Here is a 71828-nt window from a genome sequence, read left to right as displayed (position 1 = left end):
GGCTCCTATGCACGAGTTCTCGTAGAAACAAAAGCGTTTTGCTGAGCTAGGTTCACGCGCCTGTACCTTTGTCTTCACTGCCGACATTTGTGAGATGGAGCAGAGAGGCCGAGATTGAACGCCTCTATTTCACGCTTTGAATGTCGTTTGCAATATAGTGACGTCGCGGTCTCCTGATTGGTCGATGCTGTGTCACAAATTTAGTTTACGCTCTAAGCGCGGGAGGAATAATCGGCGCTGGCGGCGGCCTTTGCTCCGCCTATTGGCCAAACTCTCCCAATACACGGCTCTGGTGCGCCTAGACCTGTGCGCCGGTCAGAAATCGCCGGCGGCGGCGCGCCGGTGTTTGTACCTCCGGCGGCGGCGTGTTGACGGCGCGGGGATCAACGGATCGGCGGCGGCGCGGCGCGGAAGAGGGAAGGGAGGGGGGGTGTAAATTAGAGTGTGAGGGGGAAAGAGGAAGGAGTCGTTTGAGTTTAGAAAACAAGATACAAATACCATAAAAAGGAACACGCTTTTTTTTTTTTTTTTCTTGAGAGTTACGTTGTTTTCGCTGTGAAGAGTGCGTCCGTTAGAAGAATCAGGTACTCCGGCGTCTTGTTTATTCTCTTTTGTAAGAAAATATGCCGCCGGCCGCAGCCGAGGCGCAAGATCCTCCGCAAGACTACACTGTAGCAAGACGAGGAGTGACGACAACAGGTACTTTATCACCGCGTTCGACCTCACCACTCGCTTGTCGCGCGCCCCGTGCCTGACAAGTCGACCGAGCACGTCTTCCGATTTTTAGAACTCGTACTCTCATTCGGTACGCCGTAAGCCGTCATCACCGAAAATGACAGGGTCCTAACCTCACGTTTGGCTTCGCGGTACTTCACTGACAGGCACATTCAGAACATCCTAACAGTACCTTACGCTCGCGAAGTTAACGGCTTTGTCAAACGCGCCAACGGAGAAATCCTTTCATGTCTGCGAAAGAACGTCTACGGCGACATCGACCATTGGAGCGCCTATAACCAGCTTTCAAGTGAACGAGCAGCCGCACGCCGGACTCCAGACGTACCGTTCGACTTTGTCCCACGTCGACCAATGGAATTTTCCCGGCTTCCCGACCAAGTCGGCGACGTCCACGCGAACCACGACGCTGCAAACGCGAACCTCGCTTACTACCTTCACGGCATGAAGCGTCCTACGATGCTAAACATCGACCAGCTCCATACAACGTCAAGGATAGGGTATGGTACACGAACGGCCTTCGTACCTTGAAACTTGGCCCGCCTTTCCACGGACAGTACGTTATCACCACCAACGTGGACGAGCAAACCTACACCAATTTCCAGGTTTAACCCGCATGGCACACCGGACTGCCGCCAAACTGCCGCGCGACAACTTTTTTTTTTTTTTTTTTTTTTTTTTTTTCCTTATGAACAACCAGCGATTGACGTCGATTTCAGCGCAACTCGCTTTGCGCCGCGCAGATCCTCCGGTTACACGCGCTTCACGCCGACGGCGCCCTCCACGATGGCTAGACGCATAACAGAGGATCACAACAACATTAACAAACATATGCGAGGACGCAAAGATTATGAGCTCGGGAGTGTAAGCTAATACGCTGGCGGCAAAGACCCGTAAGTAGAGCCTCCCCGCCTCGACCGGATGGGAGCCCGACTGCAGCTCGACTTCGACCCCCGATGCTGCATCCCGGCGTGGGAAAGAGCAAGGAGAACCCTTAGGCGCACAAGATACGGAACGATAAAAATAACGGACAAGACAAGATGTCTCAAACACAGCTTCTATACCCGTTTTCACGTCAAGAACCCTAGTAAAAAAAAATTAAAAAAAAGTCCGACTTCTCGCGAACCATTACTATTTTTCGCCTTTATGTGAAGAATTAAGATATATGTAGGTGAATTCTACTATATATATTATCCAGACGTACACGTTTCAGCGCCAAAATCATCGCTTTTTTCCTCCGACAACCAAATCTCGTAAGACTAAGCGTCGTGTATACGAACAATGCTCAAAACTTTCTTTTTTTCTTGAAAAAACGGGTATAGTTTATTTGAACAACGAACGCTCTCATATATACGTCAAGATTCTCGCCACAAAAAAAAAAAAGAAAAAAAAAAACAACAGCAAAAAACTCCACTACAACCTAAAAAGAAGTGTATCACCTTACACCCTTTTGTCCCATATAATGCACACCACAACTTTAGTTCGACGTACAGCGCACTATAGTCGAACAGACGGCCTCAAATTTTACGAGGGGCTTGATAACGGTGTCATATAACTTATTGAATAACTAAAGTACGTATCAAAGACCACACAATAAAAACACTGAGGTTTTGCAGTAAAACCAAAAAAAAACCCGAGGTTTTTTTGTTTGTTTTTTTTTTGTAGTCAGTGACACGTACATTAGCTATTTTAATAAGTTGTACGCCACGGCTATCGAGCCTCTCGTGAAAGTTAGTACCCAAATCGACGTCAGTGCGCTGTACGTCGAACTGAAGTTTTGGGGTGCATTCTATGGGACACCTTTTTTTTTCGAGTGTAGGTCACTGAAAGCCGGACACTCAGACACATACAAATGATTCATGGTCACATCAACCAGCCACCCTGACGACCTCGCTTGATGAGTGACCAGACACATGCGATAACAGGCAACTCCATCACAACCCTTACTATAATATGAATATGATACACGCGTGACGAGATGTCCCTACAGCGTGCAATTCGCTTAACGAGTGTCGATGAAACGATCGTGTCGACAAAACGTGTTTCCGGGAAACGTCTGCCCATGAAAAGTTGTCCACGATACGTAATTCCACGAAACAAGTTTCGACGAAATGAGAGGGTCCCGTACACCACTCCTGCCTGAAAAGTTACATCTGGGTTCTTATGTTTATTTCTGGCAGCCCTGAGGACCACCAGAAAGGGGGTTAACCTTTCTAATTTGTGATAAGCTTTGAAAAATAAATTTACACCGAACCTCTTTGCCGCTGATATAAAGTTATGAGAGATTCCATGGTTGTAAGGCACACACACAGCATTCTTCACAACCGTTTTTTCCACAGGAGCTGGATTAAACTTTCAGCACCTTGAGCACGACTCTAACAATTACATCGTGGTGGTGGCCCGCTTCCAAACGACGCATCTTTTGCAACTCAACTGGCTCTCCAACCTAAAGCATACGAGATTTTTTACAGGCGTTATCTTTCGCAGACGCAATTACACCACTCTTAACTATTTTTAAGTGACAGCTGTCAACTTCTAACATAGACGCTGCCAACTAAGGCTTTGCTGATTCCTTGCCCCACCTCCAGCACAGGTCCTTTCCCGTGTGAAACAGGAGGACTATAAGCACTCAATTCGACTGTTGCAACCGCAGGGTTGTGCGGTCCAGTCTACAAGGACCGCACAACCGTGTCAACGTGAACATCAATCTCGTTTTAAAAAATCTCGGACAACATTGGAGCAATTCACGACCCGATGCACACTCCCTCCTTGTGAATAAAAAGAGAACCATCAAAGTCTACGGCAGTGGACTCTAAATAAAACTCTATAATGCTCATAAAACTATCTATATCAATCCCAGAGGCAGACTGCAACTTCGCTAGATTATCATCACACCACCTCCTGACCCTTATTAACAGCTCCGACTTATCCATAGAGTAATGGCATTGATGTCTACAGGTGTCCCATCACACCTTCTCCCATGATGCGGATTCAATATTTCAATCAATTGCTCAGAGTTTTTGAGTGACAATGGACTGTTGCTCCGCTCCTATCAGGCATTTCTGGATAAAAATTGACGACACCTTCTGCCAAGCTCCATTTTGGTTCACAACTATTCTAACAATTACACGAGGATATGTGATTGTTAGAGTTGTGCTCAAGGTGTTAGGAACGTTTAATCCGGCTCCTGTGGAAAACCCGGTTGTAAAGAATGGTGTGTGTGTGCCTTACTATACCTTGGAATCTAGCTCTCTTAACTTTATATCAGTGGCAGAGAGGTTCGGTGTAAATTTAGTTTCCAAAGCTAAGCACAAATTAGAAAGGTTAACCTCCTTTTCGGGTGGTCCTCAGGGGTGCCACAAAAAACACGTTACAACACGTGCCGGAACTATTGATGGCGTCCGCCTAAGTGCCTAGCGAGAACAGTGGAAGAAGCAAATAATGGTTTGCACACGCAGTCATGCGTGGCTTCAATTGACTAGGCTTAAAAAGAGACAGTGTATTTGCGGCCTACGGCGGGGCCACGGATTGGTTGAGATGTGGTGCGGTGACGCAGTGTGTATCTACACTGAGGCTCTTGGGTTAAATCAGTTGAAAGTAAGCGCTCTGTGGTGTTCTTCCTCTGTCTATGTCTTAAAGCGCAATAATGTTTTCTCACGTACAATACCAACTCGCCCAACAATCAGCAATGGTAGGAGAGTTCTAAGGGAGACCATGCGTATTTCGACCTCTGGTAATTGTATAAGCACATTGTCCTTGGCATTGGACGGTGATATGAAGCGTATTTTGTGTCTCTAAGGTCTTGTTTTGTGGGTTTTCCGAAAGTTTTAAGAGCTCTGCTGGAGCTGGAGTTGCCTGTTATCGCATGTGGCTGGTCAGCCCGCAAGCGAGGTCATCAGGGTAGCTGGTTGGTGTGAATCATTTGGATCAGTCTGAATCATGAACCATATGGGTTCTGTGAGTGTCCGGTTCTCGGTGACCTAGTTAAGAGGAGTGGAAAAATATTTGACTCCAACCAAAAATTAAACTCGGACCCAACGTTTCAAAACCAGTTCGGTTTCTTCTTCAGGGGCGATTGATCTCGTGCGTGGGAGCAGCCTCGTCTTCTTTGGTGATACGAATATTTTCTAATCGCGCTTCCGCCTTGCCATCCAGTCTTTTTCTAATCACGTGTCGTAGTCCGCTCACATAAACAGATGGTAAGGTACCCATAGATCTGTTGATGTTTCCTGGTGTATTTTGGATGTGCCATGATTCAAGGTGATGTCTTTTTCGGAGATTGGTTTCAACATCAAGAACGGACGCGTTCGCGAAGTCTATCGGATGGTCAAAGGTGTCACAGTGCTCCGCAAGAGCACTGCGTTCTCGGTCGAATTTGCGTACATCGTTCTTGTGCTGGCGTAACCTTTCTATGAAGTTCTTTGTTTCGCCGATATAAGATGCAGGACATTTTAAGCAGGGGATCCGGTAAACAATTCCCGGTGCTTTTTCCTTCGGGGGGCGATCTTTTGGTCTTGGCATGAACCGTCCAAGAGTGGATACCGGTTTGTGAGCCACGTGAATGCCTTGTTTTGCAAGCACCCGTGATAGTGCTTCGCTAGTACCCTGAACGTAGGGAACGCTGATGCGCGTGATGGGGCGATGCGGCGCAGCTCCCTTTGGTTGTGGGTTTTGGCGAGCGTGAACCGTACGTTTGGTGACTTGTCGGATGAATCTTGTCGGGTAGCCGTTCTTTCTCAAATCAGCGATCACACTCTGCCCCTCGCTTTTTCTGTCAGTTTCTGAAGAACAGATAACAGCCGCCCTGGACATGAGTGTTGCAACGACTGATGCCTTATGACTCGCTGGATGGTGCGACTTAAAATTAAGGTAGCGTCCGGTGTGAGTGGGCTTCCTGTACACCGAAAACTTCATCTCCTCCCCTTGCCTCTTCACCAGTACATCAAGGAATGGTAAACTGTTGTCCTTTTCCCGTTCCACGGTGAATTGGATGTCGGGCTCGATGGAGTTAAGGTGAGCCAGGAACTTGTCAACTTCTGATGTTTTCAATATACAAAAACAGTCGTCCACATAACGCATGAACACCTCAGGTTTGTTGGCAAAGGACTGTAGCGCTCGTTGTTCGATGCTTTCCATTGTCAAATTTGCAGTGGTGACAGATATGGACGCACCCATCGCAGTTCCGCTGGTTTGTTTGTAGAAGTCCCCTTTGAAGCAAAAGTAGGTGCCGCGGAGGCAAAAATCAAGAAGGCGGCACAGCTCGTCCACGCTGAGGCTGGTTCTGGTGCTGAGTTCGGAATCTGATTCGAGAACCGCTCTGGCTGTGGAGACTGCCAGGGGTACTGGAACGCTGGTAAAGAGGGACACGACATCGAACGACACCATGCTGTGTTCCCTGTTGACCTTCACTTCCGACATGCGTTCAACGAAGTCACCGGCATTGCGGACAAAGGTGGAGGTTCTTCCAGTGAGAGGCGAAATTATCCGGTGTAAGTAGTTTGACAAGGCCCGGAGCGGAGAGGTGGTGAAATCTACTATGGGTCGCAGAGGAACGTTGATCTTATGAATCTTGGGCAGCCCATAGAAGCCCGGTGCAGAGCCATTCCTGCATATGAGCTGAAAGTAGAGGCCTTTTGAATCGGGGTGGTTCCTGAAAACATCTGCCAGAGTCTTGTTCAGGCCGTCTTGGACTTGGCGGGTTGGATCTTTCTTCAGCTTTTCATAAGCAGGACTGTCAAGGAGGTCTCCGACCTTACGCTCGTAAGCTTCCCGGTCTAGGACCACAGTCGCATTGCCCTTGTCCGCAGGCAGAATTACGATAGTGGTATCCGCCTGGAGCTCCCGCAGCGCTTTGCTTTCTTCTTTAGGCAGGTTATGGTGTGGTTGAGAACGGAGTCTTGACAGAATACCTATTGCTTTAAGTCGAACTCCTTCACGAACGTCGGGATCCAGGTGGGAGATTCCGTCTTCTACGGCTGCGACCATTTTCGCCAGGGGTGGTCTTCCTGAGGTCATGTTGAAGTTGTGACCTTTCGCCAAAACATCCGTCTCGCAGTCAGAAAGTCGTTTAGATGAAAGATTCATTACAAAAGCGGTGGTGTCGCAGCTTTTGTTTGTCGTGCTTGCCTTTGATAGAATCGAAAGCTTCCTCTGCTGGGACGAACGTTGCTTCTTTTCGGCAGTGGCCGCGACGTTCCCAGCAAACAACTGCAGAGATGGTAGTACGTCTGGAATCTGATGTTCGAGCTTCCGACGTAGAAAAAACAGATCCAGTTCCTTTTTCTTTATGGTGGTATGGCATTCATGGATTCGGGCGTTGAGCAAACGATGTTCTGCTTGAGCCACGATCCGGTGTCCCTCTTGAGTGTGGACGAGACGCTTAAGACGTAGGCTATGCGGAATCACGCTCATGTCTCGGCAGGTTTTTGTAAAGTCAAGGTGCGTTTTGAAGACGGAGATGCTGCGAGTAACGTTGACATACCGTTTCGCAAGCTGAGCTGTCGAACGCCCGTAATCGAGGTGTAAAGACTTGAAGGTAAACATCTTCGACAGACGTCTGTCTGGTTGGGAAGTGATAATGGAAAAATATTTATGCCATACCACCATAAAGAAAAAGGAACTGGATCTGTTTTTTCTACGTCGGAAGCTCGAACATCAGATTCCAGACGTACTACCATCTCTGCAGTTGTTTGCTGGGAACGTCGCGGCCACTGCCGAAAAGAAGCAACGTTCGTCCCAGCAGAGGAAGCTTTCGATTCTATCAAAGGCAAGCACGACAAACAAAAGCTGCGACACCACCGCTTTTGTAATGAATCTTTCATCTAAACGACTTTCTGACTGCGAGACGGATGTTTTGGCGAAAGGTCACAACTTCAACATGACCTCAGGAAGACCACCCCTGGCGAAAATGGTCGCAGCCGTAGAAGACGGAATCTCCCACCTGGATCCCGACGTTCGTGAAGGAGTTCGACTTAAAGCAATAGGTATTCTGTCAAGACTCCGTTCTCAACCACACCATAACCTGCCTAAAGAAGAAAGCAAAGCGCTGCGGGAGCTCCAGGCGGATACCACTATCGTAATTCTGCCTGCGGACAAGGGCAATGCGACTGTGGTCCTAGACCGGGAAGCTTACGAGCGTAAGGTCGGAGACCTCCTTGACAGTCCTGCTTATGAAAAGCTGAAGAAAGATCCAACCCGCCAAGTCCAAGACGGCCTGAACAAGACTCTGGCAGATGTTTTCAGGAACCACCCCGATTCAAAAGGCCTCTACTTTCAGCTCATATGCAGGAATGGCTCTGCACCGGGCTTCTATGGGCTGCCCAAGATTCATAAGATCAACGTTCCTCTGCGACCCATAGTAGATTTCACCACCTCTCCGCTCCGGGCCTTGTCAAACTACTTACACCGGATAATTTCGCCTCTCACTGGAAGAACCTCCACCTTTGTCCGCAATGCCGGTGACTTCGTTGAACGCATGTCGGAAGTGAAGGTCAACAGGGAACACAGCATGGTGTCGTTCGATGTCGTGTCCCTCTTTACCAGCGTTCCAGTACCCCTGGCAGTCTCCACAGCCAGAGCGGTTCTCGAATCAGATTCCGAACTCAGCACCAGAACCAGCCTCAGCGTGGACGAGCTGTGCCGCCTTCTTGATTTTTGCCTCCGCGGCACCTACTTTTGCTTCAAAGGGGACTTCTACAAACAAACCAGCGGAACTGCGATGGGTGCGTCCATATCTGTCACCACTGCAAATTTGACAATGGAAAGCATCGAACAACGAGCGCTACAGTCCTTTGCCAACAAACCTGAGGTGTTCATGCGTTATGTGGACGACTGTTTTTGTATATTGAAAACATCAGAAGTTGACAAGTTCCTGGCTCACCTTAACTCCATCGAGCCCGACATCCAATTCACCGTGGAACGGGAAAAGGACAACAGTTTACCATTCCTTGATGTACTGGTGAAGAGGCAAGGGGAGGAGATGAAGTTTTCGGTGTACAGGAAGCCCACTCACACCGGACGCTACCTTAATTTTAAGTCGCACCATCCAGCGAGTCATAAGGCATCAGTCGTTGCAACACTCATGTCCAGGGCGGCTGTTATCTGTTCTTCAGAAACTGACAGAAAAAGCGAGGGGCAGAGTGTGATCGCTGATTTGAGAAAGAACGGCTACCCGACAAGATTCATCCGACAAGTCACCAAACGTACGGTTCACGCTCGCCAAAACCCACAACCAAAGGGAGCTGCGCCGCATCGCCCCATCACGCGCATCAGCGTTCCCTACGTTCAGGGTACTAGCGAAGCACTATCACGGGTGCTTGCAAAACAAGGCATTCACGTGGCTCACAAACCGGTATCCACTCTTGGACGGTTCATGCCAAGACCAAAAGATCGCCCCCCGAAGGAAAAAGCACCGGGAATTGTTTACCGGATCCCCTGCTTAAAATGTCCTGCATCTTATATCGGCGAAACAAAGAACTTCATAGAAAGGTTACGCCAGCACAAGAACGATGTACGCAAATTCGACCGAGAACGCAGTGCTCTTGCGGAGCACTGTGACACCTTTGACCATCCGATAGACTTCGCGAACGCGTCCGTTCTTGATGTTGAAACCAATCTCCGAAAAAGACATCACCTTGAATCATGGCACATCCAAAATACACCAGGAAACATCAACAGATCTATGGGTACCTTACCATCTGTTTATGTGAGCGGACTACGACACGTGATTAGAAAAAGACTGGATGGCAAGGCGGAAGCGCGATTAGAAAATATTCGTATCACCAAAGAAGACGAGGCTGCTCCCACGCACGAGATCAATCGCCCCTGAAGAAGAAACCGAACTGGTTTTGAAACGTTGGGTCCGAGTTTAATTTTTGGTTGGAGTCAAATATTTTTCCATTATCACTTCCCAACCAGACAGACGTCTGTCGAAGATGTTTACCTTCTAGTTAAGAGGAGGTGTTTCTTTATTGGTGGTGAGGGTCTTGAGGTATATATAAGAGCGTTCGTTGTTTAAATAAACCAGCAACTGTGTTCGAGACTTGTTGTTTTGTCCATTTCTTTTATCGTTCCGTGTAAAGGAGTAAAAATGAAAGGGAAAAAACATACAGACACCGGTGTATTTATTCATTTTTTTATGCATAATATAGTAGGTGAGACTGATACAGAAGCAGAAAAAAAGAAACACCAATGCTACGCACCCCTCCACACACCCCCCCCCCCCCCCCCTTTTTCTAAAAAAAAAAAAAAAAAAAAAAAAAAAAAAAAAAAAAAAAAAAGTTGGCCGCGCCCGCGGCGCGCCGGATTTTTTGCTTGGCGGCGGCGGCGGCGTGCTGGCTCTGGGGATTCCGGCGGCGGCGCAGGGCGGCGAGAGCAAAACAGGCGGCGGCGGCGGCGGCGCGGCGCGGCGGCGCACAGGTCTAGGTGCGCCGCAGAGCCGTGGTGCGCCGTCGCGCTGCGCCTCCGCCGCCGCCGCACGCTGAGCCTGGTACGCCCGATGCGCTGCCGGTTTTCGGAGGCCATGGTTCCCATGGTTCAACGCGTTTCTTCCCCACGCCGCCGCCGCCGCCGCCGCCGCCGCCGCCAAAAGGAAAAAACTCCGGGGCGCCCCTGCCGTCGATTTCTGACCGGCGCTTAGGTATATCACGTGGTACTTGCGCTCTTTCAGGGGCTTTCTTTGGACTCTAGAAGTTACTTATTAATCATCGTTTTTAGTTGCATTCAAACGAAGATAAATAATTAACTTTTATAGCGAGTTCGTTTCACTGCACTCGTGCCCACGCGTGCCCACTCGCAGCGTGGAACGGGTTCGTTTCGGCCGGCACTCCACGAGTGGTTGCACGGGTTGCACTCTCCGAGTTCGTTTCAGCGCTGACACCCCACGCGTGCATGCACTCGCTGCACCGAGAAAATCGGGAGTGCGCCAAAATGCAATCCCGTCATGCCTCGCTCCGGCGGGGCCGGCGAGGAGCGGGAGCAGACGACGAGGGTTCGTCTGCTACGATGTGTCGCGGAGCCGAACGGAAAAAAAGTAGATTTTCTGATAGAAATCGCGTCCCGCGGGCCACGAAATCAAACGCGAGCTTGAATTGTGAGCCTCTGCTATTTCCCGAAGAAAGAAATTGACAACCCGTGATTTATTTGCAGGTTTTAAATCGCTCTGTTGCCGTACAAACGCTGAAATATACCAGTGTGTAAAGGAATGCTCAGAACAAACGTAACAGCGGCCCCCGAGATATCTATCACCATCTGTGTGCGGGTGAAAAATTTAACATTTGTCGACAAAACTCCCCCAGCAGAAACCTCCGACTGCCCAATAAGCATCAGAGAAAGCTAAAGATGGTAACTTTACCCGAGGATTGGGCAACATCATCATGTTTAACATTTACCTACGTCAGCTAACTTGCCCCGTCGTATTTTGTTCGAGAATGCTCTCGTTCTCGACGCCCTCACCAAGGCTAATATCTGATCCACGGATCATGCTTGTGCTCGGACAGCATCATCAGTTTTCTTCGGTGTAAACGGTTATAAGAATTGAAAGATAGCAACCGGCTGCTTTGTAGACAGCTGGTTGTGGAAATTTACGCCGTCTGTAACTATCTCTACGGCAGCCGAGCTGTTTGAAGTCATCGCAACTATAAACTACAGGTTGCAGCGACCAACGTTTCTAGATAAACGTTGGTAGCCGACTGCATTCTCGCATTCCCACGCATCACTCCGAACAGAAAGGCGCTAGTTTCGGTTTGAAGTCGGTACCTTTTCTACAACATAGATGGCGGCAGCGTCAGTCCTCTGCACTCGGTGCATTTGGCGAGTTCGTTTGAGTCCAGTTTTCCGTGCAACACTCTGGGAGTGCGATGCATTCTGGGAGAGAACTCGAACGGTGCCAGTGCGTGTGAAACGAACTCGCTGAGACCATAGAGATTTTATTTGCACGGATGGATGGAAGTTAATAGCTATAACCTTGTACCCTTTGTAACGGGCGGTAGCTTGCACCACCACCTAGCTTAGCGTGCAACGCTGTCAAAGCTACTGGCGCGAGCGCGTGGCGTCATCTATTTGCGCGAGATTGCGTGCAAATGATCAACGAGATCAAACCTCATGCTCGCGCCAGTAGCTTTAGCATTTCCGTGTGTTGCTATGACAACAATGATGGCTCTGGCTATTACCATGACTCGTGACTCGGCTCGGCGAGCGGCTGGCTGCTTGTGACTTCACTGGTCTAACCAGCCTAGCCGCCTAGCTAGCCAGCCGTTAAGCCAATTGAGCATCCAATCAGTCCAATGGTCCTTGCATTTTCGAACACGCTAGACGCGGCCTAGAAATGCAGGTCTAGCTTTTACTTTTTTTTCTCACTCCTTGGAAGGCGAATTTTCCAATTGTGTTATCGGTGTAGCTACTTGTACACGGTTTGAGCGTGTCGCTAGCGAACAGTCTCCAGAAAATTACACTTCCAGCCGAACGAAAGATGGCGAGTGCAGTTGTGCTGCAAAGCAAGGCATCGTTGGAAGACGCAGATGCAACGCTTGATGACTGCGTCCCCGTCTTTCTCACTGGTAACGAACCCATAACGTGTGCCTCCATCGCGTGCCAAAATCAGCATGGATCGAATCTTCATTTCTACAGATTTCCTAAGCAGCCGGGGCGTTGCAAGGAATGGGCAGAGAATTGCGGCAACGGCTCGCTACTTGGTAAATCGACTGCTGAGCTGAACCAAAACCACTATTTGTGTAGTCTACACTTTGATTCGTCCCAGTTCCAACAAGGCGATGACTCCAGCCATTTAGTTCCAGATGCAGTGCCTACATTGTTCACCATAAGAGCCGGTGCGCAACACTTGGAGATGGACCATGATTACTCGGCTCTGGCGGCGCCAGATGAAACACCACGACCACCCGGGTTGCAGGGAGTCACCAAGCCGATGATAGTGAGAGTCGCAGCACCTCAAGGTATTTCGATCCTCAGAGCGCCAGCGGTGGACAAGCCACTTGCGCAAGCTATGTCGAGCTCGACGCTCGATGAATCGGAGAGTTCGGCCAATAGTGACTCGGCGCTTTCAAAACCGGTAGCCGCAATGAAACTCTCACCTTCGCCGAAACCAACTATCAGCTTGCAGCAACTGAAGGCCCTGACCGCCATACCACAGCAAAAAGCTTCTAGCGTGCCACAGCAAAAAGCTCCTAGCGTGCCGCAGCAAAAAGCTCCTAGTGTGCCACAGCAAAAAGCTCCCACCGTGCTGCAGCAAGAAGTTCCGACCGTGCCCCAGCAAAAAGCACCTGTTGCTGTGCCAGCACCACAGCGAAAGTCGCTGCTAACCAAAAGAAGGCTTGCTCCTACTCCGAAAGAAAGTCCGCTTCAAAAGTACATGCTCCTTTGCGCCGAGCTAAAGGGTGATCTTAAGTTCGTCCAGAAGCAAAAGGAAGGCCTGGAGACAATGTTTACTGGCCTTCAAGACGTGCTGATACAAGAGGCAAAAACGCTGCGGATGGAAGACATTGTATTAATCACGGGAGCTCTGGTCAAGTTCCAACAGGAGAGGTACCGTCGTGAGCCCATCAGCTCGGCCGAGAAGAGTCTCTCCGCACTTTGGCTGAAGCACACCCAGAAAGGAGACCCCAGCAAGGCCATGAAGCGCCCAGTCATTGAGATTGCCGTGTTTGTTTTTGACCACACGCTACCTGGTCAGATCATACTGGGCAGGCGGAAACAGCTATTAGGAGGAGGCCTTTACCAGGTACCCTGTAGTGAGGTGGAATTCGGAGAGACCTGGGAGGAAGCGGCGTACCGTGAGGTGCTTGAGAGCACCACCATCCATATTCGCGACATTGCCATCTGCTCTATTGTGGATACAGTTGAGCCCCAGGCGGACTACCACAGCGTGACCGTGTTTATGCGGGGTGTGGCAGACACCACGCAAACAGCACTGCCAACGGCAATGCAGCCTGACCGCTGTGATTCATGGCACTGGAGACCCTGGGACTCTCTTCCACCACCTAGTGACCTCTATTGGCCCCTGAGGGACTACCGACTGGAGGGTCTTCAGCCCTTTCCGTAACATCAGGGACGACATTGCTCCTGGCAGTGGTTGAAGTGTTGTAATAGTGCCTACGGTTGTTTTGTCTTCCCGGGTCCCTGATTGAAAAGCCTAGAATGAAGACTGTTATTCTGAGTCATTGTTGCTGGTAACTTTGATAATGCAAGATTGTAATGTGTTGTTTTACTTATGAAGTTATCTGCTTTTGCTTTGCACTTTGTTGTTTAAATAGAAAAAGTACATGGATCTGCCTGTTTTAACTCGCTGTAGTTCAGCACAGTGAAAACCCAAAATCAGGAAGCAAAACGTTGGGATAAAAATATAGAAAGGTCGCACACTCAGCTGCAGAGCTTATTGTCCACTTATGGTGTCTTTATAAACAAACTTCCCCATTAAACTTGAGTATCGCTTCCCCCTGCTTCCTGTCAGTGGGTCGCAGCACATTCCAACACTATTACCACATGTCATCACTAAAGACCTTGGAAATGAGTCCCAAGCCTCGAATCCCATCAGCACCACATAACTCGTTGGCAAACACATAATCCCAAAGACTCATTTCACACCACAGTCTCCCACTTTCCAAGCCAGGCAGTACTTCCCTGAAAGGGATAAAAAGCCTAAAGCCACAAAGGAAATTGAACATTCATTCTATTCACTCCATACAAAACAAAACAAAAAAGTGAACAGCTAAGGAGGGGAGATGTTTTAAACAAGACCCAATTATTCATTTGCACACTTCACGAGGACACGCCCAGAAATTGCAGAGTGAGGCAAAAAATGTGGGACGCTGATCACCTACAAAACGTTAGGAGTAGACATTAAACAATGCAGGCGAGTGCGAGGCCTATCTGCATTTTGTTAGAATTTCTTATTCCCTGGTCTCGTATTTTCAGAATGTTAAACTTCACAAACTTGCACATCTTTATAGTGTTACTTGTTCCCCTGTGGTTATGGTAATGAAGAGTGCCTGACATTTTTCATCTACTGAAGTGTTGTCTGGCCAAAAATCTTTTTTACACCCAAGGGTTTACAGGAGACTTGGCAACTTCTAAAACAAACTATGCTCGTTTTCACCTCAAGAATCGTAGTAAATAAAGTCTGGCTCTTTGCGGAGTTTTACTAATTTCCCCCTTTATGTAGAGAATTAAGATATGCGTAGGTGCATGTTAGGTATATGTTATCTTATCAAGACGTACAGGCTTCAAACGCCAAAAGCATTGCTTCTTCCTCTGACAACCAAATCTTGTAAGAACTATATCGCGCGGTGTATGAGCAATGCTCAAAACTTCCTTTCTTTCTTGAGGTGAAAACGAGTATAAAGGGAACTCAAAATGGCAGCCAATATTGCACCGAGCAGCTAAAGGTCTTTGGAAGTTTCCCATGTTTCTCTCTTAGAAAGGTGTTCTCTTCCTACTGTTATCAATGAAGTGGCTAATATAGTAAAAGCACAGTATATACAGGGTGTTTTTTTTTTAAGCTTAACATAATTTTTTTTCAAAAACCATGAAAGCTAGAATAATGCGGTCTGCGCAGGTGAACTACACGGCCAGGGGGACATAATATAAGAGACTAATCGTAACAATCAGTCCGCTAATTAGTTTAAAATTCAATAATGTATTTTTTAATTAATGAAAATAGACATATAGTTCCAACTAGAAACTTGCTGGGCATCATCGAAAACCCCTAAATCAGTCATTTTCAGAAAGACTTTGAGCGCGTGAGAAGCGTAGTAGTGCACTAAAGTTACCACTCGTGGAGCAGGTACAAAGCTAGCGGTTGCGACAAGACGCCCGCGCAATTTTTCCGTCTCTTATCTAGCCCCAGCCTTGTACCTGCTCCACGAGCGGTAACTTTAGTGCACTACCACGCTTCTCACGTGCTCAAAGTCTTTCTGAAAATTACTGATTTAGTGGTTTTCGATGACGCTGAGCCAGTTTATAATTGGAACTATGTCTATTCTCATTAATTAAAAAGTTAATGAACAAATTTTAACTAATTAGCCGACTGATCTTTACGATTAGCCCCCTATACTATGTCCCCCTGGCCGTATAACTCACCTGCGCAGACCGCATTAACCTAGCTTTCATGGTTTCTTTTTAAAAATTCTGTTAAGCTACAAACGCCCGGTATATATAGCTTGCACTGACATCACTTGGTCAGACATAATGGAGAAAAGGGCGTTAGAGAGGGTAGCTTCCGTTGCATTAACAAAACACTTCTGGCCACCAAAAAGAAGGGGAGACTAATGCCACGTGCAAGCCATGTATACAGTACTGTCAGACCTGTCGAAAAGGACAAAGTTATACTTTTATAGCTTAGTTATGAGATTCATTATCATGTATGCATTCTTTGCAGTACTGGCTTATGCTGTACCTTTGGGGCCAGCTGTCAATGATGATGCAAAACCTTTGTAATTTCATGCTTTTATGAACATGGTATCCATTTATTAATTGTGTTCTGTGTTATTTTGTTCACTCATGTACATGAATAAACTAAAGGTAATAGCAGGGGGGGATTTAGAGGGGGGGGTCCAGATGTCCTGACCCCCTCTTGATTTCTGCTTGTGTATAATTTAGGGCGTGAAACGAGGGAGAGGGGGAGGGGGTTTCTAAACCTATGGCATGCTGACCAACACCTGACCCCCCCCTCAGGAAGTTGCTGCATTCGCCCCTGGGTAATGGCATTACCGTTAGCTTATTACATTTAGTTTTAACTTTATTGAGTCTCTTAATAAATTGAATAAAGTCAACTGTTTTATGGAGATAACGAGGGCTTGAGGATATAACGTCTCCATAAATCTGAGATTGTGGGAACTCGCCGAATGGTTAATCATACCTCGGCCTCTTTTCCTATACTCCATCCCACAAGTTGTGTGCAGTGCTAGCAAGAGTGTCAAAGTGTAGCTGTCCAGAATGCTTTATGTGCATGCACACTTGCACATGGAGGACAGTTCATAGCCGTGTTAGCACTGCGGTGCTGGATCAAGTCTGTGTGTTTACCTTATCTTCATTTCTGTCTCCTCATTTTTTTATAATGATAATATCACAACTCTGTCGTGCTGCCGCTCGCCGTGATTCTGGTGGCAGCACAACAATAGAGGCGAATGCTGCAAACGTCTGTTCTGCTCTAGCTCACTGAGCTGCTTGACAGTTGACGGAAACTTTGCCAGTCACGGGGTGAGACACCTGTGACGACAGCTATGCTTGTGTATGCTCCCCACTTTTGCCAGCGCTTCTACAGCCAACTGCCAGGATTGCAACAATCCGTAGCCTGACATGCCAGTTGCCGTGACATATTTCGTTGCCCCTTCAGGGATGCTCCGATGCATGAGCAGTGTGGGGTGCTAAACAGACAGTTGGAAAGGTATTCCAGGCACTGCATACAGTTCTTTATGGAAACCTTGTTTATGTTACATGTAAGAAAAGCCAAAAGGAAGAAAAAACAAAGGCCAATCGTTCTGAAAGCCTTCGGAAGGAATCTCAAAATGGTCTGTGGTTAATTGTGTACTATCTCAGGTACCACCTTAATACATGGTGCATAATACTATTGGTGCCAGCCAGGGCCGGCCTTACGGGTGGGCGACCCGGGCAGTCGCCCAGGGCGCCATCAAAAGGGGGACACCTCCGTGCCCCCTTTTGAATTTTTTTAGCTGTGATTTATTTGACCACTGCGCCCGACACAATGTTATATGCTTGATCGCCATTCGTTTTTGGAATATGGTTCTCGTAACAATGCGATGTCATACCTAGTAGATAGGAACGTATAAGAAAGGGGGGAGCACCACAGCTGGAGTTTGCCCAGGGTGCTTGATAGTTTAGGGCCAGCCCTCAAGCCAGCTGCCAAAACTTAATGCGCACAGAAGGCAAGACATGCGCTTGTTCTGCCACTCTTTTATCTTCCCGTCGTCTGCTAGACGGAATGCAGTTGTACGACCGAGTGTCATCCAAGACAATGATGGCACCACATGCCTAAAACCCCATAATGCATTCGGAAGTAGTAAAACGTGCACGAATGCATGGTGTGCCGCGCACCATTCTTGGGAGAAACATGGCGACATGGCACTGAACCGAGTTGTAGAAGCATTATTTTTGCATAAGTTCTGCGTGAAACGTATCATGAGTGATTGCACAACCATGAATGGCAGTACTTTTACTTGTAGAGATTTTATGCATATCTACAAGCCCCTGTATGCATGCTGTCGCTCCTTTTGGGCAGCCAGTAATATATCATTATCGGTGATGGTGCAAGGATGAAAACCACAAAGTCAAAAGCAGAGATCTCCGCCTTCACCGATATAAAAGTTATAGTCGACGGTGGATGCCAGTCCTGTATGCTTTGCACCTGAGAACAGAAGCACTTCTGAGTGAATGGATCATGGAACAAAGATACTGTAACTGCGAGGTGATGGGGCACTGATGTCCAAGTGTGTTATGATTGCTGGCCGAGAGCGGCAAAGCGTGTCTTTTGAGCGTCCGACCTCCAGCACATGCTCCATGCCTTCCACCGTGCTTTGGCTTTGCGCACGTGCTCAAGGTGCACAAGATGCTGAAGCACTGTCGAAGGCAGGTGGAAGCGAGACGACTGAAGCTCCTCCCTGTCATTCTCAAATTATCAAAAGCGTTAGTTTACATATATGTAAACTAACACTTCTAAGGCACTTTAGACAGACTGTAAAAGTCAGTCTTTCAATGCATCGTGCTGAGATTTACTATACAGAGGTGCAAGCAGGTGGTGGAAGCTTAGAGTGAAAAAATCAAGGAATGAACGAACTTGCCTCGTTGAAAAAAAAAAACTCAAAAACCTGTTCTGGGCAATCTATGCCGCCACTTTGCAGACGATGCAGGCGTGGAGAGAAGTGGTGCTAACAGATGGCGAGTGCTTGTCGAGGGAGTGCCAGCCGATTCGGGTTGATAGCAACTAATCTCGCAAAGGAACCCGAGTCGGTCCGTGCTCCCTCAAAGCGGTGTACGCCATCTGTCGGCAGCACTTCTCTCTACGCGTGCGTTGTCTGCAAAGTGACAGCATAAATTGCCCGGAACAGTGTTTTCTTTTTAACGAGGTAAGTTTGTGTTTTGGGTGTTTTTTTTCACTGTACACTTCCACCACCTGCTTGCACCTATGAAGTAAATTGCAGCCCGAAACATTAAAAATCGAATTTCGCGGGCTGTCTGAAGTGTTTTAGAAGCGTTCGTTTACATGCTGTATATGAGCACTGCAGAACCCAGGAATCGGAGCACCCCTGTCGGTTCTGATGCAGACAGCTGAACTGTAGTAGCATACCACCATACTGATGTGATTGCTACGGTAGGATGCACTATGGTGCAGAGCTATTAGGCTCGTTTGCTTCACTTGCACCGGTGCAGGAGGTGCAGTTAAATCGAACAAGCCTACTGGTTCAATACATCATATTTGTTTCATACTGTCTAGGACAGTATGATACTGCGATACTGTCTAGGACAGTATCGCAGACTCGAGATCCGGAAAATAATTAAAACAACATAAATTAGAAAATATTAAACAAATAAGCCTAAATAAACATTTGATTATTGAGAGATCCATATCGGTCTGTTGCAGTTTTTTCTCATTCTTTTTAATACGTTTACGTTTTTCGTGCGCGTCCCAGTGGTCCCATGCCATTTCTTTTTCTCCTTTTTTTTTTTTTTTTTTTTTACGGGCACTTTTTTCGGTGTTTGTACAAGCGGGATACAAATTAACTTAATTTTTTATTTTTTTTTTTTTTCAATGGCAGTGTTGATATAAGATGAGCAATTTATGCAATATCAAACTTACGATTCGGATGTTACGAATTGCAGACTCCCCGCTTTTGATAGAATTTTCTTTCGGGTGCGGCGCCGTACGAGAGGAGGAGAGACCATAGGGAGAGACTGAGAGAAAGCCGCGAATGTCGGTGTGTAAGTACGGTGTGTACTAACGCCGCACGAGTCGTGCGAAGCGCGTAGCCGCATTTTTCGTTTTGTTATGGTCCGAGGCGTGGCGACGCCGTGGCGCGTCAGTCGGCAGCAGGTCGGCGGCCATAGCAAGCGCGAGATGGCGCTCAACATCGAGGACTGCAAATGCGCGTAAGTAGGCAGTAGCAAGCTTAAAGCTTTCCCTGTTCAAATTCTAAGTAATACGCGTATTTGAACACAACGCTAGAGCTTGATTAATTTCGCAAGCTTTACGAAGCGCTAAACACGGGGCCTTCTTTGTTAGAAGCGCACGTGATCGCGACCACTCTCCGCCGTTCGAAAGGCCTGCTCTCGGGTGTTTTTGCCAGACGCAAACAATAACGTGAGTTATGGCCAGCAGCTTTCACAGACGCGGCAAGCCGGTGTCGCGCATCATCCCGGGGATCAAGTTGTCTCCTTATAACGCTGAAACAGTTCTGTCTTGCGGGATTGCGACGTTAGATTACGTTCTCGGTGGCGGCCTACCCCTCGGCAGCATTTTACTGGCTGAGGAGGATGCGTTCGCTACCTACTGCAAGCAGTTGCTCAAGTACTACGTCGCAGAAGGGATCGAGCAGAGGCACGTCGTTTTCCTAGCCAGTGGTGAGACGGACCCGGTCAAGTTCTTGAAGGAACTTCCGAAAGCAGTATACGGTGCCGCGGACCCAACAACAAAAACCGTCGCAGCATCTTGCGGCGAGGGTGATGGCGACTTGAAGATCGCGTTCCGCTACCAACACATGCCGCAACAAGAACCTGTTCCGGACCAGAGAAATGTCGATCACATTTTCGACTTCGGAGAGCGAATCGAATCGACTAAGCTGGTTGATGCTCAGATAACCACGTTCGAGCCCTGCGTCGAGCGGAAAGTGTCGGGTGTTCGTAGATCCACGGCGGCACCTTTGGCGGGTGCCTACGTTTCTGTTCTCGGCGAGATATTTCAGGTTTTGGAGAAGTCAAAAGCAAGCGATGGAACCGTTCAGAACGCGGTCAGGATTATTCTCTGCGGACTTGGATCTCCTGCATGGGGCAACGAGCAATGCCTGCCCGCGTTTCTGCACGCGCTCAAGTGCCTGACGAGAGGCGAACACGCGAGCGTTTTCGTTACGGTACCGCCAATTTTGGCCCAGCACCAGCCCTCGGTGTTCTTGCGTTGCCGGCGATCAGCGGACATCGTACTGAAGATGCAGTCCTTCGACGACGCCGAGCGTGGTGCGAATCCCCTATACAAGAGTTACCACGGGCTCCTACAAGTGGTCAAGCTCTCTCGGACGTCGTCCTTGAGTGTTCGAATGCCGGACTGCGACTTTCTTTTCCACCAGAGGAGCAAGAAGTTTGTTCTGGAAAAGCTGCACATGCCTCCTGAATTAGGGGGCTCCAAAGACGATCACCACGAGGGAACTGGGGCCAAAGGCATGGGGTGTGCTAGTAACCAGAAGTTTGGTTTCTGAATATTGCTACAGGAATACAGCAAATTGTTTCTGAAAGAGTTCACTCTATCATTCTCCTGCATTGATTGCTAGATGCACATACTGGTGAAATTGTTGACTTGCACCCTGGGGGCGGAAGAACAATGTGCAAAGTAAGCAGAGATAAAGACTCAAAAGAAGGTTGAGACCTTTCTGTCAGCTATGTTCATTGTTCTTTCACCAGCTTGCCTACTTTTTATCCTTGTGTTTAATTCAGATGCTGATAGTTTTGCAACCGACATTGTACAGTTGTCTTCGATTGTAGAAAAACATGAGCAGTGACCTGCCGGCACTGCTAGTTGTGATGGTGCCTTGCTGGTGATTGGAGAGCAGGTGCATTTGTGGAGGAACTGTTGGGAAAGCCAGAAGCCAACTCTTCATTCCCAAAGATGCCTCTCCAAGATATTGATTAAACAGCACTCCCATGTTCACCCTCCTGTTAAATGCAACTGTCCCTTCTGCTATGCTTACATACTGAACATCTTACTCAAGGTAAGCAGTATGTAGGTGCAGTGAAGTTGGTTGAAGGGCTTCATTTACAAGCCTGTCCTATATGCAGTGTGTTTCTTTTAGTCTGTCCAGAATTCAAAAGAAAAAGGGGCATTTGTGTTGGGGTTAATTTATTGTCGGAAAAAATATTGCCCTCTTGCACGGCTTCAAACCGATGCTAAGCGGGCAAGGTGTGGTGTGATTGCAGTCAACTTTATTTGTGGAGCTGGCGAGATTGACATTGCTTGTGCCTTTTGCCCGCTTATTTTCGGTTTCAAGCAGCGTACAAGGGTGACATTTCTCGCCTTGTAGGTTGACATTGCTAGTGCCTTTTGCCCGCTTATTTTTTTCGGTTTCAAGCGGCATACGAGGGTGACATTTCTCGCCTTGTTGCGCCTACTGAATTTTTTTATCGAGATTTCAGTGCATGGCACGGCAAGGTGAGAACGGTTGGGAAAAGTTTCACTTATCCCACCGCCACTCGCCCTGTCGTTGATAAACGAAGAACCATAGGAGCGGAGACGGTGGCAGGTACTGTAGGCCTTGGTGCTGTTGTTACCACATTGTTCTGGTCATTGTGTTTGTGCATCGTGCAGTTTTAACAAAAAAAGTAAGTGCATTAAAATAAAAATGTTGTCCCGCTTTGCAACTTTTACAAATCAACATGCTTATTTTTTTATTACACATCAACATCTCGGTCACTTGTGATGTGCTCCTGCCCTGACCGATTCATATTTGTAACCAAGTGCATTAATTTTAGCACACTGACCAGTGAAATCTAGCAGGCGCATGGGAAATCCTGGAAAGTCATCCCAGTCTCTTCCGCCATTTTTAAACTGCTGCCTAACCATATATGGACCGTTGAAGTGTTATATGATTGTATTGAGAATGACCATCGATCCTCAATATAGATTATGCCCCCAAACTTGAAAATTTTAAAATGTTAATTGAAATGCTTCGTTGATTCGCTAATTCACCCATATTGTCTCTTTTCTAGTGGTTTCCATGGCCCCAATTTGGCCCCAGGGCTAAAATAACACGTATGCAAGTTCCTTATTCTTCATTCTGGACCGACTAAAAAAAAATGCCCTGCATAGTTTGTATTGTTAGTCAACACAAACAGTTGTGTGCTACTGACTTCATGCTTTGTGTATTATCACCTTGCTGTCGGATGCATAAAGTATGTAGTAAATATTTCTGACGTCTAATTTCATCATGTCTGAAGGTACTTGTTGTTTTGCTGAGAATTGTGAGTGTAAGACAGAAAAATAACCAGTCTATTAGGGATTGGATTTGCAATGTCTTGTTGCTGATTTTTACATGCAACAAGACATTTAAAGAATGTAGGCAGAATGGCTGTTGTTATTCTGCATACATCTTTTGGACTTCATTCGGAGTGTTAGCAAAAAAGCAGGCATACTCCAGAATAGTTTACCTTCTTTTTTGTACGAAGGCAGTCCATTTTAAAAATGTTTTTGGTTTTGCTGCAGTTCTATGGAGTGGGGCACCTATACCCCTTTTCTGTGGTCTCAGTAGAGATGCACTGTTAATATCATAGGGACTGACTCCTTTTAATATATGGTAAGCTTGGGTGTGTTTGTGAGCTTAATATTTCATGAATTCCCGAAATTGTAGTGCGTTGGATTCTAAAAGACATGAGAATCAGGTGCCCATGTAAAATGAAAATAATTAAGTAAAAATGAGTTTGGTTTGGCTTTACAGGGACACTGAACTCCCCCTGAAAACTATTTTTTCTAAGTACCTGGACAGTATACGGACCTCACAAAACAAGGTTTCCCCGACAAAGTCTAAATTGGCACAATATTTTGGTTCCAAGGCCCATGTTGAGTTTTACAATGTTGGGATGACGTGCCAATATAAAAGCAAGTTCTGGAATCACTCCTCACTCAAAATAAGTCCAACAATGTAAATATTGTGCTTTCATTTTTGTCTTTTTTTTTTTTTTTTTTGAGGGGTGGGGTTAATTTGTGAAGTATGTCTACAGTCCAGACAGTTAAAAAATTTTTTTATGGATTTCAGCATGTCTCGGCACTATTCCAAAACAAGCTTCTATTTCGGGTCGACGTGCTGAAATATCAGAATCACTCCCATGTCTTAATAGGTCTTGCAACTTGCGATATGTGCACAAAAAAAAAAAAATTAAAAGGGGGGGGGGGGGGAGGGGGGATTGTGAAAAATGCACGTCTTATTGAAGCGCTTAAGAAGTTTTTTGGGAGTATGATGTCCCGTTCCCTTTAAGCATTTTGCACATTTACTCTGATTTCATTTGAAGGTGCGTGGCTTTTCTCTGTGGGGCCGAAAATATTTTGTGATTGCAAATCGCTGATAATCATTCTATGGTTGCCTCGCTGTGTTATTTGAGGTATGCTACAAATGAAGCACCCTGCTTTGGTGCCATAATAGCTACAAATATCTGCTTGTCGATTTCAGACATCAACTAAGGTTGCTCGATCCTCTACACTGCTAAACAGTTTCAGTAGGCAACCAACCTTAATGACAGGAGCAAAATTCACCCACATTTTAAATAATGCATAGTCTTGCTGAAAAAGGATGAGAGAGTAACAGCTTACTTTTCATTTCACTCTCGTTTGTAATTATATTTCGTGCTATGAAGGCATGCAGAGACTTGAAGAACTTTGTCTAGGTTTACATTTTAGTAGTGATAACAGCAAAGTTTAAAGTACAATTTTTTTTTTTAAGCATTATTTTTAATTGTCCAGTTTGAGCTTTAGCAATTGCTCTGGCCTTTGGCTTAGCGAAAGTGTTTTCTAAATGTACCAAGAGAGTTGATAACTTTAACACAACTTTCCTGGTGGTGTGACTTTTGTGGGTGTTACAAGTTTCTTTTTCATCTTTCTACCACAGGGTTTTGAATCTGGGTAAAGCTTCGAAAGTAACTGCATAAATCGGCTTGGTAACATATTGCGCTACAGTTTACCACAGGTGCGTAAAGGTGGAAGCATCGTATGAATGTTTCAAAGAACAAACTTACCTGAGTAAAAAATATAAGGCCGTAACTGGTTTTCTCTGCCTACAGTGCCCGTCTGCTAACCGCACCCCCTCTGACTGGTGCAACAACCGACAGATGACGGTAGCAGTGGCAGCCACCTGTTCAGGCCAAATGCAGACAATCTTTTCTAATCATAAACAGTGCACGCTTTTTCAGTGCTCTAATGGTTAGTGCATGATTTCATTTACATTCTCAATAAAACATTAAATTGACTCAAAACAAATAAAACCGACGATTTGTCGAGTAATTTCATCTACGTGTCTACTTTCGGCGGGTCTGGGCGGTTGCTGAGCTGCCATAAGCCACCGGGGTCGCTACCGCCATCTGTCAGTTGTGCCAGTCAGAGGGCGCAGTTAGCAGACACTCACCGTAGACAGAGAAAACCAGTTATTTACTTTATACTCGCGCAAGTTCGTTCTTTGAAATTTTGATGCGATGCTTCCACCACCTTCAGGCACCTCTGTGGTAAATCGTAGGGCAATATCTTACCAAGCCGATTTATGCGGTCATTTTAAAGGCTTCACCCAAGTTCAGGACCTCGTGGTATATTAACGAAAAATTGAGTGTCAAACCCTAGTATTGATTTTATACATGTGTTTATTTTGCGGTGAAGAAAATAGTCATTGAATAGTTTAGAGCAGGGGTCTCAAACACTTTTGAGCATAGGGGCCTGATAGCCCACCCCGAAAGATTGAAGGCTAACGTAAGGCAGGGAGGTCAAGATATTTTATAGACTGACGCACTGTTTACAAACAAGCCCACATTTGCCCACACCAGGAGTGGGCACTGCGCGAGCGCAGAAACCAGATTCGCGTGAGATGAAGCTTTTGCGCATGCGGCCGTGGCTGCAACAGTGCCACCACAGAGGCGTGACATTAGTGTTGGTGTATAGAGAAAGAACCTTGAGCTCTCCGCTTTTTGTAACTTGCAGTTTTGACTGTGCCATCTTTAGCTTTAATTTGTTTATAGCACTATTTTTTTCCTTAAGTGGTGTGATAACAAAAATTAAACTGGCACCGGCCCACCATTGTGCTGGTCTTTGTAAGAGAACAAGAGAGCTATCCCACTGTCATTCCCGTTGCTCAATTAGCTCTGGAATTAATCAAGCTCAGCATGTCGAAAAAAGTCTGCATTTGACAGTATTTGTTCTTCTGACGATTTTTATAACAGTCTGAAAAAATACTTATGTTTGAAGGGTGATATTTTCTGAAGGCAAATATCCGAAACTTTATTTATTTTTGGCAGTTGCACCTGCTGAGCAAGAGTTTGTGCAGCTGAAGTGCATCCTTGAGCGAAGAGCTTGCACTTGCGGCCTAGTAGTGGAATTTCATACATGTGATAAACATGATAAAAAGCTGAGAAGCAAAAATGAAAACGAAACACAAGTCAAATGAAAACAGAATAGTATAAATTATCTGGATATGTAATGAGAGCAGAGTTACGTTTTGAGTGGAAATGAATCTGCGACATATGGCGCGTGCCATTTGTAGCGCTTGAGAAATGGTAACGGGGGCTCACAGCCGTTTCCCTGCAGGCCGCATCTCGGCGAGTTGCGGGCCGCATGTTTGAGACCCCTGGTTTAGAACCTGCAGAACTGTTTCAAAGGTTGCAATGCCTTATAAATTTTGATGCAGTCAGTCAGGTGTCTTTACCTTTGTATTTTGTATTTCTCAAGAGACTTTAAAGATCTTTTGAAGATATGAGGTAAAATAAAAAATTATCTGGACAGTGTGTCTGATTGTGATTTTGTTTTATAGGTCTGCTTTTATTTATGTATGCATATTTGAATTGTTAGAACTTGATCAACTTACACTGAAATTTCACCAGAAAATTTAAGATAATCTTATGCTCATTTTTGTGGGATACAAAATATTAATCCCAGTTAGAGTTAAGTAGTTGTGACAGTACCATGGTGTGTGCAAGTCCTCAAATCACGAAAAATGGAAAGTGGTTGCTTGGGGGGGCATGGAGTGCGTATATATGGGCTGTTGTAAGGTGTCTGCTATGCAGTAGCATTTTTTAAGTCTGTATGTGCATCATGGAAACTATAGTGAGTACTTGCTTTCAAGATTTTACAAGTATATCCTCTTCTCTTGTAGGGAACTTTGAGAAAATCTTCGAAGGGAGCACCCCGACACCAACATCTAGAACAGCTGAACTAGTTACTAAAAGGTAGGTTCTTGTATCCCAAAGAAGCAATCTTTGGAGTGTGCCATTACTGCAGATACATTATTATGCATTTTGAAGCTTATGAATTACAAAGTGTGGCCGTCAATGTTCTTTTGCATTGTAACTGGAGCTATTGGCACAAATGAAAACCACACTGAATTTGTGCCTTCAAAAGGGGTAGTACCATAAAGACCATCCTGTAATGACTGTGGAAAGGCGCCTTGGCTTTTGTATTCGTCGTATGTCGAAAAGCATGTCTTGAAGCATTATTATAAATTTCGCAGGGTGTGCAGAATAGAGCATTCTGAAATCGTCTTGATTAGTTATGTAAAAAGATCCATCCCTGGTGGGACTTAAACCCAGTCCAGAGATGATGTGCAAGGCAAGTATACAACCAACTTAGCTGCACTGACAGAATTCTCACATCAATATTCCAGGGAATACTACATTTGACTTATCAAACTGATAAAAAAACGCACAAGCAGACCAGCCCACCAAACTGGACTCCCGCAGTTTTGCTTCAAATGGTGAAGACACACCTTCAAGTGAACCTTGTTATCCACTTTGTCCACTGGAGGAAGTGGCTTGGTCCACCTTGTTATCCATATCCTTTTGCACTGCTTGCGAAAGGTGCAATTCACACAAAAGGTTAAGACTTGGGTAGTGCACACCATCAAACCTTTGAATACATTAAGCTACTTCCATAAATCCCTGCATGCAACACTGCACACATAACGTTCTGGGAACCAAGTGGCTATGGAGCAGAATTGCATGGTTTCAGTTTCGATAGACTCATCGACACATCGTTACAAGGCTATATGTATCCGCTCCGTGCATGCCGCTATGGTGCCACTTTCTCGTGCCATCGGAGCCTCCTGTGGTCGGTTTAAGAACTAATGATATGTTCCCAAGTGGAAGTGGCAGCTTGCGGAAGTTGCCAGGAGGCGCGTTTTTGCGACTCAACAGAATAAACGACCCTGTAATATATTTTGGAACGAGGCGTTTCAGGCTGAGAAAGAAGCATTATGCTGGCAATCACCTGTTTTTACTGGAAAAGGGGGTGATTCACGCCGCAGCAAGCAGCGGGTAGGCAAAATCTGGGCGAAATGTAATTCAACGACGACCATTTCCTTTGTTTGTTTGTTTTTCCTTTTAAGCATGATGTTTTACCCAGGGGATTTTTTTACGCCGCCTCGGCTTAGTAAGTTGTTTAGGTTTTGAGACTTTTTTTTCCCTTCACTGTGCCTTCCGCTGGAAAGATGATGCGTCTGCAGAGTTCTGAATCTCGTTGAGGTGTGGAAGGACGGCTGAAATGATCTATGGAAACTTCCTAACCTGGCTATGAATCGCACTCGTAAAGCCACCATGCATGACTGGCACAATGCGGGATCGCGTTTGCGATTCTGTCGGCACCTGTGCCCTGAGCCTGGGTAACACAATCACTGTGGCCAATGTCGACAAGGCCAAATAGAATCGACGAGCTTCTCGATTTCTTCTTGATGCTTCTTGATTTGTGCAACAAATTAAGAAGCATGATTCAAACAAATCATGCTTTTTGATTTGTGTAACGAACGCAAACAAATTGCAAAATAAGTGTCTAGAATGTATTCATAAAGAAAAAGGTTTAGACGTCTTAGCCGGCAGAAAAATAATTTACACACTTCACATGGGGGTCTCATGAAAGATTTCAGGGACATATTTTTTGGTGTAAAGTGCTGAAGCCATGTTAACCATCACGCAATCAGGTTGCCCTTCTTTTTTTTATATATATATTTAAAAAGACTGGTGACTAGGCAGGTGGTGAGCAGTGATTCCCTAAAAAGACTAGGCAGGTGGTGAGCAGTGATTCCCTAAAAAGACTAGGCAGGTGGTGAGCAGTGATTCCCCTACACACCCCCCTCCTCTTCCCTTGTTTTTCTAAAGGCACCCTGTTAATTTGCAACGACTCCTATTCTCAATGCCCCCCCCTCCTCCCCGCTTCCTAAAAATTTAGACCCCCCCCCCCAATTTCAATTCCTAGGGAAACCCCTGGTGGTGAGGCTCTTTTCGTTCCCCACGAAGTAAGCGCTTCAGGACTTCTAGCTTCTTCCTTCACGAACTGCCGCTAGAGCTTTGCACCAAAATGGTGGCTGGTACCAGCTAACTGTACTCTAGTGCCAGTTGCAAGCAAATCTGCATCGTGGGGACTAGGTAAAAATTTTAAAAATGACACGGTTGTATTCTCACTTCTTTCACTGTCACATACATATTTCTGGGCCCTTAGGCTCGAACAATAAAGGTCACTTGTCTGATGGCGGCTGTACATTGACAATTTTCATGCCTTTGTCCTGCGTCGGGACATGACAGACACGAACGAAGCTCATGTGGTGGGTCACACCGTGGAACCGCTGAGATTCGTTACCGTCGACACTCCGCCTGGTCCACTTCCTACAGCTTGCCCGGAAATCGCTAGAATTTCACAAAGGTTAGCTTATTCAGCTTTATTCATTCAGCCGTTGAGGCAGTCGTATGCATAACAAAAAAAATCAAAGGTTATTTTTTTGTCCACACTGCTGCAGACAACATAACGAGGCTTTGGAAACGCTGGCTTGCCCGCGAAAACGGAGCGTCGGGAACATACCAATAGTTCCTATTTTGTCCACTAGATGGTGCCACAGGTTTTTTCTAAACACCAGCGCACGGAGCATATAGCATGGACCATAAAAAGCATTCAAATTTCTATTTCTTGCATTGGTGTCTCGTAGACTTCCTGAGCGCATAATTTTGTGGCCTTTGAAATAGTTTCAGTGCCATATCTCGATGCTTCAGGGGGTTTCCATATCAGATCGTACAATGATTTTCCGTGTGATTTTTTTATGTTTATGTAAGAAATATACGTAAAAGCCATGTTCTTGGGAAAAGCATTCAGCTACTGTATGCAAACGCCGTAACTAATTTTCTTCCGGAGATATAAAATTTCGAAGCTCGAGGCATGGAAATTGCCAAGGTTACATACACTATGGTACTTTCCACAACCATCAATATCACACCAAAGCATGCATGTGGTAACAATTTTTTCTATTTATTTTATGACAGATTTTACTATATGTACACAGAATATTAGAAATTACAATGAAATATTTCTGTACAAAAAAAGTTGACAAAACACATCAAATTAACATGTTTTGGAGGCACATTCGCAAATTATTTTCCATCAAACTACTTCATATAAAACAATCCAAAGTATATCAAAATAATTATTTTTAAATGCATTTTACAATTTTATAAGAAAAATATGCTGTGCTTTTCTTGTAGTTTTAATTAATGCAGAAACAGCTCATTTCTCTAAGTGTGGCAAAATTGCACATCCATATTTAAAAAATACGTCTTTTTTTTTTTTAACTCTTTAAAACCATTCACGGGGACTTAACTAACTTGTGATGACAAAACATTGAGTAACATATGACCTCCTCAAAAAACCCTGAAAAGAAATAAAAAACATTTTAAGTCTGGTTGAGACACGTGCATGAAAAAACTAATATTACGCGAAAAAAAAAAATTTTAGAGCAATATTGACGGCGCAAGATGCGATTTAGTCAGCAGTCACCTCCTTTCCACTTGTTTTCTTTCGGCATTTCGGGCGCGTGGAGGAGAAATGGATCAGCTTCGCTTTCACGATCGAGGTGATCATTCCGGAATGACCCGTGACGTCATGGACTTCGCGCACAGTATTTCAAAACAATCTCTCGCCATCAATATTTCTCTAAAAAAATTTTTTTCTCTTAAATTTTTTTTTATTTTTTTTTTATTTGCGTGTTCCTACTAGACTGTTCTAACAAAACATTTTTTTTCCTTTTCTGGGGCCCTTTAAAGGGCAACTCCGCTTAATTTTTGTTCTTGAAAAAAACAATCGAGTTCTTTTCAGTATCGCCTAGGAGGACCACACGTCAAATATTATGATTTAGTTCTGTCTAAATGTTCCTTAAACGGTCCCCGGCAAACTTTGGAACGAGCCAAGTTGCCGAAATTGGCCGACTCTAGCAGGCGAATTGAGGTGCAGTCAACAGCACAGTCAAGGCTACGGTGTTGGCGTAGCCAACATTGAGCTAAACGGCATCAAGATTACTCCTAGCGCTCTGCGGTGTCCATGTGATTAGCATAACGTGCCTGCGCAGTGCACTTCTCGGCCTGTACAGCGGTGCTGCTCTATCGTAGGGTGGAGAAAGTTATAATGTCCCATAGTTCAGCTTTATACTTTTTGTTCCTTGTGTAGCCTCCTAAGAACCCCCCCCCCCCCCCCCCCCCCTTTTTTGTCAAAACTCGTCGAAATTGGGTGTTTTCGTGTTTTTTTTTAAGCGCCGTAAAAGGTTGCACATGCCACATATCTTCATAGTGTGGGCGAAACAATAGTTATACCTTTCAATTTATTAATTATAAAGATAATTACTAAATGTAATAGACTGGCGCCCGGAAAGCTGTTTCACGGCTGCCCGAGTCTCGCGTCCGCCTGCCTGCTGGTGACATACATGGGTAGGGAAAAGTAGGGATGTTTTATTGTTACCAGTAGAGAGTCGGCTCCTGGAACCTTCGTAGCCAGGGCAACTTGAAAATTCAATAACTTTACGGAAAAATTTTATTTTTATAAAATATTTTGGTAATCAGTAGAGAAAGGGTTATTGATGCAATCTGCCACATTCCAACCAAATCGAAAATGTTAGAAATATCGGCAGAGTCCCCCTTTGAAGATAACCATTTTAATATATGTTGCATTGTTTTATACAAAGTAGTTCACTGGTAAATAATCGGTGAATGTCTTAAACATATTTCTTTGACGTGTTTCTTAAATTGTTTTGCATAGAAGTCTTGTCGTAATTCTTAATGTTCTGTGTACATGTTGTAAACCTTTCATAAAGTAAATAAGAAAAACTATTATTACATGAATACTTTGGTGTGAAATTGACAGCTGTGCAAAGTACCATAGTGAAACCTGGGCAATCTCCACACCTTGAGCTTTGAAATTTTATATCTTTGGGAGAAAATTAGCTATGGCGTTCGCATATAGCTGAATGCTCTTCCCAAAAACATGGCTTTAACATATATATTTTTTTTACATAAATATAAAAAAAAAATATGATTCAGTCCATCATTGTACAATCTGATGTGGAAACACCCTTCAGCACTAGTCCAAACCATGCATAGAATTTCTCTTGGTTCATGCTTTTTCAGTTTTTTGTACTGGGGTACTTCTGTCAGCGTTTCCTGATATCTGGCGACGCCAAGTCTCAGCATCTTGATGCCACATAGTTCAAGATCTGTCTCGAGCAGGAGCCCACACACATTGTGACAACCTTCATGTTCATAAATACAAGAATTGTTTTGCGTTTGCTTTCCTCACTGTGTGAGTTTACCTTGAGTATTTTAGAGCCACTGTTAAGACATGGCCTGCAACGGCTGTGAAGGCTTAGTGAGAGATATGGATTGCTGCTGCGTGCTGACTGTCTGGTATGGTCTCCATTGCAGCCTATTTCAGTGTTTGTGAAAACTTCATTTCGAATCACTATAAATTTTGGGAGGGAGATATTTGTTGACATAAGGAAGACTTTGTAGTTTATTTTGTGCAGTAGTAATAGTGATGTTATTGCATTTCGTAATTTCATCTGCCAGCGACAGGCACAGCTACGAGCACAGGAGTGCACAGCTTGTTTTTCGCTTAACACGAAGCGACAGGTCGTCGACTTCTAGCAAATCAAAAACTTTTTAAACTTTGAATGACTTAATTTCAGTTGTGGTATACAACACTAGATGAGATTGTGAATATTGAACTCAAAGATGCAATCGTGTTGCGAGGCAAGTTGGCCATCGTCATTCTACTCTGGTATACCGGGAACCCGAAATAGAAGTGCGCTAGACTTTCTTCCACACTGTTCACCAACACCTACAGTATTATAAATTTGTCGGAATTCGCATAATTGGAAATGCAAGCAGTGAATTTAATTGCGACGTGATGTTGTGAAAGGAAGTCGACCAATCGCAGCCTAAACTCAGTGGCTATATGGTACGCAGAATACATTGAGTGGTGCTTTACTGCTAAGGGAGCTTCGGTTTTTGAATAGGTCTCTTGTGCCATGCTGGGCTAGGCAAGGAGCTCTCCAGGTGCAGTGAAAGGATGGCAAACTTCCATGTGGAATATAGCAAGCACACTCACAAAACAATGACACTGCAGTGTCATTGTTTGTGAACATTTCTGGGGCCATCATGATGGCCCCAGAAACGTTCCTCAAAAGGTTAATTTTTCGTTTTCATTGAATGCAAACTTTTTCAGTGCATTGCTAACAGAAACACTTAGAGTAAAATGTTTTGGCAGATACAAATTCACAAGGAAAGTTTTTTTACTGCAAGACTATTGGAAGTTGTGGTACTCAATCTCTAGAAGCTATTCAGTTTTTTGTTCTTTCTAATAAATTCATAATGAGGAAATTAGCGCAAATACAAGGAAGGAAGAAAGAACGTTAGGACAGGAAAGAGCGCTTTCTTCCTTCCTTGTATTTGCGCTAATTTCCTCATTATGTTTAGCCAACTAGCCCACCAGATGATTTTAATGCTAATAAATTCATCCTCAAGTCAGTTTGTTTTGTAGTTGCTAAGAGTAAAAGTCATTGCACATAATAGTTTTTTTTTTTTTTTTTGCAAAACTGCCTGTTTGGCATTTTACAGCATTACCATCTCCGTCCATGCTTGTACAGTTTCGCATGTAACCACCTTCCAAACTCGTTCTGTACCACTCTTTTATTTCAGAATTGTGCATCACGTTTCAGTGACTTGTGATTCTGATGCAGTCAAGTATCATTACTATATTGCATTTAGTATGATCTGGGGCCTGAATACAGCTCTCACAGAATTATAGAAAATTCAGCTGTTTTGGGACTTTTTTCCAGGCATGGTTTGCCTAGATTATCCTCTTTGTGACTGATCAGGGTAGATAGTGTGCAACTAACCTAATCTGCATGTGAGCATCGATGATAGAGGTTTTTATGTGTAGTGTGTAACATTGCAATGTCATTAATTAGTCTTCAGCAAAAAAAGTCAATTATCATGGCAGTATCAGCAGTCAAGTGGTGCCAGTGACATTCGACCTCGCAGTGATGTTCATGGCATAGGTCTACCTGTGTCACAGTCTGACAGGCTCTGTATTCTATTAACAAGCAAGCAGTGCAAATACACGGAGGAGGAGACAAACATACCATAGCTCTGTCTCCTCTTTCTTCTTTGCACTGTTTCTTTTCAAAGAATGGTCTACCAACTAGCCCAACTGCGAACACTAGATAGTCGCTTCATATCTGTATTTTGAACGAGGAAAAGCAAACTTTGTAAGGCTCTAGTGGAATGAAAACTCTAAAGTGGTTACACGTTAGATTGTCACAGACAGTACTCATTTGTCTTGCAGGCAATTCTTTTTGTTCAGTGTATCTGTTGTCATTTCGGCTTGTCTACATGCCACCCACCACCTATGGTTCCAAGTGCATGCTTCAAGATACTCTAGTACAAGGGTCAGTCAAATGAAGGCCTTAGATATTTTGTTTGCTCAAAATTTAATGAAGAAAAAGTGGTACACATCACTGTTATTTTACAGCTTGGTCTGCATTCCGCTCAATGCAAGTCTTCTAACAAATGCACAAAATTTTGTAGCAAAAAGTTTTGGTTGCATGCAGTCACCCCTGCATCGCCTGTTGCACCCCCTCATCAAACCGGAAATGCTTCCCCATGACCTCCTTGAGTGGTTCAAAAATGTTATAATAACTTGGGGTGAAAACCTAGACTGAAGTTGACAAGCCAAGCTATTTCATTCGCCGTCACTCGTCGATATTACAGAATGATGCCATCAACTGCTGCAATCGGCTCTGGTGTCACCACTTGGTGTGTCTGACCTGGTCGAGGAGAGTCTGTCACAGAAGTCGCGCTGTTTTGGAACTTCCTAGTCCATTCATACACTTGCTGGAGTGATAGACAAGCGTCACTCTGCTGCAACTTCATTTGATGATGGTGCTGTAATTCTCCTCTAACACCGTGACTTTACCAGCGCACTTTATTTCCACAAGCATTTGATGGTCAATTTCAGTAGTTTTCAGTAATTAAAAAACTATGACAGGACACTGTTCCTCCTCGGTGCATGTCTCAAGTGGGACAGCCATCTTGACACTCGTACTGTGACGTCATGCTGGTGGTCAGCACTTTGCTACCACCTGTTGAACACTCTTTTAATTATTGGAAAGAGGGCTACCAACTCATGGGACTATGGCACCAGGTTTCAAAATGTTTTTACATTTTGAGGTTCCCATTTTACTCACCCTCGTATATTGGCTCATCTATGCTGTAATAGCCTGTGATGCCCTGACTTTGTGTTAGTGCAACTTACAAATGCAATTTTTTTCCAATTCTAGATGGTGCCTCTAATTCTGGTGTTTTCAACTTGCTGCAAGAATCGTCTGTCTACTGTCACTGTAAGTATGATTAGCATAAAAAGTTGTATGTGTGTTTTTATTACACATCTCTTTTTTGAGCATTGTCCCAACATGGTTAGTCTGCGTCTGGTATTATCCTTGGAAGATGAGTCTCTGCATTTGTCACCCGTGTTTGTCTTACTACCTATGCAGTATGCGATTTGATTACAAGGTGGCATGTGTTATACCTAAAAAAATTTCTAGTTCCTTGAGAAAAACGTTTCAGGCAGTGCGTGCTCAGCATTTTATTGTAGCTATTTTGATACCGCTGCCTGTAGAAGATTTTATTTTGATATTTACTTAGTGTCACTGTCATAAAAAATTATACTTGTAGATTTACTTAGTCACCATCAGAGCCAGAAGCATTAGAAGGGCAGGGGTTATGTTTTATAGACCGACATGCAGGCCTGACGTCACGGAGCTGCGGCGGCGCTGTGATCGCGCCGGAGCCGGGGGGTGTGGGCAAAAGCGCGCATGTTTCACATGGGCGTCGTAGCATTTCAGCATGCTGCGAAGCTGTGTTGCCGTTAATTGTGCCAAAATGTACAAGAAAAGCAGCAGAGTGAGTTTCCACAAGTTCCCGGCAGACTCTGAAAGGCATAGAAGGTGGATAATATCCATGGATCGAAAAGTATGGTCACCTCGCGCGAACGACCGTTTGTGCGGCAAACACTTCCTTGAAGGCAAGTGCGGCTTCCATTTCAATCTCCATCCCGAGGCTTGCTTATATGCACGGAAACCGTTGTCTGATCGAGACCACCCGGATTTTGTTCCCATGGTGTTCGCGCACAAAGCACCGGCCAAGCACTCGTCAGAGGCTCGTTACGCCCATGCTACCCAGCAGAAGGGGAACGGCAACAGAACGGCAGTGTTGTAGGCGTTACCGAAAAAAAGTAACGAAATACGTTACTCGTTACTTGCAAATAAAAGGTACGCGTTACTGAGCTACGTTACCTAAAAATAAAAGGAACGCGTTACCGCTACTGATAAAAAGTAACGCACGTTACTTCTGATTCTGCATTACTTTTTTAAATTATGATTTAACACATCTTACGGTTTTGACGATACAGGTAATATATCAAGAAACATTATGTTCATGCAGAAACTGAACATAATTACTTTATCTCTTTTTATGGTTTCACCTAAATACTTACGAAAAAAACGCACAGAAAATCATGGCTTGACGCCTAAAACACGTAAAAAATTGAAGTGTATTTTCTTTAGGACTTAGGAAGTAGTAACGAGTAACGTAACTATGTTACTTGAAATAGTAACACAAGTATGTTACCCGTTACTCTGTCAAAAACGTAACGAGTGGGTTACTACGTTACTGAAAAAAGTAACGCGTTACCCACAACGCCGTTACTTGTAACCTGTTACCGCCAAGACTGCAGAACGGACAGAGCGTTACTGCTTGTCATGCCTTGTGGTCATGAGGGCAGGGAAGATATCATACCTTGACTTGAAGACGCTGTGTGTATTTAATCAATTAATGAATACACACACTTCCGCGGACCCACAGGCTGCTGATCCCGCCGGCAGTGCGGAAACCAACTCGAAGTAATCGTAGACCTCGAGAGACGTGTACGCCTGCACCGTGTCGGCCGTGAACTGGCTTGGCGAAAAAACTAAATAAACGACGACGTGAGCCATCGACGTTGGTAGCAGCAACTTTACGTCAGAAGTCCAGCAGGTCTTGTTTATACGGCGTACGGATCCTCGTAGTCAACGCCGTCAACGCACAGTTTGTTTCGATACCGCTGCCGTTCAGGCTCGGGCAACGAGCTCAAATAGTCGGGCATAGCATACGACATACGTTGTAAGGAAATACGACGCACAAATAAAGATACAAGTGTCCCTACAACGTTAACAACGAGCGCACGCCATAGAGCGCAATGGCGAAAACACGGAGAGCCGGGCTGCTTTTGCCCACATAGCTACCGCACATGCGCGGCCTTCCGGCCGTGTTGGTAAACAGAGCCGCTCCGCGTGTCGGCCTATAAGAAAAAAAAAAGAATAAGAACAACAAAGCATACAGCAGCAGAAATAATATACAGTAGTTAGGGCTCGCTACAACAAAAGGTATGTCATAGCAGTTTGAAAACTTACATTATTAGGGATTTCGGTGATGATTTGGGAGAAATGATTCATCGTTGGGAGTGCTAGGAATGGTAGACTCTGTCGTGTTGTGTAGCGAGGGGCGACTTACGGGAGCAAGACAGACACACATGCGACGCTTAGGCAGCCATGTTAGAAGAATGTTTATTCATACCCGTGTTGCCAGCGTCTTGGGCAAACCTTCTAGTTAACCTATGTGTTCACAGATGGCAGCACTATCCCAGACTCATGAAAAAGTTTGTGCGACAGAACAGAATGTAAGTTTATAATGGTAATTGATGCATCCGATAATGTAAGGCAGGAGGGCACATATGAGCGGTAAAACTGGGCACTGCGCGAAGCGCTCGCTGCTCGTCCCCCGCTAGGTGCACCACAGCCGAATTACAGGCACACCACGCTGCCTTTTCTGAACCGATCAGACCCAAGCACTGCAAGGAAGTTACATGGGGACAAGAGCACCGATTGCGATGAATACTGCCGCGCGGCGCCCATTTTCATCGCTGATGTGTCCCCTGCCTTAGGTGTTGCTAGTAGGCTCTCCTTAAAGGGACACTGACAGGGTATTTATGCTTGCCAAGGTTTGTATTTGTACATGGCATATGAGAGGCCAACTAACCAGAACACAATTTGCAGCTCGAAATTCGTCTTCTTTCCGCCCAAAAACCGCCGATTGAGAACTGGCCGGCTTGAGTCACACTCCCACTCTTCTCCGTGGTCATGTGCCATTTTCTATAATTTTGACTCAACCACCAAGTAAAATCAAAGTCATGAGTCATCAAAGGCACACACACTCAATATTAAAAACAGAAATGATATATGATACCCATTTTTTTGTGGCTTCTAAAAAGCTGCAAATATGTTTATTAAAAAAAAAGTTGCACAGCCACGTGATTTTTTGACAACACTCCTCTATATTTGTTCTTCCTTTCCAGTTTGGGTTTGGGTTTCAATGAAGGTGCGCCCACGGCTGGTCAGGGGCGCGCCACAGTCGCCATGCTTTAGAAATTGCAAACCTTTCTAGGGCGCTTTCAGCATGCGTTTTGCCGAAGGAAAAGTGCCCTATGAAGCTCACTCAGCACGTAGAGCAACGCGACCGTTCTTAGGCCTTACCACTTTCATGATTTCACTGTCCGAAAGCGAACCGCAGACGACGGCGTGTTTGTTGACATCAACGCATCCGATAAGCGAAGAATGTCCGGGGCTGGGCAGTGCTTCAACCCAAGATTCATCAAGTGTGCACGCCGCTCGGTTTCACAGTTGATCACTTCTGCAACTACACCACAACTAGGGGTGTCGCGAACTTTTGTCGAACCAGATTTTAAGGTCGAACTTTCGGGGTTCGACTGGGTCGAACCGGTTCGACGAACCTTCGAACTTTTCCCCAGATTCGACCGGTTCGACTTTGTGGACAGTGTGGCCAGACCTTGATACAAGCATGTCTAGGTTTGGAGAATGTTTTTTTAAGAAAAGGGTTATTTTATTTTATAAACAGTTGCAATTAAAAGAAACTAATTCTAATCACTGAAGAGGTTAATAATTTAATTTTTTTGTACTGTATTAAGTGAAATAACCAATCAGCGCTGCCCTTAATTTATCCCTTAGCCATTACCATCCAGTCCGAAGCCAACTGGCCAGCCTGTCGCGCATGTGCACACGAGTCGAACCTCAATACAAGGTTCGTCGAATTTTCCACTGAAAGTTCGAAAAAGTCGAACCTGGTCGAACTCGAACCTCGGCCGGTTCGCGACACCCCTAACCACTACGCACTTGCAGCCATTACGAGAGCTTGGCTTGGCTGGACTTGACTTGACTTCTTGGCGGCAAAAGAAAATTGGCTTGGTGGCTGGCTAAATGGGACGCGATTAGAGACTCACGGAGCCAAAAATTGGAAGAGCAATCATTACGCGAGAGAAAAAAAGAAGTCCCAATATTGGTACCCGTTGTGGGGAGTGCGTTCATTGTGCGAGTGCGTCCATTATGCGAGTGCGTCCATTATGCGAGTGCGTCCATTATGCGAGTGCGTCTATTATGCGAGTAAATACGGCATATACTCTTGTTTGCGTGGGTCCTTTCAAATACACTGACGTATGTGCAAAAAATAAGAAAACAGGTGTGCTCATTGCCCTATTGGAGCGTTGAAAAGAAAAACTAACCTTGGAGTTGGGTGGCATGCACTCAATCAATGGCGTTAGCAAAAGGAAAGCAAAGAAAAGTATGCACAAGCGGAGACGGCACTGCATCTACCGCACCGCTTCCGGTGCCACCGCCACTCCGTGTGTTCCCGGTTTTGGGTGTAAATTATTTCTTAGTGTGCAATTTTGTGTCTAGATGATGCTATATGACTATGTTTCTACATACAGGCTTTCTATGTGGCAACATAGTCACATAGTTTTATTTTTTGACCCGAGAGCACGCAGTGTGGCGATGTCAAAAGCGGCGCGGCGACGGCGTCAACTGTTTCCGCTGTGGCAATATTTCTGTTCTCAACATGCGTCACTTGGGAGCGACGATGTACATAAAATTCAATAATTTTCACATAGAAAATTTGTAATACCGGTCATTTTTGCTTTGAGGTGCCGCACAACTGCTTTGTTAAAGATAAATATTTGTTTAACAGGAATTATTTTAGTAGTTGGAGAAACACATTGAACGCATAGGAGATTGGCCCGGACTTTATTTCACTTCATTAAAAGGGTGTTTTCAAAGTGCAAGCGTTCGTTATAAAGGCTTTTGACTGTACCTACATTCCCAGCATTCACCTTGGCACTTGGGTAGTTTAGCAAAAGGTCTGTTATGATGTGTGTCGTTAAACACAGGTATAAATGTTTTTATGTTATGAAAGGGTAATGATAGGCTTGATTCCATTGCGGTTACACCTACTGTTAACACTGTCTAGGACGGCAAAATGCTAAGTCCTCCTCTGCCTGTCCCTGTTTACTCCAGGTGCATATGAGCCTCCATAACGAAAAGGGAGGATAACACTGGCGTGTGCAGAACTCTTCTCGCAAAGGGTCCTTTAACTCTTCCGTGACCGCGGGAAAAGTTGCAATTTTCAAAGGATTCGTGCAAACGCTTTTATTTTCCTAACTAACTTGCATATGGAACAAAATGACACATCAAAATGTGTGGCCAATTATGTAGTTGTTTTTTTTTTTCAAAAGAAGCAGAAGTTGGTATAATGTGGCAAAAAGATTTTTAAATTTTATTTCTTAAAAGTGTGATGTATGTGCAGAAAACATATAAACGCCAAAACTTCTACAGCTGTGTAAAATTAAACAACAAATAAGAAAAATTCAGAATAGAGAAAATGTGCCCCACACCCATGACTATTACTTCTGAAAGTTAGTAACTGACGTTGTCTATTTTTGGTTCGTTGGAGAGTTAGCCTCTTTAAGACGCATGCTTTTCAACGAAGGAATGCTTATATTGGTGAAACACAGATAGTACACCTCGTATCCCTGCAGAATGCTTTCTTTGTATTCCACCTTGGCTTTGTTATAGCCTTGATTACAGTTCCTTCATATTTAGCATTTTTGTCAACCTTGTTGGGAACAAAAAAGGTGCGCGCCGGCTCACGACAGCCTTGGAAATTATAGTGGTGCTTACCGACAAACATCTGTTATGTGACGCCTATAACATAATTTAAATTGTCCCCAGAGCTTTTGAGGTCTATTTTCTAACAATTGTAGCTCCACACCAGTATGCCTTAGAATGATGATCATACTCTTGTTGGAAAGAGCATTTCTTCACAGTTTCAGTACAGTAAACATATTTGTTTGAGAGTGAACTTTATTCTGGCAAGAACACCATAGAAGTTCAGCTTTCCTGTGGAAGAGGCTATGGACATGGCCAACAATCAAAAAGCCCACCCTGATTGAACAGAATATTAACTAAAACCAACATTTGTTTATAGAAAGTCATGTGGGTTTGTCTGCTTTGTATTCCTATGATGCTTTCCCTGCCAACAATAGAGTTCTTCCAATGTTCTAAGTGCCCTCGCGGCGAAATGACTTACAGTGCACTCTGGGAGCTAGTTGACCACTCAGTTTCGGTTTCGGTTTTGATTGAGCAGCTTCAGTTCATGCTATCACACTGTGACCAAATGCGCTGCTTGCGTTTTCGGTTATTTGACTTTTCACGAATGTAGAATGCTCTCATTCTCGAGTGATACAAAACGAAGACCGGGGAACATTTCCTTGGTTCCCGAAACACCGGATATTGTGCATGCGTATGCAAACGTAGTAAGACGTGGCTTGGTCACCTCAACCCTCAATTGCATCTTTGAGCTCAATTTCAATAATCCTGTCTAGTACGAGTGAACTACAACTGAAATTTGGTCACCTTGAGCCTACACATATTTTGTTTGCCAAACGTCCACTTCTTGTTACTTCATTGGGCGCAAAACAAGCGACATCCTCGCACGAGTATCAAAGTTGAGCCCAGCGTTGGCGCATGAACTTTTAAGGAAACGCAATAAATTTGACCTCACTACTGCACAAAAGTTACTATGATGTCTTCCTCGTGTCATCACATATCTCCCACTCAAATTTTATGCTGATAGGAGATTAAGTTTTCGCAAATGCTGAGATCGGCTAGCTACGAAGGAGGCCCCAACAAGCCTCCCCTACTCCTCGCTAAGCCTTTTTGGATGAGCTTTTACTGATGCCCAAGATCTGTGTCTGAACGGTCTGTCTGAAATTAATATCTCGGCATACTCAGTCAGGAAGAAAGCAAACACATAACAATATATTATGGCTATTAGCAACCGTGAAATGCGCTTTGAAAGATTTTGTTAGTTTGGCGCATTGCATAGGGGTTCACGCCCGACTGGCGCACGTTCGGCGAACGGTGCGACATTCTTCACACAAGTGCTTGACTTTTGCTTTTATAAAACGGTTTGTATGTGCGAATGTGCATATATGATTGCAGGATAACTTCATGCACATACGCGATGTTGAATTAGTAGAATGCCAGCGGGAGGGGACTTCACTTCGCGCAGTGCTGTGGGTCAGTACAGATAAGAAATAAGAGGTGTGTTCGATTTGAGCTTTTCAATTGCGTCTCTGAGTTTTACCTCGCGTACTCAGGCGTATTAAAAAAAACAGTAATTGCAAAAAGTTATATTTTGTCAATGGACGCACAAAACTAACAAACTTCCTGGCCAGCAACACTAATGTAAAGTTGCGAGCTTGATGCATGCATACTTATTGGTTGTTACAGCGTGTTGACTCGTACACAAGCAAGATCCCCGAGCTTCGCAGTGTTGAGATTCCCAGCACTGGCTCGTACACATACCTCGAAACGCTAGCAGAATGGCTAGAGTACAAAAATACAACAAGCATGTGTCAAGACGAACTATATGTATGGTTCGGACTTTTGCTAAAGCTTCGAGGTCTGGCCATTTAGGTTAGTTTAGAGACCGAAAATGATGCTCTCAGGACCTGAAAACATGAGATAACGGCCGTTAATAGTCCACGCTCTGTGTATGATCTTTTGTCGATGTGTCGATCGAAACCAAAAACCATGCAACTCACCTCCCTGGCCAATTAATTAGTTCCCAAAGTGCAACGCGCAAAGTGTTGCATGCAGGAATTTATGGAAGTAGTCTTTTGCTGACGCTGGTTTGTGTATTGCAAGCATATTTAGTTCCTCACTCGTTTCATAATCAATGTCCACATGTCGACAACAAAATGACACTTGAAGAAAGCGTTTTAAGCTCAGACTCGCTTAGCAAGGCCATGCAGGAGATCGGGTGTAAGCAGAAGGCACCACCTATGCTCTTGGTGCCTTTTAGTTGCTACCACCACCAGTAAAATCAAATGTAGTGGTGTGGAAACCTCAAACAGGTTTTTCTCAGTTTCACATCTTTGCAGCAACTTTCATTTTAGGAAATCTATTATTTCAGTGAATTGCAGAATTTATTGTTCGCTGTGGATGTTTCTAAATTGAAAGTTAATGAGGAATGTGGCTAGATATTTATTTTTCTGTTTAAATAAAGTTCTTTTTGCCAAAAAGTAGGGTTTTGTTGAGGAAAAACTGTCCCATTATATGAAATGCTTTTCAAAAATGTCATTTTGCATAGAAACGCAGAGATTTCAGAGTAAAAAAATAGAAAGCTGCACCCTCCATATGTTCTAGTTATGGCTGAAGCTTAAAAATGCTCAATATTTTGCAGCAATTTTATATGATCAATTTCCTTGCCAAGTGAGACAACTTACATCAATGGCTGTATACTTCCCCCTGTAGCTTATCGTAGAATTGTCCTACAAAGATGAAACGTCATACAGCGCATTTCGGCAAAGAGATGAATAGACCCTTTAAATTTCATCAATATTGACCGACTCTTCTAAAAGTCGACTGTTGAAGGTGGTGTCATCCCTTAAAGGGGTACTGAAACAAAAATTGAAATATTCAAATTTCATTTGGAAATGAGTCAAGCATGACGGATTATAACCGCAAATGATAATCGCATGTTTGTATTTTGAACAACTGGCTATATTTTTCGTTCCAAACGGTGCACTCGAGCAAGCGCTCCAAGAGAAGTGAACGGAGAGCGCGATATGTCATGGGATATCCGACGTAAACAAAAACAGAAAGAAAAGATTTCCCATGTTCGTGGCGTAGCGAGGCTGGCGTTGTTATGAGCTTTGCTGTTGGTGGCGTTGTCAGGTGTTGTGGTGGTGTCAATAGCGTCAACGCGTTACAACCGAGCTGTTCGAAGTACCTGTGGGGTGACGAGCATGTGGCTGGCCCAAGGAGCACGTAGCTTCCACAGCACTGTCAGCTTAGGGGTGAACGGGCTGGGAAAAGCAACTTTTGTTCAAATTATGAGCGACTGGCTAATCTTCTAGGGGGAGTATGGCTGTATCCGGGTGCACAAACGAGGGTCCGAGAAAGAGGGGAGTCCCTCCTTTCCATCTTCTTGGACTGTTTTGTTCAATGCACGATTTGTGAGTTGAGGAGGAAAGCTAAGAAGGAAAATTTTGAAATTCCAAAGAGTGGCGCTGCTCCGATGGAGCTTGCTACATCATGACTATGTAGCAAGTTCCCCAACGTTGATAGATTACCTCCCAAATAGGCTCTGCATGCATCCACCAGGTGCACATTGAAAGGTTGTTTAATTAGCTTTAAAATTAGCTTGCTTGTGCCTTTCATTGCAAGCCTTGTGTTTTTGAGGTTATGCTGCAACATGCAACAGATTAAAGCTATAAAATGAGCGCTGGAATTTTGTTCCCCTACTCCTTTAAACGAGTTTGTTCTGATCTCCTTTAACATGTTCATCCGACAAGGGTATAAGCCTTTATTATATTCGGTGTCGTCCTTAGATGGACCATGTAATGCTACGAGCCGATCAACGCCAAGACAGTATCACAAGACCTATTGGTAGGGGGCAGTAGTGTGCGGAATGCAAAGTTGCATTGATATGCTCAGTGCTGGATTGGTTTGGATGGCTCATATCATAGCATTGGCTGCTGGCCATCTTAGGATGACACTGAGTCTAGAAAGTAATGCCGTTGAACTCAAACGCCTGGTTATAAGCTCAGTAGGCAGAGTCTGATTATTTTATAATCTTAGATTTGCTGAGTTGAGCATTCGTAACACAGTTGGTTCACAATTCTCAAGTAAGTAAACACGGCAGTTGAGATGTTCCTCCAACCGAAAATATTGAAATATTCTACATAGAAGTGTGTAGACAGCATGAACTTCAGCAGTAAGGCACAGTGATCAATGTTAAGAGAGGACAGTACCCAAAAAAAAATGTCTGCTAAAAAGTTGATTTTGAAAAATGTCATATTTACATCCACCAACATCTAAAGAGTATTCCCAGAAAGTTTTATTTGTTGACACTCTATAGTTATTTCCTTATAAATTAATTTCAGTCCACCAGTGCTAAAGAAAAGGTAGAGGTTCGAGCACTTCAAATTCCACTTCCACTTTTTGGCATAAATTTAATTTTAGGAAAACTATTGTTTGGCTCTCTCATTGTTTTTCCTAACTTGAATTTAATAGGTGATGCAACTATCGCATTGTTTCTTACTTTGTGGATGTCTTTTATAAAAGATGTTAAGATTTTGTCGACAACAGAAAGGTTAAGAAAATTATTTAATTTTTCAGCGTGACGTTGGCATAAAATCAATTACTTTTTTGGAAATTTTGTTTTCACAGTTGTACTCTTCAGGCATTCTGATGTGCATCCAGTGAAGAAAAATGTTGGGTATTACATTAGTTCTCTAACGATAGTTTTCCTAAACAATGTCAGTGTGTTTCTAATAAAAATTACTATAATTTTTTCACAATTCATGTACACAGATGAAACTTTGCACTGCATTCTGCCTCGCAGCAGCCAGTATACCCTGTATATTTCATTCATATTAATCCAAAGGTTCAAAAGTTAACCCTTTTGGGTAGTGTCCTCTCTTAATATTTATAGTAAACTAGTTTTATTAATCTCTGATCCCGCATTTGGGTTGTAACATGATATGTATATGAAGGGATTAATGAATGACAAAGATTGTAAACACCATTTTAACAAGCCTCATTTATTATTATTCCAGGACTAGTTTACAATAAACCCAAGGACTGTGCCAATGGATAGCACCGACGAGCCAGACATGACCTGCCACCAGGTATGGGCATTCATTGCTAACTTTTGTTGTGTTCCATTTGTCTGTTCTGCAAGTCATGTGAACGAAAGCTATAGTATATGTATATCTAGTGTGCCCACATCTTGGGTTCTGTTTCCGTATAAGTTCCATGACAAACTACTGTGTCATGGAAAAAATAATTACGGATAGCGGACGCTGCAGATTTGCTTTACACAGTGTGAAGGACACGCGGGAACCTGCCGCAAACTCTTGTCGTGGGAACCGATAGCACAAATCGCAGATGCAGCAGATTTGCGTTTCACAGTGCAATAAACATGCGGGGACAACTCGTATGTCACGGGAACTGATAGCGCGCGTGCGGACTGCGGACAAAACAGATGCGGGAACTCTGTATGAACTCGCATGTCATGGGAACAAATACTGGAGATTACAGACGCAGCACACTCTCATTTTACGATGCAATAAACATGCAAGGTCAACTTGCGTGTCGCACGAATCAATATCGCTTGTGCAAATCGTGGACAAAAACGAGTGAACCCGCTACGAACTCTTGTCACACGTACCGGTACCGCAGATCTTGCGGTTCATGTGATTCCCGTTGGACATCGCGTCATGCCCGGCAGGACCAGAGGGTGGCCGATATTTCGGAATTTTTATGTTGTAGATATTTAACCAGAAAAACGGGATAAGCAATCTCTTGGGAGAGGACGCTTTTACAGGATTTTACGGTATGGGGAGCAAGGCCTTCCCCCTACAAGAGTCTTAAGGCAATTATGGGACGGACCCAACCATAGCCGCTCAAGCAGCATGCTAGGGAGCGGGTTTTACAAAGCAGTCTATGGGTAACTAAGATACCTGTGCGGTACTGTAGGGTGTTTTTTCTTCTCAAAGAATTGACGTCGGGCCCATAGCAAGCTAAAATTTTCATCAGAGTGGTGCGTTTTACCTTGTGAAATTTCAAGGCGTAGCTTCATTCCTGAAAAATAGAATGAAGGATAATGACACAGCTGACAGAATCGGGCTCGGAGTCGCGTTTAATGCCTCTGTCGAATGGGAGGTGCAGTACACTGCAACTGTGAAACACAGAGACAGCAGCTGTCGATCACATTTAAAATAACCTTCGTGTAATTTAAAGGGGCCCTGCAAAGACTTGTTTAATGGTTTTTAATTTGCACCGAACCTGTACGCACTGAACGTAGTAACTTGATGAAACTTTTCTTTTCTCGAATTTCGCTTTATTTTGAAAGTTATAGGCAAATTAAAATTACAAAAACAAGCAAAAAATAACCTCCTTCATGACGTCCTTGGTCGCTTGAGTGGTATGTAACAGGCTTGAGCTGAGCTAGTTGTTTCATAGTTCACTTAAGGCCAGCTGAACTAGAAAAAACATACACATAAAGAAAAGACCATTCACACCGCTGGACTAACAACTGATTTTCTTTTTCTTCCTCTTCTACTACAAGCCACACTTGAGGGAACATTTCTCTTTTCCTCTTTTTTGCTTTCTAACCCACCTTAAATTTTTTTTTTTCTTTTTCTCCTAATTGTGACGGCCACTAAAGTGGCCGTCAACTAGAGGAGTGGTAGTGAGCTCAGTGAGCGGTCACAGCTGCCGCACTTCGTGTCAACAGCTCGAGAGGGCGTCACTAAAGCATGTTCCGGATAGGCTGTATGAAGCGGGCAGCCAGGGCAGCTCACATTGCATTTGCTGCGCAATCAAACACTAATTCGGCATGACACTTCATTGGCCACAAAGGACAGCAAATGCGGGGTAAAGATCAGTTCAGAACAAAAGCCACTTCGCGCTGCCATACCGCCTAACGGCCAAACCGCAAGCCAAACCTTCTCGCCGAAGGCCTTCGGAACGCTTGGAACCGGTCGGATCCTTGAGCGCAACGCCGCCGCGTACATCCGAGACATTTCTACACTCGCTGCTCGTCGGTTCCTGATCCCACTACACCTTTCTAGTATGCGCCGCCTTTTCCACCGCTTGGTGGTGGGTATGGTGACGGGTTTTTCTTGTTTCCGTACTTTATAAACTGCATTTGTTTCCTTTCCAATCTAAAATACCGAACAAAAACTACTTTTATAAATAATTGAAACGGTTCGGTCCACTTATATTTTGTATTTCGACTAAAAGAAGCTTTCAGCGGCTCTGACCAGTAGTAAGCCCAGAACCAAAGACTTCACATTTCGCGCGCTTTCGGCACCGCGGGTCGCCCCCGTAGGTGGAGGAGGTTTCCGCGTCGTTTGGTTAAAATATGACGCACTGATATTTAATTACTCTCTCTGTGCCCGCTTGCTTGCCCGAACCCCAAGAGACGTGGAAACCGCAAAAAAGGTAGACGCTTAAATATGATTGCAAAGCCCCTTTAACATTTGCCTGGAGTCACTCATCTGTGTCGTCTATTTTCCATCACCTTTTTCATCCATATTTTCCACCACCAAAACTGATAGATGCATGTCTCGAAGCCCGTTGGCATTTTAAAAACGGTTCTAATTGTTTAGCCGTAACTCGTAACGGCCGTCAGTACTGCGATTACAATATTACCCATAAAGCCAATTATTGAAAATTAATTGACAGGTTTTAGTTAAATAGCCAACCTACTATGACGGTCATTCCGTTATCTAATGTCTGTCGAGCCTGATATATACATGGTCTACATGGAATGATCATCCCTTTTTATATATATATATATATATTTGAATTAAAATCTGACAGCCTGTACTATATTAATATGGTAAATAAGTACATACAAAAACCAATTTTATGTACCCATTCTGATGTTAGCCTGAGACTGAGGCAGGAAAAGAGGAAGTTTCAAAGTAGAAGAAAAAGGAACAGTCGAGGATACGTCTCGTATCCTCGACTGTTCCTAGGCAGGAAAAGAGGAAGTTTCAAAGTAGAAGAAAAAGGAACAGTCGAGGATACGTCTCGTATCCTCGACTGTTCCTTTTTCTTCTACTTTGAAACTTCCTCTTTTCCTGCCTCAGTCTCAGGCTAACATCAGAATGGTTAATTTCCACCAGCTCGCCTGCGCACTCACTACAGTATCATCAATTTTATGTACTTTTTTTTTATTTCACATATTGGAGAAATTTAACAAAGGCTTTTAGTGGCTCAAAATTTTACTACATACTGATGACAGGAGAAACGGGAAATAAGTGCCGAAGGAACACATGTTCCCTCGGCTCTTATTTTTCATGATGTACCAACTGGCCCATTTAAGCATTTTATGACAGGAGAAACTGCACAGATCCACAGCTCTTTACTTTTTTTTTCTTTCTTTTTACAGATAGAGATTTGCATTTAAAACAATTGGAATGAGCTACCAAGCAATATTGTCATCTTAACTCATGTTGAAAATTTCATTACTACTGTGGAAAGTTTACTTACCCGAGTTTTTCCTTTTTTTGTTTCTATTTATGACTGTACTTTTTGTCGTAGTGTACCCACTCGCACGAAGCCTCCTTGAGTGGAGCCAGTAGTATTTCCAAACAAATAATAAGCAAATAAATGGAATGCGCATGTGTTTGTTAAAACCGGTCTCGACAGTAATTTGACACGTTACCGCTGGACAGTCTGGTTGATTCAAGAACACTCTTGATACTGCGGCATAGTCTTAGGAGGTCTCTATTGGGTCTAAAGCATGCCTGCATTGGGAAAGCATAAATGGACTAACCATTTCGATAGGGAGTACTTTGTTTCTTGTATTTCTTGAACTAAGCAGTTGTACTTGAGCTTATTCGACATGCTCAATGCAAAGCCGCTGACTACGCACACTACCGTTTTGAATTTGTGGCGAAAGACAGAGGAAACACAACCGCACAACGTGCAGATTTGGTTAAAACTGGTGTATTCCATTTTGCGCGCGCTCTGGCTGGCGTTCAGCAGGCGCTGTCCGCTCATGCAGACTGGCGTCGCCACATAACTCCCCCTCTAAAGACGGAGTCACTCCAGCGAACTTTTTTCCTGTCATAACGGTGATGAGGAGATTGGGCTTATTTGCTGAAAGGGGTTATGGCATGAATATAGTGTTCACAGTAAGTTTCACGAATTTTGGAGCTCTAGTAATTGCAAAAATTAATTTTCTGATGTTGATCATTTGTAAGAAATGATCAGACAACCCTGACAGAATACGACATAACCAGCCTCCACCCCTGCTTCCGATAGTCACATCATGGAGTCCGTGGGTCACGTGATGCTGACTCAGGCTCGCCCTGCTCGGTGATTCTCTTCGCCTAGGCACTTTTGTGAGCACAGTGTCTGCCACCCTGCCGCCTAACTCCTAGCACCTGCTCCTGTCTGCGCCTCTCTTTCTCCGCCACATTCATCGCTGGTCGCACGTGTTAAATGTCAAGGAGAAAGGAAAGCTAGCCGGTAGCGCGAGAACAGTTGCGAGAATGGAGGATGGAGAGAGCCTAGTTTGGGAGTGTATTCAGTAGGTCAGCCTCAGCTCCGTGGGTTGCGCCGCGGTGCTACCACGGGCCCGCGTGCAGCAGAGGCTGGCCGCGACACGGACCTCCAAACATCTCAGTAGGCAGAGCCAAGGGTCTGTGACAAAAACAACTGTATTTCTGAAACTAGCGTGCTGTTTACAAAACATATATCCTAAATATATGTTAACACATAGTGGGTTCTTCAGCCATAGTTATCTCATGTTTTATTTATTCCGTGTCATTCCCCCTTTACAGGGGTTAAGGCACGCCAAAAATAAAATATGAGATAGCTATACTGCTAGGACCTGTTGTATGTTCCTATATTTCTGCTAAATTTGTTTTGGAAATGGAACGACAGTTCGGGGATAAATCTATTTATATGCAGGACCCTCGGATCCGCCCCATTCCAAAGTGCTACCATGTTTGTTGGGTCAGTAACGTTATCTGCCCAACATGCGGTGTCTCCTTGCACGCACTCGCAGACTTGGCTCTCTCAACGTCTCGCACTTCAGCTTCCAAGGTCACCTTCCGCTTTTCGAGCACTCGGTTTCGAAACGACGTCTATGGCATTGCCCACTTCGCCTGAGGTCTTGACACTGATTACAGCAGTGACGAGAGTGATTGTTATCAAAGATGTTACAGGCTGGTCATTTTGACTTCGTCCCACTCACAACCAGCTCCAGCGAAGATGACGAGATCGTCGCGGACGAACTCGCCGTCATCCGTTACAATCTCGCCCATGCACGCACGGTGGAAGGTCAAAGGGCAAGGAGACAAGAACAAGAGTATACGTCAGAGTAGCCGAGTAGCATGAGAGAGTGTTATCGTACCGTGGCGAGGCAAGCTTGGGCAAGCATGGAGGCACCTAGAATGAAAAAGCTTTCAAATAAATATACGATCATGTGACTTGTGGGCATCATGGTGTGACTAGAGCAGTGTTGCCTAGTGGATATACAAAGTGCCATATACAAGCCTGGGCTGCGGAACAGGCGAGATCTTCTTTCATGGCTACACGAATGCCAAGAAGGACAGTTGGGAGAATCTCCAACCAACGAGTGGGATCTTGGGGGGCCATAAGTGAAGCCTTCAGTTGGCAGTGAAATTTCCCGATGAGACCATTGACTTGCGGATAGTAGGCACTCGTGTGTGTTTGTCGTTCCTAGCAGCTTGGAGAGATGTCAGTACAAGCCGACTCGAACTGTAGGCCCCTGTGTGCCGACAAAAGCAGATGCAACAGTTTCGGCCATGATGCCTTGGACGGGTGTCGCTTCCGGCCAGCGGGTAAACCGATTGACAACAGTGAGGAGGTAATAGTACTCTTTGCATGGTGGCTGAGGTCCGACGATATCGATGTGAACCTTTTCGACAGTGTGGTCGGGAGGGATAAACTTGGTAAGGGGAGTTGTAGTGTGCCGGTTTATTTTTGCACGCTGCCACGAAAGACATTCTCAAGCCCACTTTCTGCCGTCTATGTTCATGCCCAGCCGTACCTCATGCTCCACAACGAGTTTTTGAGAAGCTCAAATTTCAGGATGAGCGAGAGAATGGAGGGAGTCCAAAATTTGGCGGTGTAGCTCTGCAGAAACGAATGCGCACTGCCCGCCGGTGGGAGTGTTGCTAACAAAGGTGACGCCTGTCGAGGAGTCTGGAATGTCCGTAAGCAATAGAGACGTGGAACCGCGGAGGTGTCGGAGCTCTTCGTCCTTTTCTTGCAGCCTGGCGAACGCTTCCCGTGACAAATCTGGGATGTGAAGTTACGCAATGCAACTTAGTGTGTCTGCAGAGACGTTCTGAGCTGCTTTGACACTTCATATATCTGTGGAAAATTCAGCCAAGAAAGCAAGGTGTCGGACTTCTAAGGTGCTGTAGCGTTTCTCGGTGTATTTTTAAGAAGAACCCAAGGGGTTTCCATGCCCCACCAAGGTACTGCTGGACCACAGCTCCAACGGCAACTCCTGAGGCATATATCATGATACTTGTGAGGGCATCATGCTGTGGATGTTCCAGCAGAGCTGAATAAACTAAAGCAGTCTTGGCAACACAGAAAACGTCGTCAGCCTCTTAAACCCACGAAAGTGTAGCTGTTGGAGACTTGCATTGCGTGAGCAGGTCCGAGGGTGGTGGTGGTGCAATTTGATACAAAGTGGCAATAGAAGTTTACCAACCCAAGGAAACGATGCAGTTTCCGCAGGGATTCGGGGCAAGGAAACTCGGCGATGGCCTTCACTTTCGTCAGCAGTGATCGGATGTCTCAGTTGTCCATTACATGTCCCAGAAATTCCAAGGAAGAAACCCCAAACTCGAATTTGTCGACGTTTATGATGAGGTTGCATTCTCGAAGTAATTCGAAGAGAAGCAAGAGATGGTGATGGTGCTCCTTGGGTGACATACTTGCGACCAGAATATCATTGGCGTACTCAAAAACAAAAAGAAGTCCCCGTGTTACAACATCTATGAATCTCTGGAAGGTCTGTCCGGAATTTCTCAGCCCGAATGGCATGCGAGCAAACTCAAACAGGCCAAATGGCATCGTGATACCGGTCTTTGAAATATCCTTTGTGGCTACGGGAATTCGAAGATATGCTTTTGTAGGTCTATCTTCGAAGAGGTGGTGAACCCACCGAGGTTGACAGTGAAGTCTTGAATGTTCTGTAGGGTGTAGCAGTCAGGGAGCGTGGCCAGGTTCAGCGCACAGTAGTCTCTGCAAGGCCTTCAGTCGCCGGCTGTCTTCTTTGGAACCATGTGTAGCTGCGTGAACCAACAACTCGAGGACGGCTGAACAATCTCTATCTCCAAGATGTGTTTGAACTCCTGCCTAGCGACTTGGAGCTTTTCAGAAGATAGCCGCCATGGAACAGCATGAGTCGGCTGACTGCAGGTGATGATGTGGTGCACGACGTCATGTGTCACAGGCTTTGTCCAATTAGGGACACAGTCAGAGTCTGGAATTCTCTTATTAGATTTGTGTACGGCTCGGGCACGCAGCATTCCATCGTAAAAGCGAAGTATGAGATGCTTAAAAGCTTAATGGTAACGGAGAGTCCGGTGGTAGAATCTATGAGTTTCTTGTGTGCCATGTCAACTAAAGTGCGAACTGGGAGAGAAAGTCTGCACCCAGAATAGTGTGACTAACTGACACAACAAGAAACACCCAACAAAACATGTGCCAGACACCCAGTTCGACAGCAAGGGATCTTTGACCGTAAGTGGGGTGCTACTGCCGTTCACTGCACATAAGTAGCAGATGGGGCTGGAGCCCTTGTCAATGGAACGTGCAGGAAGAATGCTCTCCTGTGTCGACGAGAAATTCAAAATGTTAAAGTTTGTCCTTGAAGAAAAGCAGGTGACTATCAGTGGGTTTCGGAGGAGCACTCGTCACCGCTAGTGTTCTCTGGTCTTGTTTCCTGACCAACCCTCACTGCAGCATTCTGCTCTGGAATCAAATTTGCGATGGTACCAGCAAGGTTGGAGGTCTGGGGACTGGATCCTCGAAGAAGAATGTTGTCTCGAAAGTGACGCACGATTTGGGGGTCGAGCAGAATGGTAGGAGTGGCCATAATTAGAGTTCTTTGAATGACCGCCCAGGAAGCTCACGACAAGGGTGGATAGGTTCTTGAATTCTTCGCGCAGGGTCATCATCAGAGCCCTGCACAAATAACAGTTTGATCATCCGCATCTGCAGACTTCGTATCCACATCCACAACTTTCTTAAATAATTGTATCCGCATCCGATCCGCATCTGCAGACTTTGTATTTGCGTCCGATCCACGTCCGCAATGTTCTTAAATAATTGTTTCCGCATTCGATCCGCATCTGCAGACTTTGTATCCAAACCGCATCCACAAAATTTGAACTGTATCGGACTTGATCCGTGCATTCATTTTACATAATAAAATCAAGCTTTATTAAAACTTAAGAAAAAAAAGAAAAAAATCTGGATGGTATCCTATTAGCCGTCTGCTTACTCTTCCAAAAAGAACTTTTTGTGTAAGAATATGGTGAAGGTCATGTTATTATATTTATAAAATGTGCAATCATTCTTCCAGAGACACTTCGCATCACTCGAAAGATGATCACAGTTATTAGATATTCTTGAGGGTCCGTGGCACTGACACTCTGTCCAGTATATATGTGCTCAAAAGGAAGGAAATATATTTTTATTTTTGTTTTGTGAAACCCACTTCAACCAGGCGCATATTTTATAAACATGAAAATTGTCAGAGGACAGACTAATAACATTGTGTCATCTTTTTTAGGCCAAACAGTAAAAAAATGGGAGGAAAGGCACTCACTCGCAGCAGCAAAATACACGTGTATATCTGGTAAGGTGCGAATACACCACTGGGAAAATATCACAATATTTAAAAATGGCAACACCTCCAATCAGTCATAGTTTTAAACACGAACCCTCAACTGCATGCTCGGAACCATATAGTACTTCAAAAACAACTCGATGCCAACTGTTGAAGAAAAAAAAAACAAAAAAAACACACACACACGCAACTTTTTAGTCGCGGTTGCTGTAGAAGGAAGAGAATATCAACTCGGATGGATTCAGACTGGTTCACCTTTCTTAAATTAATACGTGCTCATGAGAAGTCTCTCTTCGTTGGTGCACTTGATGCTGGGGTGGCATGCACAAGCTGCTCTACAAGAATAAGGTACAAAAACTTGTGCTGGCGCAAGTTCCACTACTCCACAGGATTGAATTCAGTCTCCTCAATATATATTTGTAGGCAAAGGAGTCACTTGCAAATTTCTTCTACATTCTTCTAACTTGTATGTTATAGTTTTTGGGGGTTTTTTGCCGGAACATTTTCCGCTTTTTCCCTTCCAAAGAAGAACACGCTTCCCGGGACGACTGATACTCCTGCATTCTTTGCTTTTTCTAGGGACAGTATTTTTGGCGAGATAGAATGCTCTAAAGCAGTGGTCGGCAACCAGCGACCCGCGGGCCGGATCCGGCCCGCGAGGCAGTATTATGCGGCCCCTAGCCCCCAGTGCCCCCCCCCCCCCCCCCCCCCCCAACGCGATCGGCTAAAAAAAAAGAAGGAAAAAAAGATCAAGTTGTCTAATTCGCTGCCCGTTGCTTGCCTTCACGAATGACTGACGAGAACCTCCACAATGTTTTGCTACTCGCAGTTAGTAGCTTGAATGTGGATGTCCGTAGTTTGGCGAGCGCAGTTCAGAACCAGAAGTCTCACCGAGAGGAGTCTCTAGGTTTTTGTGGAAATGTTGTATCTCATGTCGTGTGTCGTGAAATAAAGAAACTGCTCATTTTCGATTTATGTACGTCAATGTAAGTTCGTGCAAGTGTTTTTTTTTTTTTTTAAATCTTAACCCCCCCCCCCCCCCCCCTTCTTCCCCGCTGCTTGCCGTTCGGCCCGTTCCACCTTAGCTTCACGGCGACTAGGCCCGCTGCCCGAAAAGGTTGCCGACCACTGCTCTAAAGCAATCTTTAGTGAGACTCAAACCTTTATTGACGTAAATAATGATTTTCTCCCCGATTGACACCTAGAGTGTAGTTTGCCCCTGCAATACATTCGATGATACGCTTCATATTATCACTCACTCATTACGGATGTAGATATCCGGATCCGATCTGCATCCGCAGCCCCTGGCATCCGCATCCAATCCGCAATCCACCAAATCTGATTCATTTTTATCCGAATCCGCCAGTTTACTGCGGATATCCGCGGATATGCAGGGCTCTAGTCATCACTCTTTCAGATGAGGCAAATTTCTGATGCAGAATTTCAGAAGGGTGATGAACTTCTCAAATGGAGCTAAGTAGAGTGGCTGAAGCTTGCTCACCCAGAGGCGCTTGTAGGTCGGAGCTGCACACAGAAGTCTGAGGTGGTGCAACTGCCATGATCTTGTCGCCATGTAGCACCAGAGCTGGCAGGGCCAAATTTGTTGTGGCAGTGAGCAGCATCTGTACTGTCGAAGGAAGATGTTGCGGGAAGAGTTCTTTTAGGAGTGCAGCTTCAGATGTTGCTGCCTGCCACTGATGCAAGTTCTAGATGTGACAGAGTAGTAGCTGCGGAGGGCATCGATTTCCAAGTTCTTCCACAATTGCTTGCGTTATGAAATTGTTGTTTGCTTAGGGATAGCAGCTTCCAGCGCTTCATACGGTGCGGCGGCAGGTGGATGCAAGAGAACTTCGCAAACTTCTAATGCAACTTAATTCGGAAGGGCAGCCGCAAGGTGTCTAAAATGCATCGCTTGTGATGTGGTGTTTGAGACACTGAAGCAAGCTTCTACTTGCAAAAACCAGACTTCTGGGTGCTGTGGCCAGAAGTAGAGGAGGCGCATAGCATAGTGGCTGACAGTCTGGAGAGGCTCACCATTATGGTGCATTTCTTTTGCGTTACTGTCCGTAGTCCGTGTCACCAATGTGGCGGATGAAAGAGAAAACTCAACCACACAACGTGAAGATTGGTTAAAACTAGTGTATTTCATTTCGAACGCGCTAGCCGGCGTTCAGCACACGCTCTCCGCTTGTGCCGACTGACGCCGCCACAGATTCAAGTACCTCGTGTGACCCGCCGCCAACTGTGCACTACCAATCTGAGATATAAAAAAAAAAAAAAAAAAATTCTTAGCCATAAAGCATTCTCAATTGTTATGTTCACAACATAGCAATTAACTACAGTGGCAACTACAACAATAATTTAACCCATCTCATCCACTAATCTGTCACTCCCTGCGGTGTCGAGTGAGGTGCTGCGGCTATCAGGCAAAAGACGTGCGATTTTAAGGAATTTAGTCTTATTCTTCCATCCAACCAGTACACAACCGCCAACCACCATGTGCTGGTGTAGCTAGATGAATGGATGTGAGCACGTCTTTCGTGTGCACTTCACTTCAAATTGTTTTTCTTACACAGTCATTAGTGCCACTTTATAAGATCTACCCACTCCACGGGAAAATAAATGTGCAAGTGATTTTAAAGCAATCAGTCCTTTGTTTGGTTCAGCACATTTCGGTTCGAAGCAGGGTGTCTAGCGACCAGGAAAAGTGGGAATTGTCAGGGAATTTTAAATCACCGGGAAAAATCGGGGAATTGTCAGGTGTATTGTCAAAATGCGAGACCAGTCAGGGAAAATGAGCCAGAAATGCCCGAGTGCCCCGAGCAAAGGCTTGAGGACTTGGGGGCAGAAAAGTAGGCAATAAATTTTGCTTAGAGCAGAGCACGGGCTCTGCTCACCTGATGTAGAGTGTGCTACCCAATGCAAAGGGAAAACCGACAAATCCAGTCCAAGCTATGCACTGGATTGGATTGGATTGAGGGCACAACACTAGACTAGATCCAGTTAGAGCCACTAGATTTAGTAACAAATGGGAAAGCCACAGACTCCAATTCAATCCAAGCCTTAATCTGGAAGTGCACAAAAGTGTGCATCTGGCAGCCATGCTGCCATTCGGTTATTGACGTGTGTGGTTAAACGTCGTGTTTTCGTCATGTTTCCGGAAGTGGCCTCTTCACTGACAATGTCTGCGGCAAGAAAGTGCTCGTTTAATCCGGACTGGACGAACCTGAATATTTTGGAATATGCAAGTTGGATTAAGCCCATGCAAAATGATCCTTGCAGTGCTCAGTGCTCAATGTGCCACAAAACGTTTTCTTTGAGCAACATGGGAAACACGGCAGTTTCCAGTCACGCATCAAACAAAATGCACCTTGCTCGCTTTGAAGTCTGAGTCGAGGATCAAGCCGTTCCCAATCTGAACTTCTGTCATTTTTTACAGCAACAACGAACTTCACACCACAAGTGTGAAGACATCAATGAGCAGCTTTCTACTGAAGAGTGCTGTAACAAAGGCCATGATAATTTGGTACTTAAACTCAATAGCGATTCACAGATCCCTTCGTTCTACAGCACCATTGGCCTCACTCTTCATGTTTCCCGCGTGTGAAGTCGCTGCAAAACTTCAGTTAGGACAAGGTAGGATATACCATCTGCCATGGTATTGCGCCCTACTTTCGGAATAAGCTGCTATCAAGTCTCGCCAGTGTGCATTTCGTAGTTGTTTCGTTTGACGAGTCGCTCAGCAAAGTGACTCAGAAGCAACAGATGGATGTACTTGTCCGATATTGGGACGACACTGCCAACGGCACTGTGAAGATGCAGTACCTCACCTCGTGCTTCCTGGGCCACACCTGTGCGGAGGGCCTGGCATCAACATTTAAGGAGGCCACAGAACTGATCAAGCAAGCGAAGATACTACAAGTTTCCATGGATGCTCAAGTTTCTAAGTTCTCTGAAGCAAGAACTGAAGGTATCAGATGAGAGCCACAATATTCTGGACATTGGAAGTTGTGGGCTGCACGTAATAAATGGTGCATACAAGGCAGGCCATGCTGCAACTGCTTCGGATGTTGTAGCATTCTTCACAGCAGCTACAACCTCTTCAAATAAGTGCTTGCTCATTGTGCCGATTGCGCCAACTTCACCGGGAGCACGCTATTTCCTCTCAAGTTATGTGCAGTAAAATGGTTATCAATGGGGCATTACAAGTTTTTCCGAACTTGGCAAAGTTCATAGAGTGTTCAGCAAAGGCAAGCAAGCAGCCGACATGCTCCAGCTACAGCGCTGTTGTGAACACAGTTGGTGATGAGCTGTTGCCGGCAAAGCTAGCCTTCATGCCGTAAATTGCTGAAGAACTGGAGCCATTTTTGGTAGAATTTCAGACCGACAAGCCAAAGGTTCCCTTTCTTTTTATGGCATTGTATAACGTCTTATGGTCACTGCTTGCAAGAATTCTCAAGAAGGAAATCCTGAATGCTGCAGACAGGCCCTTAAGCTACTGAAGAACTGTATAGCTGTAGCCGTTATTGATGTTGGATTGGCAGCAAAAGAACGAGCTCCGCAAGGCGCCCAAGCTACCACAGCTTACCTTGCTCAAGTTCAAGAAAGACTGCGTTTCCTTCGTTAAGGTATGCTCCGGAATGGTGATGGAGAGGTCACCATTGAAGCAACTAGGGGTGCCAGCTGCTTGGATCCAGCATTCGCATTGTCTCCGGAGGCTGGCCGCAAACGACTGACCCTCGCACTTTAAGTGCTTTCAGAAGACCAGTGGCTGACCGGTCTACAAGCAGAACGGGCCCATCGTTCCTATGTACAGATCTGTTCACTGAGCCATGCACAGGAAATACTGAAAGATCTTGACAGGAAAGGACAGAGGCTGGATGTTGTGTGGCTAAATTTCTGCTCACATGGTCACAAAGAGCTGCTGTGTTTTATCAAGATCGTCCCATGCTTGTCTCAAGGCAATGCTGCCGTAGAAAGAGGCTTTTCAGTCGACAAAGAGTGCATTGTTGAAAACTTGAAAGAAGAATCATTCATAGCACAGCGAGTGGTGGGCGACGCTGTGTTGGCAGCAGGCGGCGTGGACAAGGTTGAAATTACTGACAAGAAGGTGCACATTGTTTGCAATTCCTACAGCGTCTTTTGAGAGAAATTGCAGAAAAAGAAGGTAGAAAGTCGGGGAGTCAGATGTTCAGAAAAACAAGAAAAGAGTGACCGCTCTTGTGGAAGAACAAAGAAAATAAGCAAAGGCGCCAGTGAGTCGTTCATGAAGGTTCGTCTCCTGTGAGAAAAAATCAACTCCCTTAGGGGTAAGAGATGTGTGCTTGGACGACCTTTATGCAATGGCTGACAATCTTAAGCAGCAAGAGGAGATTGTGTTTGCATAAACTTTGTGCAGTATCATACCCCTGTCAGACGGGCACCTAACTGGGCCTTTTACACCAAAGGACCATTAGTGCAAATGTCATTCAAGCAATTCAAATGGCATTTAGCGTAAAGATCCTTTTCGTGAACCTGAGTTCCCGGAACTCCTTTACAGCTGCTAAAGGCGTACTCTCGTCAGCAGCGGTCTACACTTAGAGAAGCGAATTGGATTAAAAGATCGTACTGATATCTAAAATCAATGTTTTTATGTCTTTATTATTGAAAAATAATGTGTTTCATGTATATTCTGTACAGACCTCGCTCTACTAATAGTTTTCTGTACTCACGGCCCCAGCTATCTATTAGGCCTCGTCGTGCCACTGCTCGCCTGCTCGCATCGTCCGCTTCAGCACTTTGGTTTTCCTCCTCTTGATTTTCTTTACAACCATTGTTTTCTAGCTTTTATTTCTCTACTTTATATTTTATCATCCTTTAATAGTGTATTGCTAACTGTACTTTGTATATTTAATATTTCTTATACATATATATTTCTGTATCTCACTCTCGCATCATGCGACCCTTTCCTAGTCGTGGACGAAGGAGTGTCCATGACTAGGAAGGGGTCGCCGCGATTCCATTGGAGCGTTGAGGCGACCTAGGCGCTGATACGACTTTTGGAGGATCGGCTGGTGGACCTCCGACGCGTGCGATGAAACTCAAGCGCGAGCACGATACCGAACCGAACAGGGCAAAAGCGTAGCAGAAGCACGGAAAGGAGTGGGAACACTGAACAACATTAGGACTGAGTGAGCGGGAGACGCTCAGGGTTGCCGCTAATTGCCAAAAAACACTTTGCTTGGGCTTAAAATGGACCTGGTTGTGATCACTCGTCTGAACTCGTCATTTTGTCTTTTTTTATACTTTGCTTAAGAAAAACTTAGTAAGTTACTTATATCACCAAAATATTATTTTTCTGGCATGAACGTAATTGAAGCGTTTGAACTAGTTACGAGACTTCAATCGCTGTAAACATTGTCTAAATCACATTTACTTTTGCTGTCTGGCACGGCAGAACTTAAAGGTCATTTGAAAATCCTAAAGGCCTTTGGCACAAAGGTCCTTTTAGGTGCCCGTTTGACAGAGGTATTAGACACTCTAGTCAGATACCCTAATTTGTGCTGATTATAATTGTGCTCTATAAATAAAAAATACCTTGTGTGGTAATGGTCTTATCTATTGTCACGAATGACAAGGGATGAGGCTATAATAACTGAAGAAACTAAATGTTTAATGGGGCGAACTTGTGCCCAAAAATAAAAAGGGAACAGAATAAAGCAGAGCATTGTGGGCGTCGAAGTCGGTGTGACAGCAGAGTCGAATGCTAAGGCGAAACTGGCTCCGCTCGCTTTGCGGAATCCCTTATATACCCTCGGGGGTTTCTGTATCGTTCGGCGTAGAACTTTCGGTGCGTAGAACATTCGGAACTCGATCAGACGAGAATGTTCTGGAACTTACGAGAAGGCCACATTGAAAGAATAAATAAAAGGACAGTCCGCTAACTGGAATCGAACCTACACCTTCCGCGCGACAGTCAAGCACGGTAACCACTCGGTCACGCACGCGCTTGCTCGCCAACGCGCATGGCAATATTTAACTGCCTCTACAGTGGTCAGGGAATTTCACCTTAAATTGTCTGGGAAAATCTCAAAAAGTCAGGGAATTTAAAAAATATAATTTGCTAGACACTCTGAAAAGTTTTGGCATTCACTATTCAACATTTTGGCTACTATTCAGCACTGTTTGATTCGAATTTGATTTGAGCTAGACTTCCACAATTTTCACACCCCAAGGATAAAATGTAAGCTGCTGAGCATGTATGTGAATGCAACTTTGTTTTAAAAAAACTCAGAATGGGTGCATCTTGATGCCAGTTTGATACCTCGACAAATAGTGAGTAAGGATAAGAAGGTTTATTCGGTAATAAAAATACAGATACAAAGCCACTGGCCCGCTTAAGCCTAGTATGCTTGTGTATTGCGGGAACCGGCAGTACATTCCCAGGTTTCAGAGTGTAGGCATAAGACATAACTGAATAACCTACACATGAACACATAGCAATAAGTTGAAACTAATGTATGTGCACAATGTATTGCATTAAATGGGTACTCCGGCAATTTTTCGGCTACCATAACAAACTATATTTTATGAATCCCCAGCCTTTACCCTTTCCAGTATGCTATTTAGTATCGCCAAATTCGGAATAGTTATTGTGAAATCGGCAAATTAAATTGATGCCAAAACAACTTTCATATATGTTTGTGCTTTTCACTGCCGTGACATCAGTGGAAGGCTGACTTGCAAGTAGAGCAGGCAGTCAAAAATAGACTATGCCAGGCATTTGTTTTGTGCTGCTGTGCGGGGGCTGGAGCACGCTTTCAAAGCATTCATTTGACACCATGAAACTGTTTGTAATCAGTTAGGAACAAAGCCTACAGTTCAAAGAGTGAACCGCTGCCTGCCGCTGGCGTCACTTTTTCATTGTTACGAGTAGATAATTTTGTTTTCAAAAACACAATGAGAACGAAAATGTAAATTCAATAACTTAGCTTAAAAATATTATTTTGGCCTAATATTTGGGATACTATTTCAGCAATATTTCTTGGTGTGTTTAGCAAATTTTCAGGCAAATCAGAGACCATGAAGAAAACGCCGGAATACCCCTTCAAAACAAACATCAGTGTTGCACGCCCCACACCCCAAGCGTCATAATCATGCCAAACACCTCAGCCCCCCCCCCCCCCCCTTTGCAAAAAAAAAAAAAAAAATATTCTTGGCATGGCAGTTGTACATCACGTCAAACAGTTGTTGACACAGGTGGAGGTTCTTGAAGCTTGGCAGGTACCTGCCTAACAACGCCAACTTGCTAGGTGACCAGCCAATGGGAATAGCAGCAGCCACAGATATGGATGCCACCAGTTAAACCCATGTCCATTTGGCTGCTGCAGTGTGACTTTTACAACCAACCACCAGGATCACAGCAATCTGACCCTTTTCCATGGAGACCCCTGTGGCACATTGTGTTACTTTTTCATAGGCACTCCAGTGCATGCAAGTTGTAGAAGGATAATCATTGAGTACTAAGGTCCATTCAGGCTCTATTGTTTCAGTACTTTGTAAATACCCGGTAACCATAGATTCTATTAGTGAAAGCAGCTACATCTAACCTGTACCTTGACAACTCTGGTTTATCTTAGGTTGCAGAAGAAGAATCTGCCGTCGAAGAAGAAGAGGGACAGGTGATTGGCTACTTTCAGCTCGATCACTCCAGGCTTCAGCTGGTGGAAGGTGAGAACACCTTCTACCTCCCGCCGGATGCACTCGGGGAGCATGTCCTGATGACTGAAGATGGAAAAGAAGGGCAGCAGATCATAGTGGTGGTTGAAGAAGGCTCAGAAGATGCAGTCGTCCAAGCATTCGATGCCCGTGCATTGCTGGGTGATCAAACAACTTTTACAGTGGACCAACTGCAAGGTGCTCTTTCTGAGTCACTATCCCTACAAGACCAGTTTGCAGGAATGACGACCATCACTACGGGAGAGCAACAGCAGTTGCTTATTTTATCTGAGGATCCTGATGAGAAAGAAGGCCCAGGCTTCGAGGATACTGCAGTCGTCCCGGGAGCATCTCCCGGGGAAGAGAATGCTGACACAGAAAACACGCTGCTCTACCAGCAAGGCTTGGAAGAGGTACCTCCCGAACAGTGTAGCACTGCTAGTGAAGCAGGTCATGGAGAGCTGCAGCCAAGTCTAGAGGAACTGCCTGAAGGAACTGGTGACCTGAACAAATCTCTGGAGACTCTGGATAGTGGCAGTGATGTTCTGAAAAATTCTCTAGGTTTAGAGGTATGCTCGGGCCCCCTGCCACTAAGTGGGAATCTCAAGTTTGTGGCTGAAAATGAGCAGGTGTCGGAAGAGGGGCTCGGGAAGTGCACTGGAGCCGAGCTTGGGATGCTACCACCAATAATGGAAGGTAATTCTGAGTGTAGTAAAGCACAAATAGAGTCTGGATTTGGGGCTCCTCAGGCAGGGAGTGAAGAGGGTGGCTGCAGCAGGATCTCTGTTGATCCTGGGAAGAATGACGTGGTGCAATGTCATTTACTGCCTACTGTACTGATGAGACCAGAGGAACCTAGTATTGGCCAAGAAGGATATCAGGAACAGCCCAAGACTACTGGCCATGATGGAAATGACACATTGACCATGATCACCGAAGGTTTTCACAAAGAACTTCTGGAACAAGTACCTCCAACTGGTGCTCAAGACGAAAGTGTTCCTGGCACGGCTGTGTCGGAGCCATCTCAAGCCGCCTTGCTTGCTGCTTCTGAGCATTATGACCCACTCTCTTGTGGCAACGGTATTGGAGAAGGAGACGAAAGCTTTCGTGAGACAGTTGCTCACATAAACAACCTTCCTGATGTTCAAGGCGTAGAGAAGTCTGAAGAAAAATTAGTGGACAGAAGTGAAAATGTCCTTGATCTGCAACTAGATTGCAATACTCAGTCTAGAAGTATTTGCAAAGAAAGAGAAACAAATCTGGATCAACATAATTGTTTCAATGTGAATGAACTCTTCAGGGAAGAAAAAGAAGAAAATCTGAAGGATGTGAACGAGCTGTTTGACAAACAACCTGATGTTAACAGAGATACCTTGTTACACTCAGTGTCAAAAGTGGGTTTTCATCACAACATCCTTCACAAGAACTCTGAACTTGACATTGACAATGAGTCTGAAAATATGTCTAGTGAAATATCTCCTGTGAAGTGTCGGGGGGAAAGTGAAATGAGTTATGGTTCTGAAACTGCTGTGGCAGCTGAAGCAATTCCTTCCGAAACTCCTGCTGATTTTGAACAAAGCAATCCTAATCAAATGACATCTAGGAGTGCACTAATGAAAGATGAGGAGCAGATTCAAGTCATAAGTGCCAGTGATGGTCATGCATCAGTTTTGGAGCCTGTCAAAGAAAGTGAGCCAGGCAGTTCCCTGAGAGGAGTCTTGTTTGAAGAAGCAGAAAGTCATTTGATGGTACCAGATCTGGAGCATAAAAAAGATGTGATAAAAACCAAAGACCTTGACTTTATGGAAATGGATAAAGATAATTGTGTGGTCAGAGAAACAATCACGGATGCCACAGAACATGAGGCACTTCAGCTTAGGTCTGGTGCTGATGCAGGCAGCACTTATGAAAATACAGATGATCAGTTACAAGATGAGTTGCCGAGAAGCCCCAACAGCACTGAAGATCAAGGCCAAGATAATTGTGAAGACAGGTACACATACTCTGCAGATCATGATAGGTGTTTGGAAGGGACTGCTCCTCAGTCGATAAAAGAAGCCGAGTTTTTTTACCATGAGCTGCAGGAACAAGAGAAGGACAAGCCAAAAGGGAAAGCCTTGTCTACAGACAGCTCAATAGTGTTGGAGTCTGGGACATCAGGGAGCAAAGAGCATGACAGCAGCAGAGAGCTTAGTGACCTTGATCAGTCTGGTGAAAAACTGCTGGCTGCACTTGATTTAATGCCTTGCCAGGAGGCTTCAAATCTACCAACCAATGGCGTGGCCAAGCCCCCACCAACTAGCAAGCCACGAGACATCTTCCCAGATCTGAAGCCGAAAAGGAAACGGTCAAGTTTGTCCCAGGATGAGGCAAGCTCATTAGGTAAAAAGCGCTGGAGCCTCCGTACACCCACTACGCCACGAAAGCGAGTTATCATTCCTGACAGTGATGACGATGACTTTGATGTTTATGAGAGTTACGACATTCTGGATGATACTCAAAATAACAAATCAGAGGAAGCTTTCGATGCACTGCTCAGCTTCTTCAAGATAGAGCAGGCCCAGCAGGAAGCAGCTGAAGCTGCAGGTGCAAAGAAAAAGAATGCCAAAAAATCTCCTAAAGGGGCAGCTCCAAGAAGGAAGACACACAGGAAGTCGCTCGAAGCCACTTGTTCGACTCCAAAAGAAATGCAGTCACCCAAAGAAGTACCTGCTGCAAAGGAAACACCTTCACCAAAGAAACAGCGAGTGAAATTGTTGGAGAATGTGACTAGGAAAAATTCTGACATGAAGAGACAGGAGAATATTTGCACAGCCCCTGTACCTTCACCAACAAAACTAGCACGAAAGCGGCGATCCGAGCCCACAGAATCACTGCTCCCAAAGAAGGATGTGTTGGCTGAAAGCTGCAAACGTATTCCATCAGTGAGCGACACGTTTGCAGGTGACATCCACATTCGATGCCAGAAGCCAAGTTGTTCATCCGACAAAGGTATCCCACGTTATCACTGCTCCAAGTGTGGCTTTCGTTCAGCTCGAGTGGAGAACATCATATGGCACCACAAGCAGGACTGTCCTTACACAAAGAACCTGCACAGATGGGATCCAGAGCCATGGAATCAAGCAGACGTCCCCGACAGAAGTTTGCAACAACCTGTGTAAGTTTTTCTGTGTGTGCATGGACTACCATGGCTCATGGGAAGACTCAGTGACCTGAACGAGGCATTGGTAGTTTTACGTTACTTCCACCTTTTTTGGGGTTCTTTTTTATATGTTTACTTTAAGTGTGCATGTCAGCCACTGTCTTCGAGAGATCCCCGTGCAGGATGAAAGGTGGCTAAAAATGTATTGTGTGTTTTGAGAAGTGTAGGCATGGACCTGCTTGTGCTGTCAGTGAAGTGTTTGAGTTGTGGTACTCTGAAAAGTGAAGAACTCTGAGGCACAGAAGGTAACTCAGTCACCATGAAGCATGTTCATTTCAAGCTATTGCAACCACGTGGGAGCACTCTTATAGTTGCTTGCAGTGTATTCAAGTTGTCAACAGTCAAGTAACATGAGCTGTAGGTTGTGCACCCGATACATATGTGTGCTGTCCTTATTATTTGTCTGATTCAATTTCTTGCAAGATCTGAGCTAGTGCTGTCCATCTGCAGTGATTTCCCGTCGGTAGTTAGTTATGGTGTAACTTGGTGGTTTAAGTTGTTAGGCTCTGCTTTACATGGAAAATTCTGTTTGTCATTAATTGTTTGTTTCTCCAATTGATATGATCTTACTTTCACCAAAACAGTGAAAAGAAATCATGTAACATCAGCAAATGTGTGAAGAAATTAAATGCTACTATACCTTATTTTTTTTATTTTTTGTATGTTGACATTCTAGGTTTGACTTAATAGGGGGAGGATTACATTTGGTCATTGCTTAAATTGCCTCCTTCAACCACATTTTCGTTTGCCTTTTTTCCCCCTTATACACCTTTTCCGCGTAGTCGTCGCCATCTTGCGTGTTGCAGCGACAGCCGCGCCGTCTGGCGTCTGGCGTACGGTTGTTGTGCGCCCATTTTGGTATGCGGAGAGCAGCGTTGTTCCTAGCTCCTGCTTTGTCCCCATTGACCCCGTGCATCGTATCTTCATTGTTTTCCTTTTAGTGAGTTCTTAATTTGTTTGTTATTGAAAGTGTGAATTACTCTTGTGTTCTGGCGTGTTTATTCGCCCTCATGGCGCCCGTTGTTGCACCAACAGCACCGAGAGGTTCGTCGCCAGCGTCGCCGGTAATCGAAATCGGAGGCATGTTCACTTTTCCTGAGGACGTTTACCAGTGTTTACTCTTCGCGTGTTGTTGTTTGTGAAGAATGACTGCCTTCTGCAAATGACTAACGGAGGGTTTCTATGCGCGAGCGAGGGCGACCCTGGGCATAGAAGTATCATCGTTTAATCGTAAAAATACTCACAATGGGAGTTGGCGACGCGGGCCGAACGGTTTATTGTTATGGTGCACCGTCGAGGTACGATCGCTAGCACCGGGACATCTCTAGTTCGTATGACGCCCAGATGCTTCGGAACTATTCAGGAGATGGTGAAAGGGAGGGGGGGGGGGGGGGGGGGGGGGGAGGAGGAGGAGGAGGAGGAGGAGGAGGAGGAGGGGGGAGAACGACGACGATTTTGCGCCCTCTTTTTGTATTGTTTCCATTAACGTACTTTAACGGGCGTCGCTACCGAGCAAAACACAAAATTATAGTGCACATCCTCGTAGGAATGAACGGAATGAAAAGCAAAACATGAGTAGACAATAACAATCATTACACCCAGGGTCTTACATTTGCACCACAAGCTGCAAAATTCGTTCTGCATTTGTCTTATCGAGGCCTGTTACTGCACTTGTAGATGTCCGTTTCTATACTGCCTATTTGCTTTTTTTTTTCTATGTGCTGATATTGCATAGCTTCCCCGCTGATATCAGCGGGGAAGCGATGCAAAATGTATACGTTACAGCCGCATTCGCTTTGCGGCTTCTTGTGTTTGGTGCACAATTTGTCGCGCGCTATCTTCCGTTTTCGGAAATTGCTGCTGCAGCCAACGACTGCGCAGTGGCAGCCCGATGACCAAATATGCGCGGACATGATACATCGACGTATTAACCCACCTTATTACAACTCACTTTGCTGTCAAGGGCTTCAAAACCCATTTAACGCGCACCACTTCAGCATCTTGCCAGCCGGCTAGGCCTGCTCCCGCATACCGGAAGTGTTAGAACCGGAAGCACTACTCCCGCTGTGCGCCGAGTCGCCGAGTCGAGGCTACGCACGTTACGCGCTGGGTCGAGGTTAGACGGAAAAGGTGTATAGGCAAGGCACTCAAAATTTTTTTAAAACTTCATCCATCTGGTTCCTAATGTTCAAAAACTGTTTAGACCTTGTTCTGTCTCCAATGTTCTGGTGGCAAGCCATATCACTCTTCTAAAAACTAGTTTTTTTTTGTGTGTGTGTTATGGTTTTGAGATGATTACTGCACTAAAGAGTAAGTAAAAACCACTGATCTCTATATAGGGGTCTGGATGGTGCTTAGCTCCTCTCCGCGCCTGGCGCAGATGAAGTCACCGGAAGTTTGATGCTTGTCTCGGAAGCAGTGGTGTCACTAGGGTCAGCCGCACCCGGGGCAGTGGCCCGCCGCAACATCCCCCCTGCTCTCGTGGCCCTCCGACAACTCCCCCCCCCCCCCCCCACCCCCACCCCGTCTCTCGTGGCCCGCCGCGACACCCCCCCCCCCCCCCTTTCACTGCTTAGCTGCACCCCTCCAAGCGCTGCACCTCGTGGCGGCCCCCCCCCCCCCCCCCCCCCTCCCTTTGTGACGCCACTGCGCGGAAGTCGTGCGGCGACATTTAGTCTGTTTCGGTTCATGCTTTCTTGTCTTTCAGTGAGTTTTAATAATCCCGTTTTGAATAATATCTCAATAATAAAGCATTTGAATGTGGGACATATGCACACTTGATCAACTAGAATCTCAAAATATTCACATCCATTGGCTTCCCAGCAGACTTCTCGGGTCTGCATGTGCTGTTAGTGCAAAACAAGCAGGCTCTTTCGAGACAATCAGAAAATCCAGCGCCCTGGACGCTGTTCAAAACCAGCGCTCAGAAGAGTTAAAAAGCCTGTCAAGCGCTCACTTCCAGGACAAGCCGCTTACTTTCGGTGGCTTCATACCTGTTTGCCATCCAGCACCCTAGTAGACATCCGTGGTAAAAACAGGCCTCTTCCTGGTTTCTGAAGACATGTTTCATGAATAGACAACATTTGTCATGGCAGGGTTAAACTGAGAAGCCCTATTTGTCTGTGTGTTTATTGCAGTACACTTCTTTTGGAGCCAGTGGCGTACCAACTTGTTTTTGAGTGGGGAGGAAAACCAGAACCCCCCCCCCCCCCCCCCCCCCCCCGGGCCGGGGGGCGGTGCCCTTGGTATCCCTTGGCAAGTGTTTACCCTGCCCAGTGGCGGCTGTTTCAGGGGAGGGAGGGGGGGGGGGGAGAGGGAGGGGAGGGGACAAGTGCCCCCCTTGCTCCCCCGGTTGGTATGCCCATGTTTGGAGCCTTTGCTTGCAACAGTCTTAGTGAACTATTCCCAGGATATCGAGCCATAACTAGATTCACAAGGTGTTTCATTCACATGTGTTCACTGCAAGATGGAAGTCTTACCCTGAAATAATTATTCTAACGTGGAGAAGTCATAATAATAGGGGTTGACTACTACTGGCTTCTGTGACACCTAATCACAGTATTCAAGAGCATAACAAGGCTTGGGCCCATCCTAACAGCTCACGAATATGTGTGTCCCCTCTACATATTTTGCAAGAGGTGAAGTACCATTAAGATAGCTTGCCTAATAGGGTAAAACAGTTAATGTAGTCATTCACTAGCCGGAGAGTCCCAAGTTTCAAAATGGCATCCGGTGATTAGTAACGTACCTGCGGAAAGCTTTCCTTTTCTAAATTAAGAAGGTGGTAATTTATGCAGTACTGAAGCAGTTTTTGTCTGCCCACCTTAGAACTGAGTGCACATGATTTAAGCCTTAATCACATGATTAAATCATGTGATTTAAGCCTCAATATCAAGAGGTTACCTGATGTCTGTAGATATTACTTTTGTCAAACTGCCTACATAAGGTGTCTTTATATGCTTATCATAACATGAGAGATGACTCCATAGTAGTGTATGGTAGCTTTGATTTTTTTTTTTTGCAGGTTTTTGGAAACTGCTGCTAATTAGCTTCGGATTGGTTGGTAAAGTAACTGAACTCTCATTGTCTGCAACTTCATTGATGACATTGAAGTGTTCTGGCAGACAATTTCGTGCTCAGTGAGAGCAGCTTAAGTTTACTGTGTGGTGTTGAAGCAGCGAATGTGAATTCAAGTTTGTTGTGTGCACAGATTTGCATGCAATCATTTGTCTGATATTCTATAAGTGACACATAAGAACAGCCACTGATTGAGCATTGCATTGACTGAGGTACTGTACAGTGTGGTCCGTAGTTTTGAATGCATGGAACTCTATCTAGTTCATATAGTACTGCTTTGGTCAATTCTTGCAATTAATTACTGCAATTTTTTTTTTTTTTTTTTACTTGGCATGATAGAAACTGTTGGAAAATCTACAAGGAGCTACAAATAGATTTTCAGTGGGGCACCTTTGGGGATAATTAGGATTAGAATTCATGCATAGTGATTTCTCTTGAAAGGGTCATGATTTCAGTCTCCTCTCGTCTTGTTGCATCGTATTACTACTGATGCTGCTTTTGTGTGTGTGATTATTGTAAATCAGTTCTGATTATAAAGTAAACGTGCAAAGAATGGTGGCTATGTCGTGCATTTTGACAGAAGTTTTGACAGAATTTTGAAGTTTTACGTGCCATACCAACAAAGGGTATCTGGCACACCCCAGCGGAGGGCTGAGGATTAATTTCGACCACTTGGGGATGTTTCGACGTGCAACTGAAATTTCGGTTACATGGCGATTTCTCTAGAAAAAGCTCCGTCAGATTGCGGGCACCTCGGCCGGGATTCGAACCCGCCACCTGGCGATCCGTAGGCCGGCGCTTTGCCTCGGAGCCACCAAGGCATTCTGTCAGGTACACTGCCATGGTCGTTCCAATATCCAGTTATAGTTTGATGATACAAGTGAAGGCATGCACCAGAAGCTCCTCCCATACTGTGAGTACTGCCAGCCATTGTTTCTCCGCGATGTGAAAATAGTGTGCTACCGAGGCAATAGCATGTCCATCGAGGGTGCAGCCATTCCTGAAAGCATCATGCTGACATGTAACT

General features: G+C 45.0%; 3 protein-coding genes across 4 annotated transcripts; all 3 read left to right on the top strand.

Moving 5' to 3' along the window:
• Nucleotides 1-11986: 11986 nt before the first annotated feature.
• LOC8038536 lies at nucleotides 11987-14745 on the top strand. 2 transcript variants are annotated; one of them, XM_029988920.3, is made up of 2 exons: nucleotides 11991-12422; nucleotides 12519-14745. In XM_029988920.3, exons 1-2 carry the CDS (start codon nucleotides 12200-12202, stop codon nucleotides 13784-13786), a joined length of 1491 nt encoding a protein of 496 aa, XP_029844780.2. In that variant the 5' UTR covers nucleotides 11991-12199; the 3' UTR covers nucleotides 13787-14745. The 2 variants fall into 2 exon arrangements, with proteins under 2 accessions (XP_029844779.2, XP_029844780.2); XM_029988919.3 differs by having other exon boundaries at nucleotides 11987-14745.
• Nucleotides 14746-19762: 5017 nt separating this feature from the next.
• LOC115327870 lies at nucleotides 19763-67625 on the top strand. The gene is made up of 5 exons (XM_029988915.4): nucleotides 19763-19845; nucleotides 26802-26874; nucleotides 35289-35348; nucleotides 46022-46093; nucleotides 63444-67625. Exons 4-5 carry the CDS (start codon nucleotides 46055-46057, stop codon nucleotides 66681-66683), a joined length of 3279 nt encoding a protein of 1092 aa, XP_029844775.2. The 5' UTR covers nucleotides 19763-19845; nucleotides 26802-26874; nucleotides 35289-35348; nucleotides 46022-46054; the 3' UTR covers nucleotides 66684-67625.
• On the top strand, nucleotides 19784-22879 carry LOC8038537 (putative elongator complex protein 4). The gene has a single exon (XM_002412695.5). It carries the CDS (start codon nucleotides 20064-20066, stop codon nucleotides 21162-21164), a length of 1101 nt encoding a protein of 366 aa, XP_002412740.1. The 5' UTR covers nucleotides 19784-20063; the 3' UTR covers nucleotides 21165-22879.
• Nucleotides 67626-71828: the final 4203 nt, after the last annotated feature.

The sequence above is a fragment of the Ixodes scapularis genome, unplaced genomic scaffold (genome assembly GCF_016920785.2).
Source record: "Ixodes scapularis isolate PalLabHiFi unplaced genomic scaffold, ASM1692078v2 PGA_scaffold9__187_contigs__length_104089568, whole genome shotgun sequence".
In the NCBI taxonomy this organism is placed as follows: domain Eukaryota; kingdom Metazoa; phylum Arthropoda; class Arachnida; order Ixodida; family Ixodidae; genus Ixodes; species Ixodes scapularis.
The sequence above is the reverse complement of the archived record's forward strand: the minus strand, read 5'-3'. Positions and strand labels throughout refer to the sequence as shown.

What these genes read in the sequence shown, in the direction of transcription:
- LOC8038536 (XM_029988919.3), top strand. Translation starts at nt 12,200, where the DNA reads ATGGCGAGTGCAGTTGTGCTGCAAAGCAAGGCATCGTTGGAAGACGCA.
- LOC8038537 (XM_002412695.5), top strand. Translation starts at nt 20,064, where the DNA reads ATGGCCAGCAGCTTTCACAGACGCGGCAAGCCGGTGTCGCGCATCATC.
- LOC115327870 (XM_029988915.4), top strand. Translation starts at nt 46,055, where the DNA reads ATGGATAGCACCGACGAGCCAGACATGACCTGCCACCAG. An exon ending in CAGACATGACCTGCCACCAG is followed by an intron (nt 46,094 to 63,443) that starts GTATGGGCATTC and finishes GGTTTATCTTAG; the next exon opens with GTTGCAGAAGAAGAATCTGC.